Here is a 71,643-nt window from a genome sequence, read left to right as displayed (position 1 = left end):
CCGCCACTACGAAAACCTTCACGCCTGCACCCAGCATAGATGCCTTCAGCAGAACAATTCACATAACTGCAGTGCTTGGCGAAGATACCGACATAAAATTCCCAAAGACTAGGTTTCTTAGCCTTACTTTTTAATATTTTCTTACCATTCTTTATCTCATCTGCAGAGAAGCCGTCATGTACGGGGCTGCAGCTATAAGCGGTTGCAGTACTGATCGATCTCTAGTACTTGTTTTTGTCCCATTAGTTCAGAAGCCTCATATAATCTCGGCTCATACTTGTGAAGCCAAATCTGCATTATCACAAAGGTATGGGTCTGGGAAGGACTCTAAGAAATCATCAACTTCTGACTTTATGTCGGGTGAATCACTTTTTGTGATTCCTGGTGCACGTTTTGCCTAGTTTGTTCTTTAAAACATTCAGTACTTACAGAAACCTTGGTCCCTTTTTGGACTTAAGCCGTTTGTACTGTTGAATGTTCATACCCCTACCAGTGATGATATGATCACGCTCAGGACGTCCTGTACACAGTAAATGCTGGTACGCAAACACAAGCTGATACATGCTTAATGTTAACCATTAGTAAAATGGCTTTCTTGCCTGGATGCTTCTTTAGCAAGATCGAAGACAGGCAAAGGCTGTTATGAAGTTGCTGTTTTCCCATCTTTCCCAGCTTGGTTTCAACAGCAAAGTTACGCAGTGGAGCCTCCTTCTTCCATCACTTCAGTCACTAATGAAACCATTGACAGTGCCGCAGGGAAGACCCATGTGAGAAAATATCATGCAAGAGCTGTAAAAGACTCACAGAAGGTAAGATATGCCCTGTATTCACACTCCCATATTGCCAAGGCACATCACCTCTTCTAGAGGAATATTAGGTTGTTTTCTTGTGGCGGAGGAAGATGCAGCAGCAAGCAAAAGGCAATACTGTTCCTTTTCGGAAGCTGAGGGTCAAGGAAAGTGAGTGGCAGCTGCAAGGATGCTGAGAAGATACTGAATCTGCTTTTTGGCTGGCAGAGGGACGACGCAGTGCTTCCTCACTGCCTACGGGGGAAAGGGGAACGGCTGCCGCTTCTCCACCCGGGCATGACTGGAGTCGTTAGCTGGGCAGGGAGGCGGGAACCAGAAAAGGGGAACCTTCAGCTGTGAAGCTGAAGCAGGGGCGAGGCTGCTGCTGTCATGGATTTGGCTGTAGCATCACAACCATGGAGTTGATCCTGACTTGGATGTGCGCGGCTTTGATGGTCCCTCAGATTCCCTAACGACGCCCGAAGCCTGAGAGTGCCCCTCTGTTTGAGTTGAGTTAGTTTGTAGACTTCACGGGGGTAGGGTGGCATCTTGTGTTCTGTCGTACTTCTGAACATACCACGCTTTCCTTTGGCTGCCGGTGTACGCAGCAAAATCAAACATCCAAGCTAGAAATACAGCTGGGCTGTTCTGAGGCTTTTCAGCAAAGCCACGCGAGAAAAGCGTCCGGGAGCTGCGGCTTTCCTTACATTGTGCCGATAGAAAATGCCAGTTTCCGATTAGTTTGCCTGTGTTTGGAACGGGAATACTGCAATCTGAATGCTTACAAGAGTTGTCATGAAATAGCTTGTGCTCATGTACTTCATTCAATGTTCTGAAGAAGGAGAACTTTGGCCTTCATTATTATTTCACCGATGGATTTTTTTTTCCCAAGCATGAAAAGAACAGAACTAAGAAGAGGTGTGAGAGATTGACATAGGGAGCTCGAATGCTCTTGATCTATTGTATTTCTTGCACGCCAATTATGTGCGCTACAGAATGGATATAGTGAAGAATATAGTTGATATAGTGAAGAGTATAGTTATAGTGAAGAATATAGCCATGTAAGTGGACTGATAGAGACCCCTGGTTTTTCTTAAATTATGGAGAATTTTTTTCCAGAGCGGGCACGAACTCCAGAAGCTGGTTTCTGCAAGCTATTCTGGTGCCAGCTCCCCCTAGAAAAAAGGGAGACAGTTCAGAAAGAATCAACAGAGAAAACTGAAAAGTGGTGTGGGGCGATTGATTACATGTAAAGATGCAAATGAACGTGTATACTTTGATGTTATTTCGGCAATGATGATAATTTTTCCAATATCTGTTGATGGCTTAATGTTGTGTAAAAGCATACATTTAGCAGTGACAGCATAAAATTAGACAAAAGAAAAACTTTGCTTTCAAGAAGGCCGCAGAATCTCTGGGCTGGTATAGCTACAACTGGAGAGAAGGCAGAGGTGGAAAATATGCTTGGAGTGACAAGGGAGGAGGTAAGAGGTAAGTTGGTCCCGGGTTCTGCGATTAGTCTGTTATTTTCTGCGCATCCCTTGTGAGTTTTGTCAACAATTTTATTGATAGATCTAAAAGGTTCCACCCTGCCTAATGGGGTGCCCTGCTGTCGTGTGACAGTGAGTCTTGTAGCTGACCGAAGAAAATGAAACGTGACAATTACAACATTGCGATATGAGAAGTCGTTCCAAACCCAGAAGTTTTGCACCAAAGAAATGCAAGAGAGCTCAAGATCAAATTTTCAGAAACTTTTGCTGTCATCTGCTAAAAATACACGCTAACATTCTGTCTGTAACTGTCTCAGAAGGGACAAACTTGAGCATGCTGGGGACGGCTCCACTGTAGTTCCATTCGTGAAATCTTTTTCTCATGCGCTTTTAAAAATAGCTATGGTAGTACAACTCCCCAGATAGTTACGGTGGTACAACCCCCTCCTCTAGTCACCCCAGAGTAGGCGTAATTTATACCAGGGAAGGTTACCTTTTATCGGTATAACGTAATCCCCGTAAAAAATTGTGTCTTTCAAGAGTCTTATTGCCCTTACAGCAGTGGGAGGGGAGTACCGCCGTATTTGTATCGCTAGGGAGGGATCTAGCTGTTGTCTGCAGGTGAGGCCTAATAGCCTGGACACATCTGCCTGCAGATGCAGGTGGCAGCGGCACTGCTGCTTCTCATCATCCGCAGCCTGGGGCTGTCTTTCCCACAGCGCTGTAGGCAGGAAAAATTGTGCGATGGGCTACGTGAGCCAGATGAGCTCAAATGCTTTTGCTAGGCGTGCATTTAGGACAGACTTAGCATGACTAAAAGATGCCTTGCTCAGTCTATCCTACCCAAGGTTTAGAAATGGACGGCGAAAAATTTGTCCACAACAAATGCACTCCGTTTCTAGTAACAGCAGGCTTTTCAAGGGAAAGTAGTGCACCTGTAGTGTTGACTTGATCTTTTTTACAGCCTGCCACCAGATGGGGATCTTTTCCCAAAGAAGTCCACCCAGTTTCTTAAGGAAAGCCCAAGGGTAGTCAAAGTTATGTTTCCTTGTTTTGTCACTTAAAATCACCCGGTACTAATGAGTTGTTACTGGCATTTTATTAAGGATTATTGTGGATTCGTTGGGTGGACTTGGATTTTTGAGACGTTTTTTTTGGAGGGAGCTGTGAAAAGCAGCCTGACGTCTCCAGAACTGCCTATGTAAGAAAGACAGGATTTTTAAAGATTAATTTTGCCTTGTGTCTCGGGCTGTAGGATTACAGTGGGGCTGGGAAAAGTGGTGACAATCCCGGCAGAGTGCATTTGTGTTGAAACTGATCCTCGCTCTTTGGCATTTTAATAGCAGAGTAAATGAGCAGATATGAGCAGCCTCCCAGGCTGAAGACCCTGAAAATGGGTTGAAATGTAGATACGTCAGAGGTAGGGAAGAGGAGCTGAGTCCAGGTAATTCGACGGTCTCGATTCATTTGAGTTTTAGTTGATAGGAGGTGGCCTTTGTTGCCGTCTTCGCGTGGCCTGGCAAGGAAAAATCAGTAGTGCTATGGTAACAGGGTCGAACGTCTGGCACCACTCTTAGCCCAGCGGTGCAGGGACCTTCTCCTGACCCACCGGACAGAAGTCCCAGCAGACAGAACTCCTACGGGCTGGGCAATTTGTTAACGTTCTGGGCGATCCCTCTGCTACTGTTCGACGGAGGTGTCTGGGCGGCGTAAGGCGTGCCCGCCTGTGGTCGGTGCTGTAGAGAGTTCTCGTGACTGAAGAAACCACTCGACTGATTTCTCCAGAGAAAGACTTCTCCGGGGCTGCTGAAGACTCCAGCCCCTTGAGCGCATTTCAAGTGAAACTCGCTGATGCCACCCGTGATCCTTGATCAAGTATATTAAAGCCCCATATATATTTAGACAGAGGTGGCTGATACTGCTCTGTCTTCCCGAGTCCTACAGTTTCTCACTTCCCTGCTTTGTGGGTCAGACGCTTTGCAGCCAATTTACATCAATTCCTGGCACTGTTTTTAAAGGAAGCAAGGGGGAACAGCGCGAAGTCTCGCTTTCTGCCAACAACAGGAAGCGTACGCTCTTTGAGTCAGGCAGCTTGTTTCAGCCGTGCCTGTTGTTGAACCAACCAATTACTGGACTACAGATTCGGTCCTCGACACGGTAGCGCCGCTCGGCAAACCCCTGCAAAGGCCGTGGCACAGGGCGGCGGCAGGGATGGTCGGGGGAAGGCCGTATGCCGCTGCAATTGCCTGTTTCGAAGGGAGCATTCGCTTTGAAGACCAATCGTCTGAGGGAAGAGAGAGGAAACGGCGATAACATCCCTCCCTTGTTCTGTCCTATGGGTCTGAACGTGCTGCTGCTGAAATCTTGCTAGGGGTGACCGCTGGAGGAGTCTCCTCTTGGCGTCTGGGATGAGGCCGTGTAACACAGCTGTCCTGCCTATCGAATGGAGAGAGGCGCGCTCTCGGATCCCGTACTTAACTTTTGTGTCTGAAGCAGGCTAAGGCACCCTGGGGGGTCCGGGAATTTGTTACGTAGTTTTTCGAGACTTGCCTAAGTCAATCCGAATCCCTCTTTTGTGTTTTCCTGACACATAGTTAAACTTGAAACTCATATGAGGCTACCTTAAAAAAAAAAGATAATAAAACCCCTCTCTGAAAAATGCATTTTTGCAGGAGCTGTTTCCAGGCCCACTGTTTGTATGCTGATAGTACATGGCATTTGTACTAGTCTTTTTTCTTCTTCTTCTCACTGAAGTGAAACTTTTTAGAAAGCTCACTGCAAAAGCCAGTGTTTTTTACATCTGCCTTCATTCCTCCCAGTGTTTTCCTGCTGCAGAGGCAGGCTTAGTCTAAAGAAGCCAAGAATGAGCAAAGTGCAATTTTCTGAAGCAGTTACTTTTTGTGTTTTACTGCCCCCCAAATATTGTTTTAGATTGTGTGAATTTACTTTCCCCTCCCCACTGCCACCCAGCCTCCGTGTGTTTGTTCCTTCTAGGCGTTTCCTTTCTCACTACACGCTAGCAAACTTGCCAAGGTGTGCTGAGGGGCTGAATACACCCCTGCTGAGGAAATGGGGTGTCTCGAGGTGCCTGGTTAAGGCTGGAGGCAGACGGATGCCCCTGAGGCGGCTGTCTGATGGCTAAGGGCCAGGGCTGGGGCACTGCCTGCTTTCCTGCTGCATAGTCCCATGCCCTTGCTGCAGCTGGGACGCCCGAGGAGCTGATGGGCTTCAGCAGGGCAGGCCCCAGGCTGAAGATGCCGGGCGTGCGTACGCTGGGGAAGGGCTCTGAGTGGCGTGTTGCCAGGAGGCAGTGGCGATGGGAGAGCTTTGAAAGCAAGACCCTGCTAGCCCACCTACGGCAAAGCATTTCTTCTGCTCTGCTGGCGAAAAAGCTCCAAGGATGACCTCAGAACACACTGAGAAAGACAGGCTGTGTAACTTCCCGTGTTGGCGTGGCATGAAATGGCGAAGGGACTTGTCCCTCCGTCCCTGCCCGCCTTTTGGAGAGGCTCTGCTCAGAGCTGGCAAATGGCACCGGCCTCCCTCTTCTCACTGCCCCGGCGACTTTGCCTCGCTTAAGGTTAGTGCAGCCTAGGGTTTGAGACAAAGTAAGGTATTGATATAATTATCATCTTCATAATTGTCGTGGTTTAACCCCAGCCGGCAAGTAAGCACCACGCAGCCACTTGCTCACTCCCCCCTTGGCGGGATGGGGGAGAGAATCAGAAGGGTAAAAGGGAGAAAACTTGTGGGTTGAGATAAGAACAGTTTAATAATTGAAGTAAAATAAATTAGAACAGTAAAATAGGTAAAGCAAAAGCCACGCACGCAAACAAAGCAAAACAGGAATTCATTCACTGCTTCCCATGGGCAGGCAGGTGTTCAGCCATCCCCAGGAAAGCAGGGCTCCATCACGCGTAATGGTTACTTGGGAAGACAAACGCCATCATGCCCAATGTCCCCCCCTTCCTTCTTCTTCCCCCAGCTTGTATGCTGAGCATGACGTCACATGGTATGGCATAGCCCTTTGGCCAGGCTGGGTCAGCTGTCAGCCGCTCTCCCCGTGTCGTCATCGTCTGTCCGTCCGTCCGTCCGTCCCCTCCCCCCCCCGCCGTGCACCCGGCAGACCAGGGGAAGCTGAAAAGTTCTTTACCAGTGTGAGCACTACTCAGCACCTATTTAGCAACAGCTTAGCAATACTTAGCAAGAACCAAAACATCAGAGTATCACCGACATTGTTCTCATCCTAAACCCAAAACACAGCAACATACAGGCTACCAAGAAGAAAATTAACTCTATCCCAGCTGAAACCAGGAAATAATATAAAATGATGGAAGCCCCAGAGGCTCAGTAGCAAATGTACACAGCACAATAATATTTTAGCAACCTGCTACTTCACCTAGATACTCACAAGTCTATGGGGCCAGATGGGATCCACCCGAGAATACTGAGGAAGCTGGCGGAGGAGCTTGCCAAGTCCCTTTCCATCATTTATCAGCAGTCCTGGCTAACCAGGGAGGTCCCAGTTGACTGGAGGTTGGCAAATGTGACACCCATCTACAAGAAGGGCCAGAGGAGGATCCGGGGAACTACAGGCCTGTCAGCCTGACCTCGGTGCCGGGGAAGGTCATGGAGCAGATCATGTTGAGTGCCATCGTGTGGCACGTACAGGACAACCAGGGGCTCAGGCCCAGTCAGCATGGGTTTATGAAAGGCAGGTCCTGCTTGACCAACCTGATCTCCTTCTATGACAAGGTGACCCGCTTGGTGGATGAGGGAAAGGCTGTGGATGTTGTCTACCTGGACTTTAGTAAGGCCTTTGACACAGTCTCCCACAGCATTCTCCTGGAGAAACTGGCTGCTCGTGGCTTGGATGGGCGCACTCTTTGTTGGGTTAAAAACTGGCTGGACGGCCGGGCCCAGAAAGTGGTGGTGAATGGAGTCAAATCCAGTTGGCAACCAGTCACGAGTGGAGTTCCCCAGGGATCAGTAGTGGGGCCAGTTCTGTTTAATATCTTTATTGATGATCTGGATGAAGGGATCAAGTGCACCCTCAGTAAGTTTGCAGACGACACCAAGTTGGGTGGGAGTGTTGATCTGCCTGAAGGTAGGAAGGCTCTACAGAAGGATCTGGACAGGCTGGATCGATGGGCTGAGGCCAGCTGTATGAGGTTCAACAAGGCTCAGTGCTGGGTCCTGCACTTGGGTCACAACAACCCCATGCAACGCTACAGGCTTGGGGAGGAGTGGCTGGAGGGCCGCTTGGCAGAAAAGGACCTGGGGGTGCTGGTTGACAGCCGGTTGAACATGAGCCAGCAGTGTGCTCAGGTGGCCAAGAGGGTCAATAGCATCCCGGCTTGTATCAGAAATAGGGTGGCCAGCAGGACCAGGGATGTGATAGTGCCCCTGTACTTGGCACTGGTGAGACCGCACCTCGAGTACTGTGTTCAGTTTTGGGCCCCTCACTACAAGAAGGACATGGAGGTGCTGGAGCGTGTCCAAAGAAGGGCAATGAAGCTGGTGAAGGGTCTAGAGCACAAGTCTTATGAAGAGTGGCTGAGGGAGCTGGGATTGTCTAGTCTGGAGAAGAGGAGGCTGAGGGAAGACCTTATCGCTCTCTAAACTAAGTGAAAGGAGGTTGTGGCGAGGTGTGGGTACGTCTCTTCTCCCAGGTAGCAAGCAACAGGACGAGAGGAAATGGGCTCAAGTTATGTCAGGAGAGATTTAGATTAGATATTAGGAAAAATTTCTTCATGGAGAGAGTGATTAGGCATTGGAACAGGCTGCCCAGGGAAGTGGTGCAATCACAGTCCCTGGAAGTGTTCAGAAAACATGTGCATGTGGTTCTTAGCCATATGGTTTAGAGGTGGACCTGGCAGTTAGGTTAACAGTTTGACTCGATGATCTCAGAGGTCTTTTCCAACCTTAATGCTTCTATGATTCTATGATTCTAAGATGTGTAAAGGATGGGGTTTTGAGTCAAATATTTCTCTATTTGCAAAGGAAATTAGGCAAGGAGTTTATTTAGAAGCAGAACCAAAAGGAAAGCTCTTAGCTTTCCCCCTCTGCACATACTGTTTCTCCAGAGAAGCTCTGGTGATCCTGCAAAATTTGACAAGGAGGGTGTAACAAGTCCTTCCCTATTTTCTGGAAATCCCACCCTCTTTCCACAGCTTATCTGAAGTTTCTATTTTGCACGTTGGTATTTGTGCAAAGTTTCCAGCGAGCCTTCTGTTTTCTGTTGTAAATTAGCCTGCTACCTAAAGCCATCATAGGTTTCTTTTTCTTTGGAGCATGATATTTATATATCATTTATAATATTTATATATTATTTATTTAATATTTCTATATAATATACAGATCAGTTAGGTACAGTCCTGGAGAAGCATAAGTCACAAGGGTTAACAGCGCGAGAGGGTGGGGGAAAGAGGATGGGTACAATCTCTTTGGTTCGTTGTTTAACCATGAAAAACAATCTTCCTTAAGGCATTTATATTAAATACCCCTTGCCTTTTAAAAAACACAAAACCATTTTTCATAATTTCACTGACAGCTGTAATTTGTTGAAGGTAAACGTCCTGCAGTCTAGTGGTTATTAAGCGTGTCGCATCTGAGGCCACCTCAAACATTGAGCAAGTGTGCTGTTTTTTTAATTGCACAGAAAATAGGGAAGAATATTAAACATCATCTCACAATATCATATACTTCATTAAGAACTAGTATTTTTAGTCTTAACAGTAGCATTAAAAACAGCGGGATCTGTTTTCGCTAGTGTCAGCCTGGCTCAGATATGGAAAGAAGCTTGCATTGTAGTTTACTTGTAGTTTATCTAGCTGGACAGAGAAAACATAGTCTCCTTTTGGTCCTTCCCTTTCACAGTTGAGAAGTGGATTCACAGTAGAGGTAGCAGGAAAATGGACTGTTCTTTTCCATGCTATTAGATGAGATGGGGAGGAGGACTGGAAAAAAAATTAGGTTTTAATGCAACCAAGAATTCTGACCCAGGGCACTGATTTTTGGTTTTGTTTCCTTATTGTCCACCAAATAACACCAAACTATGACTTTCAAGAATTGCAGAGGCATCTAGACCAACCAGGCTTATGCATTTTTCTTCCTACTATTGGATTTATTAGGAGTTTGGCGTTCAACTTGCTGAGCAAGTCTTCTGTCATTTAAAAAACTGGCCCATTGTAATAAGGCAGCAATCCATCAGTTCGCTAACCATAGTTAATACTTCCTTCCTTTGATGTAACGCAAATCAAATGATTCCATATGTGGTCCCTCCAATTATGTCAAGAACTTAAATACTTCTGGATCTTGAAGTCTAGTATAATTGCTGACATTTATTTGACTGCTCTACGTTTCATTTTGAGTTAAATATTCTGTCATACATCTTGTCTTGGGACAGGTACCTGTGCTATATAAGACTCCAATGTGGCAAATCCTGAAACAGGCTGTTCCATGTCTAAAACTTCAGGATAAAGTTGCAGATTTTGGCCAGTGTTTCCAAGTTAGACTAGTTGGCAGGATTGTTGTGACAAGGTATTATTTTCTCTTAAGAATTAATAAGCTTACGTAGTGCAAGAAGAATGGGGGTAGAGAGGCATGGTTAGCCTTTTGGAGCTTTAAGTATTGACACAGAAAACAGGAAAATGTCAGTGGCAGGAGGAGTTAGCCAGGCAGACGTAACAGGAGGAGCAGGAATATCCATTTTGGTCGTAAATCAGTTTAAACACCTAGGTCAGTTTAGGCATAATGTGAAACTGTGCCCCAAGTCAGCAAAGCGCTTTGCCATTTGTTTCTCTGTTCTGCATCTACAGTGACAATTATATGGTCCATGCCTAGGACACAATCCTCATTCACATTTTCCTCTCCAACAGAACTTCTTAAACTCCAGTAGCTGCCCTGAAATCCAAGGTTTCTTGCATGTGAAAGAGCTGGGTAGGAAATCGTGGAAGAAATTGTATGTGTGTTTGAGGAGATCAGGACTTTATTGTTCTACAAAAGGAACTTCAAAGGTAAGATTAAAAAAGAAGTTGCACGGTACTAGCATGTGAAAGCATTTTCTGCTTTCGCGGTGGGTATTTTGTGCTGGTTTTGAAATATCTGCACGCAGTGTTCCCTTTTTTTATCGCATAGAAAAGGATAAGCAAGCCATGGTCAAGTGACAGTCGAGCCCTGGGCTCCCGATGCATGAAAACAGCTATTTAGCATTGTTAGATAATAAAACCAAGCTAGCCGGACAACATAATTGTGGCTACTGAAGTGGTGCGAACAAGGTTAGCAAGAGAAATCATGCTCTCCAAGCACATGGTTCATGAGTTTAGTTCAAATGATACCTTAAACAGTATTTTATATTACCTAAGTGTCAGATTTCTCAGGAGCCATGTAATAGGCTACGCCATCTTTAGTGCGATGTGCTTGAATAAGTAGTTTGTCAGCTTCTTGTCTAAAGCACCCTCTGCTAGTAGGCTGACACTGGAAAGGTGACAAGCCCAGTCCACTTGAAGCTGCCGGAGAGAGGAGCACAGCGTTCGTGCACTGCCCTCTGTTGGAGGCTGCTCTTGAGATTCTGCAAAGCTTGCGGCAAGATCTTCCAAAATCTTACACTGACCTACGATAAAACACGTTATTTCCCCAGGAGCCAAGACATTTGCAATTGTTGGCTGACCTAGAAGACAGCAATATCTTCTTGTTGATAGCAGGCAAGAAGTTGTACAATGCACCTGCAGATCCTGTGCAGATTGAATCTCCACCGGATCACAAATAAATAAATAAATAAGAGAAGAGATATGGTAGATAGTCATTACTTGAAAGGTAAATTGGGATTTTAGTGTTAGTTTCTTTTTCAGAGAGGTGGCAAGAGCATTGTACACTTAAAAGGTTGCTCTTACAGTTTAATACTAAATTTTAGAATCACAAAATGGTTTGGGTTGGAAGGGACCATAAAGATCACCTGCTTCCAAGCCCCCTGCCATGGGCAGGGACACCTTCCACTAGACCAGGTTGCTTAGAGCCCCATCCAGCCTGGCCTTGAACACTTCCAGGGATGGGGCATCCACAGCTTCTCTGGGCAACCTGTCCCAGTGCCTTGCCACCCTCATAGTAAAGAATTTCTTCCTTATAACTAATCTAAATCTACCCTCTTTCAGTTTAAATAATACTATACCATTTTTTCTTGCTTTTGAAAGGAACATTTGTGTTTAGAATTCAGGGAAAGTTTGTTAAGTTTTGTGAAGGAACGGCACAGAAAGGGACAACATGAGCCCCACTGGAAGACCAGTTCCTTTACGGTAGTGTCTGAGATGGAAAGGTGTCTGCCAGCCACGTCCCCAGAATGCTGCCATTTCAGCAGCCTTCAGCCTGTCCAAGGTATCTGGAAATGTATATTCACTTTGACATTCATATACCTCATTCTACGAGTAGCTGGATCCTTTCTCATTTTCTGAGCTCAGATTGTTTTTAAAAGCAGAAAGTACCATATGTAATATTTCTGTAATTTCCCATCTCGCTTTTTTACATGACTAGGTAGTCATAGTAATGATGCTTGCTTCCTGTTATGTCACATAACTGTACCTGCACTGCCATGTGTCAGAGAAAAGAAAATCTAAAATCTGGGAGGTTTTTTCGTTTAAATGAAGCAGTTGTCAACAGCACAACTGAGTGCAAATGAGGGCAAAACACGGGCAGGTGTTACAAGCAACTTAACAGTAGCATTGCTCTGATACTGAATCTCTAGCCTTCCTAAACAATACGCTCCAGTGCATTTTTTTTCTAGGATCTCTTTTCCACCAGTTTTAGCCTGTTACTTTACATCCTGTCCACAAAGCAGGAAGAGATTATTCCCTTCCTTTTTGTAGCATCCTTCTATGCATTTTAAGATGTTACTGTATCCCTCGAACTCCAAATTACATGACAGTATTGCTAACATCAGTGCTTGATGTTACCCTAGCAATCAGACAGTAGATGGTACTTGGTATATAAGAAAAAGAATTTTCTGAAGCATAAGGAATGTCACAAAACCAAGTTTGGCATGACTGGCTGTCGTGGTTTAATCCCAGCCAGCTTCCCTCATGTTGTTCTGTTTTCAAAGCTAACCAGGCCCGCTCATTTGAATCTTCCCTAGAGGAGGGGGTAAGTGCCTTTGAAGAGAAATCTTCTCTTAAACTCCAGCAGGGCAGTGAAGTCGTTTTGAAAATGAAAATCTGAGAGAATATTGAACATTCCAGAACTGTTCCAACAGTTGATCAAAAGTCACTAGAATATTTTTCATATAGTTCACCAACTTGCTCTTAGCAGATCCAAACTTCTTGCTATTCTTGATCATGCTACTTATTAAACAGAGATTTTCATTCAACAGTGCCACCAAGGTTGCTTAGACTAAGTCCATCCGTTTGGCCCTTAAGGTTTTTGGAGGCTTAATTCCACCCTCCCTCTGTATGTTATGTTACTTCAGAATTAACGTTACTCCGGACTGACTATTCAACATGTGAGGTTCGTAGCTCTCCGCCCCAGCTCCTGTGGCTGCATCTTTAACAGGAAAAAAAGGGGGGTGGGATGATGTCCTTTCACTGCAGGCTGTCATATGTTTCCTAATGAAAACAAAAGCCCCCAGGTGATGCGGCTTTCATGTATTTTAGGCAGCCGACATAGAGGATGTCTACCAGACCTCCTCAGCAGGTGCTGTGATTGAGATGGGACATGCAAAGACCAGGGCAGGAGGAAGACTCACTGTAGTGATGGCTAGTGACGGGTCTGAGACGGGAGATGATGAGTAAGCCTGTGCTGTAATAAAAGATAAACTAACATCTAAGAGAACTTGTGGGAGAGAAAGAGGAATAGTGTGTGTATCTTTTGGCCGCGGCTATTGACACCTACTCAAGGAGTTCCATCAGGTGACAGTATTTTCTGCCCAAGCCTAGAAGACCAGTTAATTTTACCGAATTTGCATAGGAAGTGGGAACACCCAGGGAGCAAAAGAATGGATCTTTGTGTCGTGGTTTAACCCCAGCCAGCAACTAAGCACCACACAGCCGCTCGCTCACTCCCCCCGCCGCCCCCCCCCCCGTGGGATGGGGGAGAGAATCGGAAGAGTAAAAGTGAGAAAACTCACGGGCTGAGATAAAGACAGTTTAATGGGTAAAGCAAAAGCTGCGCACACAAGCAAAGCAAAGCAAGGAATTCATTCACTGCTTCCCGTCGGCAGGCAGGTGTTCAGCCATCCTCAGGAAAGCAGGGCTCCATCACGCGTAACGGTGACTTGGGAAGACAAACGCCATCACGCCCAATGTCCCCCCCTTCCTCCTTCTTCCCCCAGCTTATGTGCTGAGCATGATGTCATATGGTATGGAATAGCCCTTTGGCCAGTCTGGGTCAGCTGTCCTAGCTGTGCTCCCTCCCAGCTTCTTCTGCACCTGGCAGAGCAAGAGAAGCTGAAAAGTCCTTGACTGGTGTAAACTCTGCTCAGCAAGAACCAAAACATCAGTGTGTTATCAACATTATTCTCATCCTAAATCCAAAACACAGCACTGTACCAGCTACTAAGAAGAAAACTAACTCTATCCCAGCTGAAACCAGGACATTTGGAAAGAAAGAAATGATGACTAGAGAATATCTTTCTGAGACACCTGTCATGAAAGGTAGAAACTAGGAAGGTGTTAACAATGTCTTCCTATTAAATATTAAGAGGTTAATAATTAAAAGCATCCTATTGATGATCTAAATCTGAGGGGGAAAAACCCTCATCTCAGTAAGGTTCCAAAATAATGTGTAAATAAAATTTAATGTTACAGCGCAGGTGCAGAGGAAAGACTTGAGTTTAGAGAAATAGCTTGGAAATCTCTGTATGACTATACTTAACGCCATTTAGTATCAAGGGCCAATGATAAACTGGGGTATACAGTCAAACTTGGTAACAAATGTAGCTGCAGAATTATCATTGCCCAGGAATACAAGTCCTGAAATCAGATACATGTTTTGGTATTCATTCATTCGTTCGTTCCCCTTAATTAACCAATTCAACTGATTAATTCAAATTAATGAATTAAGTAACAGAAAACATTTGGAAATAGAGATTTGGAAATAGAAATTACAAATAGTATTTTGGAAAGCTTTGTAAAGAATAACAGCATAAGCGTAGCTTTAAGGAATGTGCATACTCAAACAGAAAACCTCTCGCACCCCAACCAGAGCGCGAGTCCAGGCATCCCCGGGCAGTGGCCAGCTCGCAGCAGGGCCCTGCCGCCGTCCTGAGTGGTTTCCCCAGTGGCCACGGGGCCTGAGCCAGCAGAAAAACCAGCCAGCTCTAACTGGGTGCACACGTCCACATGCCCCCATGTTTTTCCTTTCTTTCTGTTTTTTAGCATTTTGATCGTTTTTCTTCTGGCATAATCTTCTGTTTCTTCAGTATTCTTCTTCCTCCAGGGAAATGTATATTTCGCGTTGGCATCTGTCCCTAGAAGCCTTCTTTTTGTCATGTCCTAGAAATTATTTGCTTATTTAGTGGTACCTTCCCTGTCATGTTTGTTGAGGATAATGGCATGCTACCGTACAGCCTTTGCTCAGGTGGGTGTGTAAACACAGGCTTATACACGCTAAGCTCCTGCTACAAGATCTTTCCAGGCTCGCAGAAGTCCTTTATTTGCTGGTTGCTAACACGACAGGTGCCTCACGCTCCCTCTCCTCTTTTCTGTCACCTTGCACGTGCCAGAGTTTTTTCTTGGCACTGCTGACTGGGACGACGACTCGTCCCCTCGCGTGCCTGCCTTGCCAGCTTTTAAATGGGCCCACTTAAATTGCGCCGTTACCTGGAGCTACCTGGAGACCAGGTAGGCAGGGGTTGACTCCTGAGTAAGCATTGCAGGCGCACGGTTCTGAGGCCTGCCACGCCTGCCGGCTCGGTGCCTTCTTGTGCCAGGCTGCTGAGAAGAACGTTTGCGGCGATGCAAAGTTTACATCCAAAAAATAAACCCCAGAGCCTTACCAATGTGTTTTGTGCTAATGAAAGATAAGACACGCCAAAAAAGAGCATACGTTATGATGATTATATGCAAGCGTAAGGATCTCTGCAGCTGCATCAGCAGCGTAGCTAGTTATAAGGCTGATCTCAGCAACGTCTGCCCACGGCACACAGCTTTGGTGTGAATCCGTGCCCTGGGTTGTTCTTACGCCTGCCTCTACCTCCTCCTCGTCAAGGTTATTGAGGCATGTTTCTATTGTACATCCTAATGAGTATGCTCCTGGCTTTGGGTGATTTCCTTTCTAGCGCTGTCCAAGCACCTGAAACAGAGACATACTTTTTACTCCTTTGATCTTCCTTTTTAAAAAAAGCTTTTTTTCCCATTACAGTAATTTGTTACCGTGTTGAATGTTGTTCTGTTCAGCCCAGTAATTACTTAACTGTGTACTAATCCCTAAATGACTTTAAGATCGAGTGGTGAACTACTCATTTGCTACAACTGTGGCTTCCTCATGTTTCCTTCCAAGGTTAAAAAAAGGAAAAAGGAAAAATCTCAGTCTTTGTTGCTACAACTTTTTCTTTATTTTGGAGGTTCCTTTGGGCAACATTGTTCTAATTTTTCAAGAGCAGATTTCTTAATCTTTTTAATATATATTTCTTAAGCATACATTGCACCCTTTTTGAGCAACGCTTTTTTTGACGTAATACCTCTGTATGAGTAGCCATTTTAAGGATGCATAAATCAGGGCAAAATTTCGTAGCCGGTAGAAGGAGTTAGGTATTAAACGTGGTATAGGGAAGCCACTGTTATTAATCTTACAAAATAAAAGACTTTATTACAGATCAGCAAGTACTCTCTGTTAGCACCTTCTTTCTCACCTGTTCTTATTTATCCTGCTGTTGAAAATGGCTGTTAAAAAACACGTTTTAGTTACCTTTGTATTTAGAAAATCATCCCTAGCTCTGATGTTGCATTGCTTTTGAAATTTAAAATGATCTCAGTGCTCTGCAGGTTCTGTGATGGACCTATTGGCTTGTTTGTGCTGTCTTACTAGGAAAGGCATATTCAGACGCCTTGGATTTATCTTGCTCGTTCCTAGCAGAAAGGGTAGCCTCCACAGCCTCATTCTTACAAAGAACCTGTGATGGAGGCTATTTGCTGCACATTGCTCTGAAGTATTTACTTTCAGTGTATGTATGTTTGGCATATAAAATGCAAAAATTTGTGTGAAGAAGGATGATGGCTGTTCTGAAGCTTTGAACGTTCTTACATCGCGGTATTACAACATTATGACATTGCAGAGAGTATTGGCTCTAATAGAGCTGACCTTGCCACCACGCACTGATTTGTCCTCTTTTTGCAGTTTCTACTGCTCAGCACTACTCCCCGTTAGACGTTAATCCAGGACTTGTTTTCCGAAGAGGATTGGTCTTTTGAAAAAATACAGTTCCTACAGACTACTGGTAGTTCCTTTAACAACAGAAGCCTCTGATAAGTAGTGAAGATGCTTTCAAATTACCAAGATGACGCATCAAAATTTGTTGTATCCGAAGGAGCGTAAAACATCCTTTTGCTCAAGAAAAGTACCTCTAAAAGGAAACCAGAAGGAAAAGAGAACAAACGTAGACCTAGGAGCACCAATCGTTTATTTGAAAAGCAGCAGGAAGGTTATCTTTTCAGCCAAAGAGGAAATGGTATGAATATAAGTGGCTCATTCAATAGGTATCTAACAGGACAAACACAGAGAGAAATATGAAACGGGTAGTGCTAGATGATGGAGTGTAGCTGAGCTGTGAGTACAGAAGTTGTGTCCTCTGCTGTAATTTGTACGTTACTCTCTGCTTCACTGCACAGTGCCTCTACACTCCCAGCTCAATCCCAATCCCTATATTCAGCCCATTTTCCCTGGAAAAAAAGAATTACATTTAGATGCCTGAGGAGGATGTGAATACAGCTTCATTGTGAGAAACCCCACGGCTCCCACCTGTCTCTATTCCAAATTCACCAGGCAGAGCCGTAGCGAATGTTTTGAGTCTGAACACATGTTCGGGACCCCTTACTCCCCAGTCTTCTTCCACATGCTCGTTGAGGATGCTTCTGGTCACCTTGCCATCGCAGTTTTACAGCTTGTCTTCCTGGGTAGCAGCAGTTCCAGCCAGCAGAGCTATAAGCTGCAGAGCTGAGGAGAAGGGCATTGTCTTGAGGCTCCAGAGATACTGTTGGGCTTTTGGTGACAGCTTGCTACCCTAGGATTGGTAGAAACCAACTGGTTTTGGTAGGTATCCATTGGATATATACGACTGCTTCTCATGCTTTTGCAGCGAATAGGAAGTGTCTTCCTTTGTAAGGAGGCCCTGTAATTCATCCCTTGTTTAACATCACATTGAGATGTTTGCTTTATCTTCGCAATGTTGCAGGCTTGGAAGGTGCTTGACATGCATTGTACTTGCAGCTGAAGAATCTTGAGCTAAGCTTTATTTTTTTATACAGGAGACTAATTGCTCCAATGATTTTCCTTGAAGACTGCAGTAACATAACATGTAGGCTAGTGACCTGCGTTGTATGAGCTTATTTTTGTGTAAGACACAGTAAATAATAAATCATGATTTTGAGGAAAGGTTAGACAAACTCTGCCAGAGTGTGGGTGGGGAGGTGCTGCCACGTTAAACCTGGCCTAGGTTTAGGCCATTTGGATTCCAAATGGAGCTGGAGCCAAATGTGGTGACACAGAAAAACAAGCTGGAAGAGAACAACCCTTCCCGGCAAAATACTGAATGGAAGCTGCCCCTGAGGACATACCCTGCCCTGACTTGCACGGCGTACGGCAAAGACTTGCATTTGTGCTTGAAAGCAAGAACTTGAACTAAGGCCTCTGAGCACAAAGGTAATGAACGCGTCGGACTATCCTTCTTGTTTAGCTGCCTGTCTCCTGCAGTCACATGTAAATCCTGTCTAAGCGAGAGCCTGCCTCTCCTAATGATGATGTGGAAGCTGTGATTATCTGAGGTGTGGAAGTGAACAGTATCATAAGGAGGACAGATGGCAGGCAGTTCTGAGCGGGGGTACGGCTGGCTGCGCTGGGGTGAAGCTCCCTGCAGCAGCTTAAGCTGTTCTCTTTCCTGGCTGGCTGTTTTGCCTCCTAGCTGGAGATGCTTGCCCTTCTGAGGGAGCTAGCAGGATGGAGCGTGTGAACACTTGGTGGCTCTGTCACCCAATGCTACAGGGACAGGCAGGTTCTTTTAGGGATCCTTGGTAGAAAGAGGACTGGCCGCAGGGTTGTAGTTACCGTTCGAGCTTTATTATTACATAAAATATTTAATTATCAGCATAGCTTCTTGCTATCTACAGTTTCTAGCATTTCGTGTAGCTTATTGTTGCACAAAGATTTTATCAATTACCATACTTTCAGTTAAGCAAAATTTATGGTAATCAGGATAGCTTTCTTACTCTCTGGAGTCCTTAGTTACCTAGGCTTTCAGTCACCTGGACCCTCTGCAGACCGGGTCAGATTCTTAATAATCAGTGCATGACACAGTAATCATAATCTGGACTCAGACTTTACCCAAAAGAACATGAGCCACTCAGTCAGTCTTCAGAGGAAGGAAACAACGGTGGATGCGTCCCGGAGCACTGGGGCACCACGGGTTTTGCTGTCCAGCAGTAGGACTTGCAGCTGCTTGATTGCATAGGCAATATCTCGCGTGCTGTCACACTTTTCTGTTCCATAACGGGTGTCACCACACCCTGGCAGCAATGCTCCGTGGGCAAATAGTCTTGTCACAATCCTGACAGGGGCTCTGGCTGTTCTCTAACGCGGGTCGTCACATCTTGGTGACAACCACGGCGTCGGAAAGGGGAGGAGAGCTGGAGGTGATACGTGATCAGCGCGCTTATGTGTTGTGGCCGTTTCTCTTAGGAAATGGCGTTGGTTATGCTAACCGTATTACCAGGAGTCAGGAGCAGGGCGTACCGGTCCCATGGCTCCAGTGGAAAGCCTCTCATCTTAGTGTAAATGCATCTTCCTCAGCAAAAACCATGCACTGCACTCAAGCAGCTGAGGCGTGTACGTGTATCACTGCCACCTCCGAGGCAGAGGCAAGAACCCACAGCAGAAGGTGGCAAACAGGACCTTACTCGTCGCTTCAGCCGTGGATGTGTGTCCGTGACCAGTGAGACCTGTGGATGTGGAAGATTCAGCTCCCGCTCCGTTCTCCAGAGCCCTGCGTCTGTGACATGAGTAAAATCATTTCTCTTTCTTGGAGAAAGTCCGGGTACTTGGTAACTTTGATGTTAGGTTAAGCAGAAATTCTCTGGAAAATGGGCATTGGTCTTGTCTAGAAAGGTGCTCATGTTAGCACAGGACTGAAGGGGAGTCGGGCACCTTTGCAACAAAGCTGTCAGGGAGGAAGGGCGAGAAAGACCAGTGTGATCCCTTGCCGTAGCACTTGCTGCAATCTCAGACAACTGAGCACCAACTGCTCCTTATGAGGAGACTCCAGTGTTGTTCCCATCCCATAAAGAATGACTCGAGGCTCATATTGGTGGCAAATGCTCTTCCAAGCTCATCGCAAGCTTATTGCATGGTAGTGCGTGGTCCTCCTGACAATGCCGTAGTCACAGCCAGTGACAAAATGTCTTCTGGACCAAGCGTTACGTGATCTTTGATATCTTTGTAAACAGTGATCAAAACAAATCACGTAAGAACAAGCACTGCATTATGTTCCCTCCGTATCTCAAGCCAGCTTGCTCCTCATGCCTCACCCGGGTCTGTCTTTTCACCCGCACAGTGGACTATTCCATTCATAAACGAGCTGCTATAGATTGCTTTTCTGACACGAGGTCTTAATAGCACATTTAAGCCCTGATAGCGTTTCATCTCTGAGCCACAGCTTCCGTGAGGCTCACAGTGGTCAGTGCTTGAGGAAATTCTTTGTGTGAGCAATCTGTGGCTGGGTGAGTGCCCCGGCGGTGCCTACGCCCCTAGGTAAGCACATCTTCCCAGCTCACAGCAGAAGCTGTTCCTGTCTCGGTATTGGAAGAGCCTGCCTACTGTGCTTGCAGCCTGCTCGCACTGTCTCTGTGACTCTTCGCAGCCTGTCAGTTTTGCTGTTGACACTTTTGCAGTTCATCACAACCCCTCTCTTTTCTGTAGGCTTGCTGCCATAGGAGCAAAGTGCTTAGGCTGCCTCCAGCCAGCAAGCGGTACGTTAACTCCTCCGAAGCTGTGTGTTTGAGTCTGTGTCCGTGTTCGCTTTGTTAGCAGTTCCTTTTTGTCCTTCTTTGGTTTACCTTCACACGTTCACACAGACAGCAATACGGAACTGAACAGGGAAAACAAGTCACACATCAAATATTCATGAGAGAGACGATAGATGCTTTCCCAGTTTGTCAGCTCTGTCTGAGATTCATCTCCTGGCTGATCTGTTGCAAAGTCTGCTTACGTTCTGCAGGAGACTTAGTTTTTATCCTCGTACGATGCAAGTAATCCATCTATTTGTGTCTGAAGGCTTTATTTAATTCTTGCTCTCTTCCAAAGGAAATGCACCCTCTGTTTTATCCAGGCAATCGTTAGGGGCACATTTCTGCTAAAATATTCTCTTCTGTCTTGTCTCCTCTTTATGGCTCGTGCAGATTTGGACCTCGTTTATGGAACATATAAGGACTTTTCATTCCAGTACATCTGAGCGACTCTCAGAGGTTTTTTTCTTGCCTTTTCCTTTTTGTAGACACTTTACTTTTCCATTACTGGTATTATTACGTTCACGGAAGAATACATTGGGGGAAAAAAAGACAAACAAAGACAGGGTTCTACTACTGCTTTTTTTTCTGAAGGAGCAGCAGCAAGGGAAGCAGGAAAAAGCAGGGAGGCTGCTGTTTGCAGCCTCCAAACAGCATCCTCAAACGACGGAAAAGGAGTAAACCAAATACTAAGCAGCAAACCCATGGTTTTTCTTATGCTTAGGCAACAGTGACTGCTCCTTTGACGCCAAATGTTGAAAACAGGCACAACCATTGGGCTAGTACGATTCCTAATTAATGGTTTCACGTTATTTTCTCAGTATCTAAGAAATTGCTGGTATCTGAGTCAATTTAAAGCCTTTCACATTATAGCTCAGGACAGGTTGGTTCAAATAATGTTAGGCTCAGTGATCTACAGCACAAACGCATCTCGACCAAATTTAGTAGCTATAGCCACAGTGGGAGGCCAGCACGAGATGAGTGTCACGCTATTCAGGTGAGGGAAGAATGAAGTTGGGAGTAAAGCCATCTAATCATAGCTGGACTGAAGGCTTGGGAAAACTGCCTTCTAATTTCTAATCTGCATTCTATGACGATGGAAGAGGTGAAAACCACTGGAAAGTGGGTACGAACCATTTAACTCCCTGTGCTTTGATCCGCGTCTGTGCACAGGGACTGGCAACGGGGCTGCAAGGCGACTGATAACACACTGTCTGCATGGTTCTCGGGTGCTGCGCTGGAGCCTCCTGTTCAAACACGTTATCTCTGCCGCCTTGTTTGCAAACCAAAGAGTTCAGCGATGGTAAGAAATTGGTACCATTGCTGCATGGGCACAGCACCGTTATATATCACCATCAGGGCAGCATACCTCCATGTGCAAAAACATGTCGAAGCCTGTCTCGTGTTAGCTGCGAATAATACGATCTGTTGGTTGCTTACCAACAAGCCCTGGCCTTTAAACCTTTTAGGATCCTCTGTTTTTTCTCACACACGGGTATCTTGGATTTGGGGACAGTTTGGCAGTAAAGGGGAGATCTCTGTTCGTGGTGTTTCAGCAGTAAGAGAAGACCTTCTCTGTGAAGGAGCCAGCACACTGAAAGGTCTGGAACAGACTTGCAGGGCCACAGCAGGTCTCACTTAGCCAGCACCTGTCACGGAAAACTTAATCGTCCGGCTTTTGTTCGCCACAGAAAGGTTCCGTTTAAGCAAAGCTCCGTGCGTTGCCAGCGGTTGATGAGGAGGATTATGAAAAGTAGTATGAGCCACAAGAATTATTAGAATTCTAGAGAGACGTGGGATACGCTTTTTAGGAGGGCATTTAATTCCCTTTTTCCATCTTGCCCGTTGTCCCTCTCACCCTTTCTTTCCCTTTTCTTCCCGAGAAATAAAATAAGTATGATTTTAATAGAAAATGCACTTATTGCCTGGTCACAGCAACTCGTATGGTAAGTTAAGCAGAAAGGTGAAAACACATCAGGTGACTTTGAGGTGGTATTTCAACACTCTGATTAAACCAGCATTTTAGTACTCCGGTCTTAATTTTAGTTTCAATTTTTAGTTTTCTTTGGAAGTTGTTTACCTTTTGCAAGCCATTTGGATGAAACGTTGAGGTTAGATTTGAGTTACCTGTATGTTTACTAGAGACATCTTCGGTTTCTGCATCTCTTATATCCTTACAACATACTTTGAATTTTCAGCCTTGTCAGCTGAATTCAGGGAGAAAGAAAAAATAGGAACAACCTCCAAAACACTTCTTTTCTTACGGGGTCCCCATTTGTCCGGGCTGTAATCCTGCGCACTCAGGAGCTGATCTGCGGTGGAAAACAGCTGAGAGCCAGCTGCAACTGACCCTGGGGTTTCTTGATGCTTCCAAGCTTACAGACTGATCGTTGCAGCAGACACAGCCCAAGAACTGAAAATGCAAGTCGAGCCATAGAGTAACATCCAGCACAACAAGCGCAATGAAAGCCGCAAGCCTATCTGTGGATTTTAGGTCCTGTGTTTTTCTGAACAGGCTCCTTCAGAATCAGGGCAGAGTTTTAATTGGCCTTGTATCATTCTAACAGCAAACACAGCCCTGAGAGGCTGAAAATATATGACAGCCAGAACTTTTTCCTCCTTCACAAAAAGGCTGCCTGTGATACTGCAGTGCAGCAGAGACCGGTCTGGGAGCCGTGGCTGTCCCAGATCTCCTGCCGCACTACCTGCCTATAAGCTGTTCAGGACTATGAAATGCTGACAGTAGTTTTTAAAACCAGCTTGAACTAAATAAAAATGACAGGCGGTTACCTGGAAAGAGAACTCTAGGAAATCTAGGAAAGAGAACTCCCCATAACACTTTTCTTTTAGAATAGGGAAAGAAATCCTGAACCTTTGCTCTTGCTTTTAAGTATACAGATGATGAAAGAGAGAAACTGGAAGAAGTTAAATACCGCATATCCCAGGACGTTAATCCCACGTGTATACCTGTTCAGCGCTTGCAGTCACTTGAGCGGTATTTCAACCCTATCTGTGTTTCTTGCATGAAAATAGCGTTTCACAGAAGTGGTTCAAAGCACTTGCTTTTACAGCCCCAGCCCCAGCAGAAATGTCCCGGAGCGCGTAGCGCAGACCGGGAGGATGTGATCGGACACTGTCAGGCTTGTAATGGAGTTCATGGAAGGCAACACACCCCACTGCACTTCACAGTTAACGTAGGCAATGGCCGCTTCTCCGTCAGATCAGTCTGCCTTTTGGGTAGCTTTTTTTGCTAAGTATGTTTTGGAGGAGGTGTGGGAGGAGGGGGAGATGCTGCTGCTGCTGCCTGTTCAATGCAAAGCGCGTGGCTGTGATAGGCTGAGGGGACGTGGATACTCTGCCTATATTTGCTGGCAGCTGCATCCTCTGCTCTTTATAGCTGTGACAGAGGAGCAAAGAAAGACAGTGAGGAGGACAGAGGAGAAGGAAAAGCCTTACCAACTGGCTGTAAGTAACATGCTTTGTCCTTAAAGATTTGTGGTTATTGCATTGAAGAAGGTACATTTGGATTAATGCAACAATTGGTTACTTAGAGTGGGAGCTCGGCTAATAAACAGCCAGCCTGTGTTATTATACGGATAATCCAGGATGCTCAAAAATCCCAGATCTTCTATTTGTAGCAGCAGAGATGTCTCTAGGATGGTGTGTATCAATGATGTCTTTCTTCTGTAATGTGACAGTACTGATTCAAATATAATAAAGCCCAGAAGGGCCTCTCTTTTCTCAAAATGATGTCCTCAGTTATAAATCCTTAGCACAAATAACTGATATCTAAGAAATTGTCTCTTAATTGCATAATAGTCACATGGTGCTTAATATAATGATTTCCTTACAAAGTGGAGATCTGAAGGTACGCGAACTAAGCATAGTAATTCTTTACACCAGCAGTGAGTATCCTTGTTTCACTTGCCAGTTTTCTTACTAGAGCCCTAGGAACAGTATCACTCACTCAGTCTGAGCGTATAAAGACTCCTGGGCATTTTTTAGGTACTGTGGTCTCAACCTTGTATTCACTGAGCACTCAAAATGCACAGCCACATACAGTACAAAAGCTGGGCAGGCCAGGATGGCAGGGGCAGGCACCCGAGCACTATGAATTTCTGTTTGCACAGCCCTTTGCAGGCAAACTCCAGCTCCTCTCAGCTGAGCCATTCGTGTGCTCACACAGTCTCTGCCTAGCTCAGAGCACAGCTAGAGCTCCAGCCCAACGTCTTGGAAATAGGGACAGCCCCAGACAGAGCTTCCTCACGTCCTCCTGCAGAATACAGTACAGATCAACTCTCAGTGAATTCTAACTGAAACCTCGGTAAGGAATAAGGTTTTGTAAATGGCACGGCGTGTGCATTTACAGTAAAAGAGTAAAGAAGCTAAAACTTGAGGCAAGACAGGAGGCAAGAAGTAGATAAAATGGCAGGGCAGCACAGCGGATCACTGCGATAACTGATTATTATAGCTTGTTATAGATTATAACAGAGACACACAGCATGCTATTTCCTTTGACCTCTTCTTTATAAGGCAGGAGGGAGTTGATTATGATGCGCCACATGACAGTGCCACATCCTTGTGTCAACCAGCAGCAGCAGGCATTAAATTTGTGATTTCTTAATCTTCATCGATGTGCCTCTACTGCTCTTCTGTGCTAAAGGTACAGCCTATCTGTATTAATCTAATCTACATCATGAGCTAGGCATCAAAGATTTAACAGTGTGATTTACTTCTGTACAATGTCCAGCTAATACTGGAGTGGAGCAGAATGCAACACTGTATGGGCATTGGCCTAATAGGCAGAAATAAAAGAGCATATGGTCTTTTCAAAAAGGCCATTTGTGTCATCCTATAAATCGTCTGAGTAACAGGTTTAACACTAGTAATATTTTCTTTCAAAAGTGACTTTTTTTTTTTTTTTAGGTTTTTTTCTGATAATAAGCCCAAACTCTGATACCCATGGATGCTGCAGAGTTCCGCAAGAGAGGGGAGGAGATGGTGAACTACATTGCAGATTACCTGGAGAAGATAGATAAAAGACAGGTCTTCCCAGATGTGGAACCAGGATATCTAAGGCCCCTCATTCCGGACTGTGCACCCCAGGATCCCGAGAGCTTTGAGGATGTCTTTAAAGACATTGAGAAGATCATTATGCCAGGGGTAAGAAAAATGGATCTGTAGTGTCATGTTCAATACTGCATTTAGGTTTTCAAAGACTTTAAGGAACGTGTGGATTGAAGGCTGTGCAGCTAGACCTTACGAACACAAGTACCCACGCTGATTCACTTTTAGAAGGCAGGAGTCTGATTTACATCCATAGTTAAATACAATCTAACACTTTACCCAACTAATGTTTTCTGTTCTTGCTAGAAATAATTAAATCATTCTTTTGCTTCATGTGAGGCTTGCTTGTGGAAATAATCGCCTTTCCTTCCTTGCATCGGTTATGGCAAAGCTTCATAACTTTCAGTTTCATGTGATATTTTTGCTACTTGCAAAGCACAGTAGATACTTTATAAAACGGCATTTTTATTAGTCTGCTGTGCCTAAAATGTTCCCTCAAGCTGATCTTTAAATGTTAAAATTCTCTTAGGAGACTTCTTTTTATTACAGAGTTGACTAGAAAGGATTTGCGCCAATACTTGTTCTGTTGACTTACTCTCCTAAATGTCAGCTTCTTCTAGTACCTTCTAAGGCAGATGGCCAACGCCTCAGTATTAGTCCTTGGATAGATCAGTGCTGGACAGCCAATGCAAAACAAAGCGTCTGGCATTTGTCCAGTTCTGAATCTTTCTTGTTTTGCCACTCATGGTATACCTTATTTATTTTAAAGATATGCTTGTCTCCTAAGGCCTGTGAGTAGCTTGAAGGGGCCTGGATTATTAGTAAATGTTAATGAGGAATCTCTGCTTTGGATCTCTGCAATAACCACTTTGGGTTGCTTCTCTGGGTGTAGCTAGGTGAGATGATTGCTATGTGACCGGACATGGAACCACTCCTCTGCAAAAGCGTTTAGTCAGTGTGCTATAATACCAATTCCTTTCCATTGACCAATGTAAATATTTGATAGTCAATATGACCTTATCTGGTTTCCCTTGGAGCCAACCCTGCTGTCCTTTCACAGGCAAAAGCTCCACTCAAGAAAATGGCAATCCCACCACTCTTCTCAAAGATTTGTGGATGAAGTCTTAAATCCAACAGAATTAAATCAATGCAGAGTAGATAAGAGAATTTTGTCCAACACGTGCAAATACTTTCATGTGCTGCTCATAGATGCAATTGCCTGTCCTGTTTCCTTGGAGGAAAATACTAACCAATTTCTTTTTGCCTGTGAAGTAGAACAGAAAACACTTTGCTTTGAACACTGGACAACGTTCAATAAAATAATATCAAATTAAAAAATAAGAGATGAATCACTTGAGAATAGAAAGTGAGACATTCAATTCCAATTAAGTCATCAACATGTCATGCTCCCTCTTAACTAAACGGATTTTTGTCTTGATTTTCACATGCCCTGCAAATAAATTTACTTTTACAAAGTGATACGTTCTGAAGGAGAAATGGTCTATCCAAAACTTTCCTCTGGTGTGAAATGTTAGTGTTTGTGACACAAAGAGAGAGCACAGGTACGTAAATCCCGGTTCTTATAGTAACTCCGATTCTGCCTATGTTGTTTAGACTACCGACTGACGACTCAGATGAGCACAGAATCGCAAAGTCGGAGTACAGTAGAGGTCGGATGGCACCTCTAGAGATCATTTAGTACACCCTTACTGCTCAAAGCAGAGTCAGTCAGAGCAGGTTGCTGAGGACCATGTCCAGCTGGGTGTTGAATATCTCCAAGGATGAAATCTTCACAATCTCTCTGCTGTCCTGTTCCAAAGTCTGACCACCCTCACAGCAAAAAAGCTTTTTCTTACATTTAAGTGGAATTTTCAATTTGTACACATTTCTTCTTCTCTTGGCACTGGATACCGCTGAGAAGAATCTGGCTTCATCTTCTTTACACCCTCCCATGAGGTGTTTATACACATTAACAAGATGCGCCCTGAGCTTTGTGAGGCTGAACAATCCCAGCTCTCTCAGCCTCTCATCATATGGCGGATGCTCCAATCCATTAATCCTCTCCATGGCCTTTCTCTGGAATCACTCCAGTATGTCCATGTCTGTCTTGTACTGGAGAACCCCGAACTGGAGACAGAATTCCAGGTGTGGCCTCACCAGTGCTGAGTAGAAGGGAAGGCTCACCTCTTTTGACCTGCTGGCAACAGTTTTCCTAATGTGGCCCAGGATGCTGTTGGCCTTGTTTGTTGCAAGGGCACATTGCTGGCTTATGTTCTGGTTGTCCACCAGGACCCCCAGGTCCATTTCTGCAGAGCTGCGTTCCAGCCAGTCGATCCCTGGCCTGTGCTGGTGCATCTTAAAAGTGTCCAATGTCAGGGAATCCACCACTTCCCTGTGGAGATTAGTCCAACGGCTGATTGTTCTCATTGTGAAAAATTTTCCTCTTGTGTCCAATTGGAATCTCCCCAAGAGTAAGTTGCACCCATTACCCCCCGTCTTTTCCATGTGACTCCTTGTAAAAAGGGAGTCGCCATCTTCTTTGTAGCTGCCCTTTAAGTACTGGAACATGGTGATAAGGTCTCCCCTAAGCCTTCTTTTCTCAAGACTGAAGAAACCCAGTTCTCTCAGCCTTTCCTCAGATGGCAGGCTTCCCAGTCCTTCGATCATCTCGGTGGCCCTTCTCTGGACCCCCTCCGGCCTGTCCACACCTTTTTTGTGTAGCAGGGACCAAAACTGAACACAGTATTCCAGGTGTGGCCTGACAAGCGCCGAGTAGAGAGGGATACTGACTTCTTTATGCCTGCTGGTGATGCCCTTGTTGATGCAACCCAGCATCCCGTTGGCTTTCTTTGCTGCAGCAGCAGCACACTGTTTGCTGATATTGAGCTTGTTCTCCACCGGGACCCTCAGGTCCCTTTCCACAGAGCTGCTCCCCAGTGGGGTAGATCCAAGCGTGCGCTGCACTCCTGGGTTATGTTTTCCCAGGTGCAAGGCCTCACACTTGTCCTTGTTGCACTTCAGAAGGTTCTTGGTAGCCCACTCTTCCAGCCTATCCAGGTCTTCCTGCAGGGTGGCTCTCCTTTCCAAAGTGTCCACTTCCCCACTCTGTTTGGTATCATCAGCAAACTTCATCAGGGTACACTTGATCCCATCATCCAGATCACTTATGAAGGTATTAAACAGCGTGTTCATCTATGACGGCCTCCTGCCACTCTTGCTTGGCTTCCTGCACGTGGGGTGGGCCGTTTTTTAACTGGGAGGAGGTTATCCCTGAAAATCAAGCAGCTCTCCTGGACCACTCTTCTCTCCACATCTGTCTCCCGCGGGATTCTTCCAAGCAGGTCCTGTAACAGGCCAAAGTCTGCTCTCCTGAAGCCCAGGGTTATGGTCCTGCTTTGTGCCTTTCTTCCTGCTCTCATGATCCTGAACTCTGCCATCTCATGGTCGCTGCAATCAAGGCGCCCCTGACTTTCACACCCCTGACCAGTTCTTTCTTGTTTGTAAGTATCTGGTCCCACAGCGTGTCTCTCCTCATCAGTTCCTCCATCACCTATGTTAGGAAATGATCATCGATGCACTCCAGAAACCTCCTGGACTGGGCGTGCCCTGCTGTGTTGTCTGTCCAGCAGATATCAGCTTGGTTGGAGTCCCCGGTGAAGACTATGACCTGCGAACATGAGGTTTCCTCCAGCTGTTTGAATGCTGTACTCATGTGCTTCTTCCTGATCAGGTGGTCTGTAGCAGACACCCACCCAAATGTTGCCCGTCTTGAAATCTCCACCATTCCTGACCCAGAAGCTCTTGACTGGCTCATTGTCCATCCTTAGGCAGAGCCCCATGCATTCCTGATGCTCCCTTGCATAAAGGAGCACTCCCCTGCCTCGCCTTCCCGGTCTGTCCTGCCTAAAGGGCCTGTCCTCATCTACCGCAGCACTTAGTCACGCGAGCTATCCCACCCCATCTCTGTGATCCCCATGCGATCACAGCCCTGTAACTGCACACAGCCTTCTCATTCCTCCTGTTTGTTCCCCACACGTCACGTCGTAGCACACAGGTGCTTCAGGGAGGCCCCCACTTGTGCTGCTTTCCCAGAGAAGATAGGAGAGCTTCCCCTGTAATGCTGCCCTCTCAGCACTTCCTTATTTGTGTGCATACGCTTGGGGTGGGTCCGCTTTAGCCCCGTCTGGTTTTCAGGATCTCCCTTGTCCACATTACCCTTCACCCTTGGCTTGGCAACTCAGTCCACCTTCCTCCCTTGACTGTGGGTTTTCATCTCCTTCTCCCATCATTCCTAATTTAAAGCTCTCCTTACCAGGTTAGCCAGCCTGTCTGCAAAGATATTTTGCCCCAGTTGTTCAGCTGGATCCTGTCTCTTCCTAGGAGTTGACCCTCAAAGAGAGTCCCACTGGTCTTAAGACCCAAATCCCTGTTGTCAACACCAGGGTCAACACTCAGGTTGCTTGGGTGCTTCGCTAGACACAGCAGGGCTGCCAGCCCACCTGCAACCAGGGCACTGAGCCTATTCTGTAGTTGCAGATCTGCAGGTGGAGCAGAAGCCTTCCTCCTAGTGCCAGTAGTTGCAGGCTTCTGCCCTTCACCATCGTGGGACTCCGTTTGCCAACCCAAGAAGCGGAGACTCTGACTGCTCCTTCTTTGGTACCTTCGGGGGTTCAGGCTCTTGTATGTGCGATACCTTGTGTTATGTCTCAGGGAGGATCCACTCAGTCTCCTTTTTGTCCTCTCTGTACTGCACAATCTGCTGACCTCCTCATGCTGCTCCTTTACATGGTGGCCCAGGCACCAGGCACCTCCACCAGGGCATACCTCCTGCAGGCTAGAAGACCATCTCCCACTGCCCCAGCCTTGGCAAGAGGCCCCATCATCCCTGCAATCCCAGGCCTGCAGAGCTGCATACTCCCTCGGGAGCTTAGTCTGGGTTGAGACCTGTGGTGTGCCGGGATAGTTGTGCCAGTTGCTGCTGGGGACTGTGCCCGGTGGAGCGTCCCCACCACTGCAGAGCCCACATACACTGACCTTAGCAGCGTTTCTGGGCCTCTTCTGTGCACAGTCCTGCACGAACTGCTGCATCTGCTGGCTGCCTCTGTCAGCTGTGCTCACAGAGACTGAAGCGGGACAATGGTGGTGCTGGACAAACACAGGGAGACAGGGAGGCTAGGAAGGACTTAGCATAGGAAGACTTGTTCACATTTGGTTCGGAGACCTTTAGAACTATTTCTAACTGGGTTTAGGGACTTTTGAAATTGGCTATAGGGACAACCTACCCGCATGATATTTTCCCTGAATCTTCTTCCCATCTTTTTCCTGACAAGCCTCACATTTCCAAGTACATCTAGTGTTTTCCAGCTGTAGTGCTTTTCCAGTGTTTCACCGGGGAATGTCTTCTCTCCATTTCATAAATGAGGAACTGGGCTTCTTCAGAGAGAGCAGGTAGTATGACAGAGGTCATAAAACCTTGTTTTGCCCGTAGGCTATCAGTGGCCCATAAGTGATTCTCTTTTCCTCCATGTTGACGTCTTTACTGCGTTAATTGTGTTCAGCTATGTGCTACTTCCTGGATGACTGAAAATGTGAAAATGGTGCTCCTTCAGAGGAGCAAGGATCAACTAATTGTGTAAAGCAATAATGCAGTATCCATTGCTGTCTTCACCCTCCAGGAGAACAAGCATTCGTGAGTGGTAAAACTTCTTTATGGAGACTTCTTGTGAAATTGGATGTAGACCTTCAAAGGGCAGTCCACTAAATGACAATGGCCATAATGGTGCTGAGTTCCTAATATTAACGCAGGGACCGAGGGAACAACTGCTGAACTCCAGTCTCCACAGCAGGAAGGCAAGGTGGAAGGGATCTGCATATAGAAATATCAGTGGGAGTCACCTTTCTCTCTCAGACTTGCTTTGTTCTCTTGAAATAGATCTCCTCCTTTTTTAGAGCCCCAAATGATCAAGTCTAGTTGTAACTGCAAATAGCAGTACTGAAGACGCTAATTTTCCTCACCCTGGATCCATTAATCTGTGAACTTCCAGCTAAAGTACCTGTCCTTAGTGAGTGGTAAAGGAAGACTCTTGCTTAGACTAAGGAAGCCATAGGAAGGCAGACACCCTTAGAAGAAATCTGGGCAATAAAATGTCTCTGAGAAGCATTAGAGTGGTCATTACTGAAGCCAAGCCACTTGTGTATCACTGTTTATGAGCAGAGGGCTGAAAAAACAAGCATCAATTATGCCACGCTCTTTGCAATATTTGACCAAGTGTGTCTGTTCCAGCGTGGCAACAGAAATGGATTTTACAGCTGCTTCAAGGGAAGGGGGAAGGGGGGGCAGGAGGAAGAACCGCAGCTGCGCTTGCCCTAGGGCTTGTGGCTTTTTGGCTTTGTGTGAGTGGTGCAACTGGAATCTGCTGTGTTTCATCAAACAAATGGCTCCCAGCCAGCAGGCGGTTTAACTTGATTAACCCAAGATGAATGTCACAAGTCTTAGAGATCACAGAGGATTAGAGAAGGGGAGATGAACAGTGGCAGCCCTGGCTCATGATGGATGTCAGTGAAAGTCTGTGCACGTGGGTCCTGCCAGGGACTGCTGTTTATTGGGTATTTTTTTATCTGTTTATTGTTTTCCTGTGAAGAACCAAGTCCCATCCTATTTTTTTTCTGATTTGTGAAGGCAGGTGTTTGCCACAAGTGCTCTAAAACTTCATTATCGCAAAGAAAGAGATCCTGACCAGATAGAAGAGATAGAGCTAAAAATGTGCACAGTGGCTTGTCTCTGGAGACTTGATTTGAGCAGGTTTGGACCTAGAGACTTTTACTGGTCACTAAAAGTGAAATCTTCAACATACCAGGTACAGGGCTAAGTTTAGACAGTGGGAAATTGTAGTGGATAGGAGCTGTTTTCCTATGAAAGAGACAGGGGCATCTGAAATAGTATGTATGGTATACTACAGCAGAGAAAGTGATATTGGATTCGTTGTGTATACAAGAGTTAAGACAGTTTCCCCTTACTGTGGAGCATGTCCCTTAAAGAAGAGCTGGTTGTTGGCATGAAGAAGGTTAGAAGAGGAAATAAAAGGCATATTTGCAGCATGCAGAACAGTGCAGTAGAGTGACCCCTGAGTTAGCTCCAGAACCAGAAACCTTCTCACAGACTGGGAGAGAGGGGAGTGTGAAAGGTAAAATTCTTCAGAGGTGGGAATGCGGAACAAAACAGTAAGGAAACACTGAGCTCAGGCAAGAGAGAATGTATGCTCTTGCCATCCTCCAGTTGTAACAGAAGAACTCCAGTATTAAAGAAAAGAAAACAAAATGGAGTAAGAAAAGGCTAGGCTTCAATAACTCAGCAGCCTTGGGTTTTCCAGCCAAGGAAAGTTCTTGCACACATTCTGCTGAATTCTTGCTTATAGTCCATCGAATTCTCTAGAAGCACTTTTTTCTAATACTTGCCTTTTATCTTGAATGTGAAAGCTGGTTTTGCCAAACATATCATATGACGTTATTTCCACTGAACATTGCAGCGTGGCAGTACATTTCCTGTTTTCAAATTTTATTAGGTTGGAGTTGTGGAGCACTATCAAGTATCTCACAGATCCTAAAATTGCTTAGATATTGCATCAGATAATTCCAAATATTGCTGCTGCAAGACAGTTGACTACAGTCTGTGCAGTTATTGTGGTGTTCTCTCATATTAGTACATATAAAGTGGAATTGTGCATAAATCACAACTTGTTATAGGGAGATGATAGTTTAATTTTCTACAGAAGGTACTGGATACTGGAATGGATTGTTTCACGTTGTGGTGAGGAGCTGTTTGGCCAGATTTAGTGCCTGAATTTTGGCAAATAACTCCAGAGTGTGGGCAAGAGAGTTCTGTGGACCTCTGCTGCACTGAAGCCACTCTTGCTAAGTCAGTCGCATGACAGAGATGAAAGAACAAAATACCCGAGAGTCCCTGAAAGCAGAGGCTCAGGAACAGTGCCCTGCACAGAAAGTCACGCTGCCGCTGCCCATGCAGTTCTTGTCTTCTAGGCAGACAAATGGAGAACTCTGATTTTGGAACTGTCGGGAGGTGGGGGCAAGAACTAATGTTATTTCTAATTTGAGTAGAAGACAGATAAAAATTGAGAAAAAACAAGGTAAGCTTTTCTAAAACACGGGATCCTGTGTTACAGCCAGGTAGTCGAGAACTGTTGACTGGTCCCAACCTCTAATCATTTCTGATTTTGTGACAATTTGTTTCTGCTTCCTGCATTAGTTAAAAATGACTATTTTTCCCTTAATACAGGTGACTCACTGGCACAGTCCATACTTTTTTGCCTACTTCCCTACAGCCTCTTCCTTCCCAGCTCTTCTTGCAGATATGTTATGTACTGGAATAGGATGTGTGGGCTTTTCTTGGGTAAGTTTACTGGGGTGTGTACTGCTATGTGGTAATGGTGCTTCACCTTGCCAAGATTTTAAGCATTTCAGTAACATTCTTCAATGAAATTATTGATTAATAGCAGTGCAGTCACAGGACTATTTTTATAGGTAAATTTCCTTGACTAATTAAGTGTTTTCACATAGATACCCTGAATGACTCCGGGAATAAAAGGCTATTCCCTCTTAGAAGTTTTGCCCTTGAAAAATCACCAGCATTTAGAATTAGTGGTAGCAGCTGAAACTTACTGGTAGTTCATTAAGTGGTATGACTGCTGCCTGTCACCCAATGTTGTTACTTCTCTTATCATCTGGATGAATGGAAAACTGTGTTAAAAAAACCCCCACATTCATATGAGATGGGCTCTTCTCAAAAGAGGTTGGTGCTTGATGTCGAAAAAAAATATGCAAGGTGCAAATCCTAGCTTTGACATTTGATAGTCATGGTTCTATGTGAGGCCCAGTTTGACATTTTTTTATTAAGTATTAGAAACAACATGCACAAAATGGTCTTCAGGTCCCAAATTTAGCTGGTGAAGTTAGTCAGCTAGTCTCTTCCTCTACAGTCAAAAGACAGAGAGAGAGAAAGAGTTATTCTTGCTTTGGTAGATTCTATTTCTCTTCGTGGTCTAGTGAGGTTATTCCCTCTGTTCTGTTTTTCAACACAGGCCGCAAGTCCAGCTTGCACAGAGCTGGAGATTATCACGCTGGATTGGCTAGGGAAGATGATTAATTTGCCTGAAGAGTTTTTAGCTGGGAATGGTGGCCAAGGTGGAGGAGTCATTCAGGTAAGAGGGGACATGAAAAAAGAATATGGGATGAATTTGTAAAACCTTCATACCAAAACACTAATAAAGGAAAGATATATTTTTTTCTGCCACATGGATTCCTTTCGGATTTTCAGAACGACTGATGCTCTGTGAGAATGTCCATAGGTGGGTAGGATCATTCATGAATGTAATGGTTTTGTTTTCCGAGCAGCTGAATTCTGAAACACTCTGCTCTGGGAAGAATTGTTAGTAGTTCAACTTAACAGCACAATTTGGGCTTCAGATTCAAATCATAATGTTGAAGCATCGTGTAGGATGGAAACTTTAATTTGTTGATCAAGTGACATGAGCTCATACTTCCCGACAGCGTGCAGCAATGTTTCATGGCTGAAAACAGAAAAAAACTTCTCAAATAGAAATATATCTGAGGATTTTGAGTACAGCATCATGAGAAGTGGTTACAAAGACTTCCATGAAGTCCACCTTAGACATGTTCAACTGTTTACTTCAGTCAGTTTCCAAAACAGCCTTTCTTTTTTTCAGGAAAAAAGTGTCAGAGATCAAGCAATGGATAAGAACCTAGGAGAGAATCTTCTCTAAGCAGAAATAACAGAATGTAGTAGAAAGTCTATCAAAGTTTGTCAAAGAAGTAGAAATTATTTTAAGATGTTTTCCTTATATAACAAAATGAAATACTGTGATATTAAAACAAGATGAAGAACTGCTTAAAATTTGAACCTGAATGGTTCTATCAGTAGATAATACAATTTTCAGACTATACTGCAGTATCCAAAATAGAACAAAACCCCCAAACTTTGACGTTGACTGCTTCATGAAAGCCTGCAATGTCTGAACAGAGTATCTGTACAGTAATGAATATATCGCCAATGGGCAAACTTGCATGCATAATAAAGCTATATTCTTTGTTGGCCATGGCTCCACTAGCGTACAGTCTTTCTGCAAATGCAGACTCTATCGCAGAGCTCTTGGCAAGGGACTGTCCTTTTTCCTGCTTACTCCATTCAGGAGGCTGTTGAATTCCAGCTGGATTGAGTTCGCTCACTGTTGAGAAGTTGACATGTGTAGAAGGCGGGTTTGTCTCATATAAATAGCTCAGCTAACTTCAGTATTAGGAGAAAGTCTGAGTCCACTGGCATCATCCTCATGTATGAAACCTGTAGGATCAGGCCCACCTCCAGGGAAGAAATAAGACTTCCCAAATATTTAAACTTTTGTTGTAATTAGTAGGTATAGACAGGTCTTCAACAGAGGGAGGATAGAAGTTTGGTACAACTATAAGAAACATCACTCCAAAATTAGCTTGTTGACACTGAGGATATTTCTGAGACATGCTTGTTAATACAAGCAACTGTATTCAGGGCCGTGTTGTGGGCTTGGCAGAGGAAGGTGCACAGGACAATTGCTCAACTTTGAAAGTACCTAAAAAGTGTCTTGCGTATGGACACCCAAAACCATTGACATTTAGGAACGTGTGTTTACAAACCATTACTTAGAGTTCAAAAGAGCAGTTTAGAGCATGTTTCACCTGCCTGTTCTAGAGGAAAACCATGAAAAGAATTTGCGGGAACGTGTACTCTCTTGTGAAATTTACAGATCACTTGATACAAAAAATTCCCCTCTTTGTTGTCACAGAGTATCCAAGACACAATTTAAACTCATGTTTTGTGAGTCAAAGGGCAATTTAGAAAGAGTGTCTGGCTGTTCCTTTCGCCCGTGCGGTTTTGATGAAGAAAACGTACATAACTAATACTTTGAAATGGAGTTAGCTATATTGAATCATCGCTGTTTGGCTTTTTCAGTGTTCTTCCTCTCTTAGCCACAACAATTAACGTGCCCAGGGTAACTCTAACTATGAAATAGGCGTTATAATTATGCATGTTGCTTGATAGAAATGAGAGTTGCCAGTCAGATTCTGATGGAAGTTAAATGTGCAGAAAGCCCGAGGAACAGAAATCAACAGTTACTCTGCCGTTGTTACTGGTTAACAGATGATTGGTGCCTCGTTCGAGAGCCTTTTCACAGGCGTTTAGGTCTGTGAGTCCAGCTTTCTGGCACTGATTGCAAGGCTGGTGCCTAAACTGGACAAGCATAGGGATTAAAGAGAGCAGACAAAGGCATCAGGAAGGAGGGGACCAAGATCTAATAGAGATTCCTCTCTTGCTGTCACACGTGTTCTTAAAAAGCGTGAGATTGCGCAGTTTCTCCTATGCAGTTTCTGTTCGCAACTTTGCAGATTCATATAGAAGAAAATGTTGCTTTTCTTCTTCAGGAATGTCTTTCTTTTGAACCTTCCTTCAATTTGTCCCACAGGGAAGTGCAAGCGAGGCCACGCTGGTTTCACTGCTTGCTGCAAGAACCAAGGCTATCAGACGAGTGCAGTCAGAAAAGCCAGAGCTAACAGAAGCAGACATCATGGGCAGGCTGGTGGCCTATACTTCTGATCAGGTGAGTACCTCTCAAAAACGCGGAAGCATGGGGGCTCTACTTAACAATGTCAGCCACCTCAATAGGCAGGTGAATGAAGCATAAACTCTTTGGATTGGTGACTCTTTGGTTTTGCTTGTTTAAATCTTATTGCACATCGTAAGTGGGCTGGAATCTCATGTGCGCTACCATAATACAAAGAAGAAACATCCCGAGGTCAGTGTTACCTAAGCATTGCTTCTTTACAAAAAGAGCTCATTTGAAGTAAAGAAAGATACTTGAGTAAGGTGTTAATTTCAGTTGTGTTGAGTAAGCCTAGGCCATCCTTTAGGACATCGAGGCTTGTGTGTCCATGTGCACAGACATTATTTGTCTCCTACATACACATGGGCAAACAAACACACATACGTCCTCTGCCTGTGGGCGTGCATGGGTGCGGGTGCACACACACAGAGAAACCTAGTGCATGAATAGAAAGCAAATTGGTCATGATACTTGAAGAAGCCCAAAACGTGATTATTTTTTTGAAAGAAAAACACTCCTAAGATCTCCATGTATCAATACAGCTCAGAAATCTTCTAAGAAAAGAGAAAACACAATCCTTGATTGCTGACTGTGAGAGGTATTTAGCAGCCTGAGTCAGGCTAAATGCTCAGCAGGCCAGGACCATGAGAGGCTTTTACTGTTAATGAAAGCAAATTTTAGTCTTGTGAGTTCTGCTGCTCTGGCCTTCCTGACACACTAATCCTACTGAAGGGCCAAGCAGTGTTGCTTCTCTCAATAGCTGTGACATTTTCTTATCTAAATGTCAATGAGGGAGAAGAAACTTCCTTAGTACTTGATGTTTAGTTTGAAGTAGTACCTGATTATGCAGAATAAAATGGCCAGGTTTCAGGCTTATCTTGATTTACTACTGACCGTATATTAAAAAGCCCTGGAGAACAAGTTAAACGGACACTTGCTCTTTGCTGGTGGGAAGAGAGACTACACCTGTAGGGCGAGAAGAGTCAGGACAAGACAATATGAGGAAAGAGAACTGTTTTCAAAAGGCACAAAGGATATTTGTCCTTCTTTGGCCTGGGACCCTAAGGTCAGTGTTGGGCAGACCGCCAGCCCCAGAGCTCAAACTCCGACCCAGTGATGCACAAAGCCTTTTATTTGTTTTCATTTTTTGTCCCATGTAAGTGGCTGACCTGAAATGAGGACTGACAGGCCTTCCTGCCTACTGAAGGTCAGAGGATCTTATGTTTACCGAAGGATTTGCCTTAAGATACTGCTGACCTTTCAAAGCAGATTGCTGCCAGCTCACCGGTCCTTCTGCATTAAGAACAGACCTGTGTGACTCATAGGCAATAATCCACAAAAGAAAGTAAGCCTAAGCCATTCTGTGGGAGAGAAATCCATGCACCGACAGAGCATAGCAAGAGCAAGCAAGAATGCTTTAGGAGGGAGGTAAAAAGTTGGCCAGTAAGGAGACGCAGAGCAGGAAGCTGAATTGGGCTCTTGTACGTCTTGGGAGATCATGTTAGCTTCTCGGCATTTGGGGAAAATCTTTATCCCCTTGAAATCATTTTGCTTTGCGTTAATGAGTACAGAGCAGGAGAGGCAACCAAGCTTTCCCCAGTAACTGCTTGGGGGTTTGCAGACAACAGAAGAGGATCCCTGTCTGGTTTAGTGCCTGGGCTATCCTGGCTGAGGCTCCTTTTGCAAGTTATATTTCAAGTCTAGACTTCTATATTTTCCCAAGCTGGTGCCTAATTAGTTTGCCGAAAAGAGGCGCTGCTGAGATAAAAGTTAATAGTCAATCTGCCTTTAAAACACGTCATTCCAGGGATATGTGAAGTTGAAAGGCAGAAACTTTATCTTCATCTGGTCTTGTTCAACCTGTGTTTTGGCTTAATCTTTTCTGTGATTATATGCTAAATTAGAATAGAATTAGTAAGTGCTCTTGTAGGCTGTGCTGGTTTTGCCTGAGATAGACTTCATTTTCTTCGCAGTAGCTAGTATGGGGCTATGGTTTAGATTTGTGATGGAAAGGGATGCTTTCGTTATTGCTGAGCAGTGCTTACACAGAGTCAAGGCTTTTTCTGCTCCTCACAGCACCCCACCAGCAAGCAGGCTGGGGGTGCACAAGAGGTTGGGAGGGCACACAGCTGGGACAGCTGACCCCAACTGACCAAAGGGATATTCCATACCATATGACATCATGCTCAGCATATAAGGCTGGGGGAAGAAGAAGGAACAGGGCGGGTGTTCAGAGTTATGCCATTTATTCTTCCCAAGTCACCGTTACACATGATGGAGCCCTGCTTTCCTGGGGATGGCTGAACACCTGCCTGCTGATGGGAAGCAGTGAATGAATTCCTTGTTTTGCTTTGTTTGCGTGTGCAGCTTTTGCTTTACCTATTAAACTGTCTTTATCTCAACCCACGAGTTTTCTCACTTTTACTCTTCTGATTCTCTCCCCCATCCCACCGGGGGGGAGTGCGAGCAGCTGTGTGGTGCTTATTTGCCGGCTGGGGTTGAACCACGACATAGGCACTAGCAAGAACCAACAAGGGTAGGATGGAGATTATGAATGAGAATAGTCATATGAAAAGGTGAGGAACTTTTCTCTTTCAAATTAATGACAATTAATGAAATTGTAGAAGGTAAAATACCTTTTTTTGCTTTTAGTCATGCTCTGAAGGAGAGTATTTTGTGGCTATACATACCTTTCACTGTTAACAGAGTTATTATAGTATTGTACTTCACAATTTTATAGGAACTTCTTAGTGATATCTTTGTTTTTATTTACTGAGATGTACTTCATGTTCTAAAAAAAATATTTAAGGGGAATTCAAAGAAAATGGGTTATAAATAAAATAACATATTGGGAATGATCCTTAATTGCCTACCAAAATGAGTGAATGCATGACTGAACCACAATTTATTCAGTGGGTAATCTAAAAAAAAAAATGGTAATGTAAGAAAATATCTCAATCTATACCATACCATGATGTATATTTTCTTAGGGTTCAGCAAAGCTGTATGCCATAAAAATACGCTAGTGAGCAACTGAATCGTATCAGGCAAGCTGATTATCTGCATGTCTTCTGGTTGATTTGGAGCCAGATCCTGAAGCTCTTAATCAATCCTACCTAATTGCCAACATGTTAATTAAGGCTCTCACTAAGGTTAATTGAACTGTTGTCTGAATGACGCCATGGCAATGGTTTCAAGAATACTTCAGGCTTTCTATTAGTCTATTTGTGTGCCTGTATATATGTATGGATGTGTGTCCATCTGTCTGTCTATCTGTATGAAAGAGGGAGATGTACGTATCTGTTATGCAACAGTCCCAGGATCTCAAGTACTGCTTTACTTGAAAGAAATTATTTTTTGTTTTCAAAGTCAAATGAACTTTTTACATTCCAGTAAAAGGTATCTGTCTTAAAACCTGCCCATTTCCTTGCAGGCTCATTCGTCAGTGGAAAGGGCTGCGTTAATTGGTGGTGTGAAGATCAAAAATGTTTCTTCAGATGATACATTTAGTGTTTGTGGTTCAGCCCTAAAGAAAGTTTTGGATGAAGACAAAGCTTCTGGTCTTATCCCGTTCTTTGTGAGTACTGGATTTTAATTAATCAGTGGATTTATTGCTTCTGATTGATAAGGTATTTTTGACATGAGTAGACGAGATGATCTTGTCCCTAACAGAGGGATCGATGGGCAGCCTAGCTAGAATACTAGGACAGGTTCCATGAGTGTTCTTCACACACCTTTCTGTGCAGTATAAGCAACTCGTGTGAGCAGCTGGTTGCACTTCTCAGCAAAAATGATGTTGCAAAAGGACTGAAAGTTATATGAGACAGTTGAATAAATGCAGGGGAATTTTGCAGTTGCATGAAATCCTGCAGCGTTATAATCTCCTAACACCTGAATCCTGAACTGCCTCTTTTACAAAGGTATAATTCTCTTTTTCATGTTCTAGCTGACTTGCACGTAAAACAAGTTTAAAGGCAATAAATTAAATGATGGTATCTCCAACTTCAGTATTTTCAAGAAAAAAATAGTTTCTCCTCCTCACTGCTTTAGCAAAGAAACCAACCTCCACAAGGTACCCCAAATATCAGCAAGATCAGACATTGTCAGATGGGTATTTGTGAGTACGTGACTTATCTCTAACAGGTGAGCTATAGGGAATCTGGCTGTGGAAGTTTTAAGGTGTCATCATTTCTTGCTATCTGGCCACTTTCCCGTCCAGAGATTCCTGCTTCCACAGCAGTCCGGCAAAAGCAAATGTTTGTATCTGAGTAGCTAAAGCTCATAATCCCCCAGTTTTTGACACAGAACAGTGTTAGATGGGATACAATTCTAAAGTTTGGTTCTACTAAGATAAGTACCTGATCGAAAAGAATATTTGCTTATTCATCAGATCTCCTCCTCCTGTCAGTTCAGAACACCATCTTCATATTTCAAGTTAAAGCAAGACTTTACCATTTGTTTTTTCATGGAGTAAGTAACCTCGGCTGTGTTTTTGTACATCATCAACAAGGTTTTTTGCTGATTTCCAAGCATTATGCCTCTACAACACTTGACATAGACCATGATCTGTATAGCTCTGTAAAGGGGTATGATGTGCTACCAATAATAGGTTTTTACTGGCCTCCACTGAAGAAAAATTGGAGGAAAAACCCGCTATTTTAGAAACCGAGAACTTTAGAAATGGGGTTTTTTAAGAGCGTCAAAAAAATGTCCTGATTTTTTCAGAAAAGTCACGTCTGACGACGATTGTTTCTTTTCTTTCATGTGGTAACATTTTGAAAAGGGCGAATGTGACTTAAATTTCTATTAACTGTTTTCAGAAGAATTAGCAGATTAAGCTTGCTTATAATAAGTCCTGGGTAAGTGCCAAATAGGACAGAGAAGCTTAAATTTCACCGAGCTCTTTTGGAAATGTAATGTTTGTATTCCTCTTGTTATTAACCTTTAGTGTCTGTTTTTATGTAGTGTGAGGATGACTAGGGTGACAAGTGTTTCTCATAAGTGCAGAATGCTGCTAATTTCTAGCCTGCCTAGAGCTAGCGAGCCCTTGGGATGGCCAAGCACATCCCATCAATTGCTCTCCAATATAAGACGACGACTATGACTGAGAAACAAAGCGTCTATAAGGCTGCCTAAATGAACTTTCTTCTGTGGGCTGCACCTGTGGAAGTGGAGATGTGCCACAAGGCGTTTTATTTCTCTCTTATATGGTACCAGCTCATAATATCTTATCTAAGATTCTACTTGTTTCTCTTATTGTTAATGTTAAACAAATACAAGTACAGCACTAGATCACATCTCCATGCACTAATGACAAATTTAATGTGGTTTTTTCCTCATCTTTCGTCCATTAACAAAAAAAAATGCAACTTGCCCCTCATAAATATTCTTTCCTTATTAATTTTTCTAGGTGTAGCAAGAAGAAATTAAAAAATCTGGATTATGCATTCAGGGACACCTTTACAAAGGGTGATTTAACAGTCGTTTTTCTTCCTCTGTTTGCTTAGCTGTGCAAAGCAGGCTTTCAAAGACAGTAGAGGCTCAGTCTGAGTTAATATGGCCTGTGCCAGGTCTTCCATTTATTTGTATACATAAAACACGTCAGCTTAGATTAAACTAGATCTCATTAGCCTTATGGTTGGCCTCTTAACTCAAAAGGTGTGTTAATTCTCTGTCATGTGGAGCAGCAGCCCACACACTGTATTAGTGCTCCCTTTTCTGGCTCGCAGATTTCAAAAGCCTTTCCATTTCTTTTGTTCTTGAGTAATTTGGTGCTAAGTTATTTTGTTGTGGTGAGAAAGATAGGCACATTGCCAAGGAAACACCTTATGCCCTTTGATTCCTTGGCCCCCCCTCGGCCCCCCCCCCCCCCCCCCCGTGTTTGCTGATCCTTCACTAAGGGGAGCGAGTCAACGTCAAAGGAAAAGGTTTTAACAGAAGAAGTTCTGCCTGCAGAGACATGTGACAGCAGAGAGATCGCTCCTAACGAAGAGATCTTGGTTGCATCCAAGCTGATGCAGTCTCCTTGATCAGCAAAAAAACAAAAAAAGTTTTGCAGGGGATTAAAAAGAAAATAGAAGCAAATTACAATGCCTTATAGGCACGATTCTCCTCTTACATTTAATGAATAAATGAGGCATCATTATACTGAACGTGACAGAAGTGCTCTGCTTGTAGAGGTGAGGGGAGAATCAGGGGCGCGATTGCTTGATGTGAAACAGGTTCTCTCATTACAGCAATCTGGTAACTATAGGTTTGCTTTTCACATACATAGGATTTGGCAGTCAGCCTTTTTCTGGGAGAGGCATTGTCTTTAGAAGGAGTCTTTGAATTCCTATCCACCACCAATGTCTTTTAGCACTAGTAATGTGCGTATCATTTTGTTCAGTGAAGGCTATTGCCAATTAGCGTACCCAGACCTCTACTTTTGTTTCTTTTTTATTTCTAAGTTCAGACTTGTGTTCATTTGTCTCTTTCAAAATACTTTTGCAGAAATGGAAACAGAGAGATTTTCTCAGAGTAAAGCAAGCAGACTGTGCAAACAGAGCACTTAACCCTGTCAGGTGTTGAGGCACCGAAGTTGCCACGACTTACTGAGGAACCATTTCCAAGTGTGCCTGACACGCAGCCCTTCGTCTGGCCACCAGTTAAGGGGGAGCTTTAAAGCGTGTGCTGAAGTCATGCCCGTTTCATTAATTATAGCCGCTAACCGGTGGGTAAGCACACAGGTAAACGCCGTTCTCAGTTGGGCCCTGGGCTCCCAGCTTGAGACAGGCCTCTCTACGTTGGACGAATGTTGACCGGGAGGCCACTAAGTTAAGCACTGCTACATGCAGATGTAGGGTCCACTGCACTCAAGCCACGCTTGAACGTGTGTAAAAGTGGCCTGTGAGCTTTATGCTGTCTTTCATAAATCCACACTGATACATTGCAGCTGGCATCAATATAGTACAATATACCTCAACAACCTCATCCAGTATAAAGCTGCTATAATGTGATCGCCTCGCTGCTGAACAACGGCCCAGCATGAAATCTCTCTGATTCTAGCTGAAGTGCCTCTTCTGAATGATGATCTGCAGGGTATTAAGAAGCAGGCTGCTTGTATCCGGACTCCCTCGGGAAACAATAAATCAGAATTAGACTGAGAGAGGAGCCATCTCTTCAGTAGAAGGTAACACTTAGATCCTGGCCACAGATTCCCATTTGGCAGAAGCATTCTCGAGACATATACAGATGTCTAGGGCGATGTTTCTTAACCCACAGTCTGGGAATGATTGCTGTTTTGTAAAATCCTGAATGGTGGTTTAGTAAACTGTTGCAGTTTTCTTCAAGCCACAGACATTCTGAGGAGTGCAAGCTGGCAAACAACTGAGTAGGAGAAAATAAAAATGAGAAGAGAACATTGAAAGCTCTGCCTCACTTTAGTTGATTGCAACCAAAAAGCTTTGTGGTGAAACTGTGCAACACGTGTCCACGTCTTTTTCAAAAGCTGTAGGAGGCCTTCCAGTTGAAAAGACTGGGAGTCATTGCTCTCAGGCACCATAAGGATTCATGCATGTTCCCTGACACAGCTCTTGATTTCCGGAAAGCAGCACAGGAGATGACTGATGCAAGCCATTTGGCTGCTTTGTATTCGCAACCAGGGCTGAGTCAAATGTGAAGCGCACAGCCTGGAAAGGATAAGGCCTGCGGGCTATACTGAGCCATCAGTCCCGTTTCTGTGATGCCGCCTGTCCCCTGCCCTTTGCACAAATGTGATTTTGCCGGCGTTACACAGGTTACAAATTGAGTTACGTGCATTGTGTAGTACTGAGGCGGGGTAATGGGAGTCCTGACAAGAGCAGATGCTGTCACTTTAAGTGGTTTCTGAGAATTAAAACAAGTAGCTTCGAGGCTTAGACACCTGCAGAGAGGACACCAAAATTATTTCAGAAACTGAGGTAGACTTTACGGAACAAGCCATTATTTAAATGACTTCGCATATGCTGGAACTCATGTAAGCTCTCATTGAAGCAACACACTCCTTATCGTGATCAGAAGGAGAACGCTTTAACTGCAGTACGACACTAATAACAATAATGGGTAACTTTCTGTTGTGAAATCTCCATCGTTATTTTAATTGCTGGAGTAGCCAAGATAATTTCGCTCTAATCTTGTCAGAAAGTCCACGCCATATTATCGTTATATGTACAAAAGCAGGGCTAAGTCTATAGTGCACTCTTTATTTGGGTACTTTCCAATCCAATGGGTTAACCCCTGTTCTTTATGGGTAGAGACAAATGAGAATTTTCATCACGGTATCCTCCATTTCTTGTGACACAATCTGTAGATCTGTGGCTCAGCTAAAGGTGAAATGCAGGTTTCTCCTGGTTGTGGGAACATCTTAGGTAGACGATAATGCGATAAATATATTGCCACTCCATACACGCGTGCCCTCTTAGTAAAAAAAGGGAGCAAACTTACTCCTTTTTAAAAAAATACCCTGCAATCTTTTTAAAGCAACCTCCCTCAAAGGATGATTAAACTTCCAGAGAAGCCATAAATGTACCTCAAGGCACTGTGATTATTCTGTTCTCCCCATGTGTCTCAGGTATATGGGAAGGCCCAGTATAGATAAAGATTGATTGATAAAAACATTGGTTCTCAAAAGTTCCACTGAAGGATAGGTATTGCCTAAGATCAGTTTATTTTGCCCTATATCATCTGTTCTCTCTGTTTAGTGTTGCCCTTGCGAGCAGTTTTTTTCATTTGATACTTTTCTTTGCTGTAACACTTCACTTTTTTTGCCTTTGTTTTTTTGGCTCTGCAGTTCTGTGCAACGCTTGGAACAACACCTTGCTGCTCCTTCGACAAGCTGTTAGAGCTGGGTCCTATTTGTAAGTCTTTGCTGTTACTCTCTAAAATCGCAGATAGCAGTTTAAGCCACGCTGAGTCATTTCCAGGGCATTGTGCAGCGTCAGTGTCCAAATTCAATAAGGCTACTTACAGATGAGACCTTCAGTTGCAGTTTTCTTTCTAATACTAGGACAAGCAGCAAGCTTGCATTCTCAAACCGGTCAAGCGTACAGAGGACGTTGCCTCATGGGTTTTTGGGGGGGCGTGTATTTTGGAGCACTGTCAGTTAAGAAGTCCTGTAAGTGCTTCAGTTTGTAACATTTTTCTTCAAGCCCTTCTACCTGCAAGGCATCTAGAGCAATGGTGAAGATGAGGGAAAAGCTGAACTCTAATTCCCCTCTGCACCAAGTGTTTTGTTTCTGTCTGGTTCCAATGGCTATAAAAAGCAGGGAAATATGCACCAAAAATCCACAGGTATTCTCCTTAATCCTTCCTCTCCCTTCCCCGATTTCCTTCCTCTTGCAAGAAAACAGGACAAGTGCCAGGGTGTTTAATACAGTGACCGAGTCCCGGGCTCTCCCTAAATATTGCTGCGTTATGATCTGTTGTGTCAAGCTTTGATCTGCAGCAAGGCTTGCTCAAAAGCACAGGCTTGCTGGCTGAGGACAATGCAACAGAAGCGCTCCGTATCTCTTCGTGTGCCCATTTCAAACGGGAAACGTATAGCTATAAGCAATTGGGAGCAGCCTCATGGAAACACAGCTAGATTTGATGTTCTGTTAATTTGTTCAGGCAGGGCCTAAAACATTTGGGGTTTGCGTGGCGGTGCCTTGCTCTGTGAGGATTCCTACCCTTCAGCACAAGCCCCAGAGACTCAGTTTCTCCCAGTCCTCCTTTTGAAAAAGGTCTCTAGTAGTCTGCTTAGCAGCTGGAGATTATTTTGCTGTTCCGGTTATTCCTATACACCTGACCCAATAAAATAGTGACACCAATACTTTTAGGTATAGCAACTAATCGTGTGTGTTTCACCAGTCGCTCTCAAAGATTTTCTGCTCGTGCAGCAGAGACCAGCAGAAGGATTGCGCGCTACTCAAATCATAAGTCTCATGACTTGCGCGCTCTCAAATCATAGTCTCTTCTGCGTGCAGGTGAATTTTCTTCTTAGTATACATGAGCAGGAGCCCTATGCAATAAAGGCAGTGTCTCAAACCAAGTCTATTTCAAAATAGGTCATCAGTTGAACTTTGAACGTGTTTTCAAATAAACATAAAGTCGTGGGTGTTATGAATAACACGGTATTAGCTCTTTCCAGGCATTTATGCAAAAATACAATGTGGTTCACAGGAACGCATATTCCAGCATGCACTTGCTGCCCAGTTGCAGATCTGAATGGATAGGCCTCCGTATGTGGAAATACCCATCAGAACTGTGTGGTGACCAGCGTCACGACGTTATGTGGGCTTCAGGCATCACCTCCTGGGCCAGAATTGTTACCGTGTGCGTTAATACGGGTGATCTATAGCAGAGTGTGAATACTGAATTACAGAGAATGCAGGAGAGGCTCGCATGCTGAAATACGGCTGCAGAAACCATTCAGTGACTAATCGAAACCAGCACTTTCTTAACCTTTCAATGCTTGCCTTTGCATAAGTGTCTCCGTCCTCGAAATAAAGAGTTTGCTCCACGTAGTTCAGAAGCACGCGCGTGCACATGCATCAATATGGAAAACACACTGTTTAGAAACATGTGTTTGTCATTCATGAGTTAGAAGTGGGGAGCACAGCTAAAACGCTAGCTCCTCTTGCTAAGGTAGATAGTTTTCGTACCACAGAAATGATAACTACGTCTCTAGATACATCTTTTTAAAGTGTATTTTATAATGGTTCTTAAATCAAAATCCTTTAATATTTTATGTTGCTTCATATTCATGAGATAAACCTAGACACAGAAGGACTCAGTTCCATTAGAAGTGGGGAGGAAGAAGAAGATGTTACGTATACATCTTTATGTATTAATGGAAACCCAGGTGGTAGAAACATTTAATCTCTTAATTTAATTTTAAAGTGGGAAAATAATAACATCAAAGGAAAGTCTCGCAGGCACTTGGTTTCATGCAAATTAATGGGGCTTTTTAATCTGCTGTTTAATTTAGTTCCCCTTCAATTACTTTTTTTTTTTAGGCAATAAGGAAAATATCTGGATGCATATTGATGCAGCCTACGCCGGGAGTGCATTCATCTGCCCTGAATTCAGGCACCTTTTAAATGGAGTGGAGGTGAATGAAGTGTTTCTTCTCTAGCAGCCTGCTAAAACCTTGCTCTTCCATAGAACTTGTGCGTTTCTTATGCACCCAACATTACCGGCTCTTGTAGAATCTCTGAGTACGCCACACTTCAGTTTGCACTACAACTCCCTGTACAGTCTATTACATTACTTATGTTTATGTAGTTTTTAGTGGTTTATTCTGGGAGTATGCAAGTTACCAGCGTATGTAAAAGTCTGTCATCTGGAACAGCAAGGAGCAGTGAATCAACAAAGTGTCTTACAAAACAGAAGAGAGGAACTTTTTCCCAAATGTCCAAAAAGGCACGTTTATAACACCCTAATTCTGCATTACACAAAAGAGAAAAAAAAAACAACAAAACACCAAAAAGAAAAGAAGTTCAACAAATGCATGAGCTCATTATGTCTGATTTTTTGCTTACATCCTGAAAGTCATCTAGGATACAGCCAGTAGCTGTATCTCAAACAGACAGGGTTTAATAACCAAGAGAGCTAAATGAAATATTCCTCCAGCAGCACTCCTGTTCCTTTTCCCCGCCTCGCTGAGCTGCTTGGCATTCAGTTGCCCAGATAAGAATACTTCAATTTCCTGCTGCTCCCCTCAGACAGCCAGATAAGTCCTTGTCTTCCACGTCAGTGGAGAAAATATTACTGTTTGGTAAAGCCAGAAGTTTAAACACAGCACTGATAGGTAGGGACTAATGAAGAAGAGGAGGGAAACCCCCCTGACAAATAAAGCATTTCTTTCTGTCTCTTTTTTTATCAGCAAATGAAGCCTGTTGTAATTTCTTCTACGGGAATATTTTTTAAATTTAACTACAACAGTTATTAAGGAAGGTGACATCAGCATGAACATTATCTATAAAGTCCCAATTCAGGAATTCATTCGTAGTTAAGGTGTGCTCAGACAATTTGACAAAGTTGTATCATTAGCACATGGATCCTGTTCTCTTTCATAATTCTGTTTTTTATTTATCCATTCTCAGTTTGCAGATACTTTTAACTTTAGTACTCACAAATGGCTCCTGGTGAATTCTGACTGCTCTGCTATGTGGTAAGTATTACAGTAAAAAAAAAAACATTACAAGAGACAAAAATCACATGTTAAATTAGTCTGCCTTTCTAGCAGTAGACATTTATTTACATTTCTGTGTTGAAATGAGGAGTTCCGGATAGCTTTAGCTCTTGTAAATTATTTACAAAATTCACTCTTTCATTTAATCCAAGTTTCAGTAAAATTTAGAAATAGGTCTGAGCTCTGCATTATGTTCCAGAGAGAGAGAGAGATCCTGAAAAGTCTGCAGATTCATACTTGCTCCATTTTGGGACTGTTTAAAACATAAATGAAAAAAACTCATTTAAGGACGTTAATGCAATGAACAGCACGCTAAACAAAGCTTTTTCTTCTTTTCCATAAATTCCTTTTTGCTTGAGCCTTGACTCTTTCAAAAGCCTTTCTGAAAATGCTTGGGATTTGGCTGATGAAAAGCGATTGTTTTCAAAAAGGACTATTTATGCCATTTTGTACTGGTTTTCAGTTTCCCCAGATGACAGCAGAGGTGACATTTTGATTTAAAAAGATGCCAAAGGAGAAACCAGTAGGCATACTTTGAAACAAAGCAAAGTATCATAGCAGTACTAATAGCAGTAATAATGACCTCCCGTAATAGATGGTCCTGTTATGGCCCAAACCGGAATCTCCAGAACCTAGCGTCTACCAGCGGCACGACTAATGATACTTATTAGCAAAACAGCTGCTCAGGAGATGCAGGCTGCTTATCAGAATAAATGAAAGCATCAGTTTCAGTTAGAAGAGAACAAAATCTGCAAAAGTGAAAAAAGAAGAAAAAAACTGAATGCTAAAAAAAGAGGACTCTGAAACATCATCCGGAAAAAGGTCACCTTATTTAAAAGAAGAATAAATGTGAGACAGCGATCACTCAGTTGCCTTTGGTTAACCTTTGGCTCTTTTAAAATCCTCAGCAAAGCTGTCTTTTGCACAGATGTGTCTATTATTCAGATAATACATTACGTTTCTGACTGTAAGAGTTTTCCCGATGTAGGCACTTCAAATATTCCAAGCCGTAATGAAGTTTTTCTTTTCTGTACAGTAAGTGGCTTACATTTGGATCCTGATTCATCAGTAGTGGCAGTGATTAACCCCAGACTCCAGTTTAGAAGTGCCTCATCAGTAGCTGTCTCTCTCTGTGTGTGGAGACAGGGAGAGGATGAAACTCCTTCGCCACCTTCTCCCTCCTTTTTCTCATCACTCCAAGACACTCTTAACAACGTAGCCACTCAGAAATGAGAAAATACACCATCATTCTCTTTAATGTGTGCAGGACAACTAGGGGCCAGAGTCTAGTCCCTACCAGTTTAACTTCTCATTAATTGTGCTTTCCCCTATAACCCCGTGGAACTCCATGTTAAAAGTGTTTTACCTGGCTTTCCAGGGAAACAAGGCGTATACACTCACGGCATCTGGAAAGACTGAGGAAAGTATTTTTCTCCATTTGGTTTCTTGCCTTTGTTTAGATAAGCCATTGCATCAAATGCTTGGTGTCATAGGTAGGAGGAGTCCCTTACAAGGAATCTCAAGAGACCTTGCAACATGTCTCCTTACCCAAAGCGAAAGTTTCACTGCTATAGCCATTCAGGCTTCATTTCAGCAAGGCATTTATGTATGGGTGTCATTCACTTCATAAAGAATGAAGTGTACATTTCAAGTTAAACGCTGACTTGAAGCCAAATCCATCGTCCAGCTACTTCTAAGGCTCGTGTCCAAAATTCACCTCTCTTACCAACGGTAGCGCTGCCTGAAAAGGGGAAATGTAATAATGAAGGGTGAAGGAACCTGGTGAGAAGAAGTAACTGTGAAGGGTACGGAGTCCTCTTAGGATCCCTGGGAAGTATTAACCATGATATTGTAATAATACGGAAAGAGGTCAATAAACAGTGAACACCATTTCAGAACCCAATTAAGCTGAGACCCATTGACGGACAGGCTGCTAAATCACCCAGGCTCCTCAGCACTTTCTCCGAGAAGCACTCCCATTTCTTTTCCCTGCAAGTTGATTAAGATAATCTAGCCGTTGGATCTGTAATGTAACTATTGGACTGCTCCGTGCAATACGTAGCACGGATGTCATTTGGGATTTGGAGGCAATGCCATTATAAACCTTTTGTAAAATATTCTCAGACTTCTCGCTGTCCAGAAAAGAGCAGTCGATTTCCTGTAAAAAGGAATTTAATAGAGCCACTCCGAGAGGGGTACATTTTCCGTATTCCAACGGTTGGTGTCCTTTAGAGACTCTGCCTTGAAACGGCCAGTCAGGTTTCCCTGACTCGTTTAGTTGGTGCTCTGGAATATTATAAAATTCCTATTTTGTATAAGAGCGTCCTATTACCAATTATGCCACTAATCATTACTAGTGTTCCTATCGTAGACGAAGAAGTGTCTTCTTTCAGAGAGAGTGAAAATAGCCATCTTAAAAAGCCTTGGTGTTCTTGCTTTTCTGTTACTCTTTTCAGGGTTTAAGCGTCAACTTTTGGTTGGGAAGGTTGTTTCAGGATTTGAAAGGAAGGTGCTTCTAGGAAATGGTTATCTGTAGATGGAAGTGAAACCTTCCTGTTGGTTTATAATATGAAGTCACCTTTCTGGTTATTGTGTCTGTCAGTCCAAATGGACAGAATAGAGCGAGGGTGTTCAAAGCTGCAGCTGTGCAATCCAAGTAAGTAACTTTTCACAAATGTTCATTGCTGTATTCACCAGGACTTGTGCATTTCGTATTAGGAGTACTTAATAGGGGAATCTGTGCCACTCAAGGCAGATCTTAGTAGGTCTATTAGCGTAGCATCAAGCCTTGAAAAAATTCTAGCTTATCAATCAATGACAGTTTGGAACTGTATATTCAGGAACCTTCAGTCAACCAGGAGTATTTACAAAGACAGTTAAGGACACCGCTTCTGTCCATTACCAGACCACACAAGCACTTACTGCAAAGAAGTTGAAATACGTAGGGTGAAATCTAGACGTGGTGTATAAAGGTGCAACTCAACTGGTTCATATACGTTGATGTCCAGGCTTTGGATTTATTTTAGTAATCCTTTCAGATGGTTTGTCACGGATGCCAGATTAAGACCTGTGAAGTCCCCAGGTGGAACAGACACCACCTTTTAAAAAAGCAGTCACATCACCAAGGAAGCGCAAGATGACGGCATTTTGATAGCTTCTAAGAGACCGAGTGCTCCTGCAGAATCGTTACGTGTGCCGTTGTTTAGCACAGCCTGTTACGGGAGAGGGAATGAAGCTGTCGCAAGACAACTGATGATATTGCTTGTAACTTGGGTTAGTTGCGTATGGAATGAGCTACTGAAACATGGATCTATCCAAGTAATCAAATCTATCAAGTGAACTACAGGTGAACAACTTAGGGTTTGTTCACAATACCTACCCTAATTAAACCCGCTCTCAGATAAGAGTTGCTTCCCTGTGTCCACAGGATATTTTCAACACACAAAGAGATGACTTATTGTTTTTACTGAGCGCGTTCTGAATGTCTTTTACTATTTTTCATGTGCATAAGCTTACTTATGTTCAGCTACGTACTTTCCATACCTGGAGGCAAGTACTTGGTTAACCTTGGTACTCTCCTGACCACTGAAGTGGGAGGAGGGCTTTTTGTTTGTTCGAATAAGATGTTTTGTGAGCACAGCCTAGATGTGAACGAGACGGGGTGTACCTACTGGCCCGTGCATGTACACGTACACACTAAAATACTGGCAATTAGATTTTTACTTAGAATTTGATACTAAAACATGAAAAAGAACGTGAAAGAACGGATGCACAGAAAACCATAAAAGGTTTGGACTTTTGCCATTTAGAGTGTCCCCATGGTGACGGGGGACGTTGCTTACTTTGTGAAACATTTATAGGCCTAACATGATCATGTAGCAGTCTCTCCCTTTTTGATTTCTGGTTTCTCCTTTTGCTGCCTCTGTAAACCCCATCGTTTGTAGAGGTGAGTCAATCTCACACATAGAGCGAAGCATAAACCGGCAAAATCTTGTTATTACCCACTGGCAAAATGTAGCTTATTCTTTCTAAAAGGCACACGCTGGCTTTTGAAACTCAGTGCAGTGACACCACCCGCTAGCTGGCCACAGTCAGGTATGCTTCTCGCTTTTACATTCTGCTGTAGCGTACCGGTCAGTCATTGCACATCGGATCCAGCTACGGGCAGGGTGGTACAAGCGGGAAGCCCGAGTCTGGGCCGGGTGGCTCGTCCCTACCGGTGGCTGCTGCTGCCACCACCGCAGCACGGACCGACAGCGGCCAGCACCCACAAAGCTCAGCGTGGCTGAGCACGGTGTCTGGGAAGCCACAGCTCTTCCCACAGCTTTGTACTGCAGTAATTTCAAGGCAACTTCTGTTGACTGCAAACATTAGCGTTGCTTTCGCTAGTCTCACATTCTGGTGTGAGTGTCTGTCACCGTAAAAAGATCCTCTGTGTCTGTCTCTTGTCTGTTTTTAAATACGCAGTCGTGCAGCCATGCTGCCCGTTCCTGCTGAGCCTTACACTTAGCTACGTGTAAGCACAGTACGGATATGGCTGTGAAACAGCACTGAAAATGGCACAGGCTGTGCTCAGGAAATCCGCCAGTTTGAACGCATTCAATTTGCCTTCACTTCTTGTGGAAATGTAGTCCCCTCAATTTTACTTCTTCAATTTCTCGACTTCATTTCTTTCTTTTTTATACAGGGTGAAAAAAAGATCCGATATAATAGGCGCCTTTAAATTAGAACCTCTCTACCTGCAGCATCAACATCAGGAGTCTGGTAATTTTATACTTAAATGAGATTGTTATTATTAATGTAATTTTGTTTGCACACTGCTACTTAATGGAAAAAAGGATTTAAGATGAAAACTAAAATTCTTGAAACTGCCCAAGTTGTTTAGGAGCCTCTCTCCATTTTCAAAGTGCCGCAGGGAGTTAAGCTTGTGAAAGTGCAAGCAGCCATGTAGTGAGATTTTAGTTAGTCCAAAAAGCTGTTTGGAAAGTCATTTTATAAAGCATTATATTGATACTTTTGTACTGGGATTTCCCCAGCTCCAGATTTACCACTGACCCTCTGTAGGAGTGTTGAGAAAATGCTTCATGATCTTTTGCTAGTCAGATAAACACGTTATTGGGTGCTGTGTATCGAGTCCCTTAACCTGCCTTCCCCGCAGATCTTTCGCCAGGATGATTTCAAGATCTGATTTGCTTTTAGGGTTCCTGAAGTCTGTGACCTTTTTTTCTTAGCTATGCATGCGAGCTCAGATTCAAATTTTCAAATGCTCATGTCAGAAGCAAACATTCCCTGAAAGCGCAAGGAGGGGGTGAGCTGTGTTTGATATCCGTGCTCTGCTTTGAATGATAGCTCTCTGGGACATTATCCTGTTGCTCTCATGTTCTTACATTGATCGTAGAGAAGGAGGTAAGTGCAGGCTATCTGTCTGTCTTGTACCAAACGCTCACGAAAGCTCTTCACAACATGCTGGCAAAGGACTCCGAAATCGTGGGCCCTGTACAAAGCTCCTTAATGGATTCGTGCTGCTCCTTGCACATACCTAGCAACACCCAGAATTCCACCATTCACCGAAAAGCCCTAGGAAAAATGGATTCCTGTGCCTTAATCCTGAACTGGCAGAAATTTTGCATTTATTCCTTTTCTACATTTCCAAGCAATGCAAATACAGAACAGTGCAGTAAACAGGAAAAGGCAGTAACTCTGGACCTGAGGTTCACCCTCCAAAGGCTAGGCTTGTTAAGAAAAAATATATACTGTTTCTTTGCCTTTTTTTTGAAAAATACAAGTTATGGCAAATATACTTACATCCCTAGCTTTTACTTAGCATACGTGAAAAATAGTTGTCTTGAGGAGAAAACATACAACCTTAACAAAAGTGAAAATACGGCCTTGCGCCAACTGACAGTACTGATAGGAGAACCTTAGGTCTTCCCCAGGTTAAATAACACCAGAAGGAAACGAAACCTTTCTTAAAACCAGGTGCTTCCAGTGAGGCCACCTAGCTGACCTGAAAACTTTATCTCCCCAGTTGGGTGAGCGGTTGTTCAGCCTTCGCCTTGCCTTCGGAAGGTGTGACAGTACGTTATGTGACCTGGGCATAGCGGTTCCAACCAGATCAGCTGATTCCTACCAGTCTAGCGATGCTACTTTTTTCTGTGCTCTCTTCCCATTTGACATCAATTTTCCAAAGAGCTGGACAACACTTTTCGAATGCAAAATGCCTCTAGTTTAACTGTTAAATCCAATCCACACTTATGCCTCCCATAAAAATAGTCAAATTTGCAAAGGCCCTGTTGATCCCTATGTGGTTTATGGATGTCAGCACTCCGGGAAATAGGACTGGTCTAATGGAGGGTCTTATTTTTCTGACTGTGTCTCAGGTCCGAGAATTCCCATCATGGTTTACACGGCAGATGAAGTAGCATTTTTGAATTTGCTCGTCTCTCACTCAAGAATTTAAGTGAGCAGAAAAATGCATCTATCTGTGAGCAATTACTCCTAATAACCGTATGGCAATTACGTGTGCCCCCAAGGGGAAAGTCTTTATTTTGTCATTAATTATGATTTTACGTGATTTGCATCATCACACCAGGAAGATTATACTAGCTTGCCTGGCAACCCAGGATATAGGTGAAATCCTGACGGCAGTGTTAGAAGAATGCAGCTTTATGCTCTATTGTGGACGCCACCTCTGCCCCCGCAATGCAATTCCTCCTGGTTAAATACAGATGCGAGACTAAGGCTTGTAATCAAGGACTAACCGTTGATTGCAGTCTGCTTCACAGCTTGTGAAAGGCGTTGTTGTGGATCATTAGACACAGCCCCTTACAGGAGCGTAGGATTATTTATCTGTCACCAGTTGCTTTACTGTCTTTGCTACCGGCCTCACAGCTATCAAACAAAAATGCCTGCTACAATGCAGCAGAACGTGAATGTTAGCGAATTTCCTCGTTACCGAGCTGAGACAACCGTGTTCGTTTCCTGAGGTCCAGAAACAGGTTAATGATTGTTGCTTGTTGTGTGGGTTTTTTCCTCATCTGGAAAATAACCTAGGAACAGGTTAAAGAGCCAGAAGGCTGTATGTTGCCGGGAGGAAGGACCATGCTGCTTCTTACGTTTTGGCTGCGTAGATGAGAGCACGTTGGCAAGAGAGCTCGTACCGCAGGAAATACAGGCTTGTTACCCCCAGAACACACAAAGGCTGAGAATTACCTAGACAACGCAAACTGGCCAAATTCAGAAGCTACGGTTCTGTATGGTACCTTGAGGTTCATAATTCCAGGAGCACTTAGACAGCGCTTTCCCGTGGAATTTAAGTCCATACTTTCCTGTGAAGCTGATGCCCTGCGGCAGACTAATAAAGCAGAATAAGCAAGCTAAGCAGATGCTTCCACATTTTCCTAAAGAAGTGCTTTAGATTTTAGGTCAGTTTAATTTCTGTCACTGGCTTACTGCAAGCAATCCAGCTTCATGTTAGAGTTTCCTTTACTGTGAAATCACTGTAATTACCTGAGTCAAAGCAAAGGTCGATGTGTCTTGGCTCTGTGCGCTCACATAAAAGATGATAACTACTAACGCCCTCCCTGGGCTGCTTCGTGGCTTGGTCAGTCTGTGTCTGTAAGGGGCTTTCACTACATCAAATGAAAAGCCATAAAACCCCACAGAATACTGTTCTCCAAACAGGAGGGGTCAATTCTGAACCAAATTTTCACGTCACTTATTAGACGTGCTGAAGAATGAGCAACAGATACATGAATGAGTTTCAAAGGTAGGTCGAAGCAGAGAAAGAGTGATGAAGTGAGTTTGGGGATGCTGCAAACTGTTTCAAACAAAATTAATAACTGCCATTTTATCTGCTACTTCTTTTCCTTACAAGAGGAAAATAAACCCAGCATTTAGTCCATCACCTCCACAGGATCTGAAGCCTAACAGCAAGGAAAATGTGTTTCTCCTCCTGAAAACTGCTTAACTTGTTCGTGGTATATTCTGACTAGCTAAGGAATGAAGCTTACTACAAGCACCTTCGCTTAGCATGCTGGCAGGTATCCTGCTAGGTGCGCAGTGGTCCTGTTGACGCTGATGATGCTGAAGGCTGTGGCAAACAGAAAGGAGAGCTAAGATCCAGCTTTTTCAGTAGCATTAGAATGATTGTAGGTTTTGGCTGTTGTGATGAAGCAATGTGAACACTTTTTCTTTAACTTCCAGGCCTTGTAACAGATTATCGGGTAAGTACAGCATCAATGTAATAATTAATGCTATTACTTGTATACACTGGTATTTCCAGGGCTTTTATTTTCTGCTACTATCATAAACCTCAAAACCTTATCTTTCTTTCCAGGAAGGATGCAGCTTGCTAAATTTTCATCATTCCTCAAGCTGAAACTTTAAACTCTGTTTTTTTTAAAAAAATTGTTTAAAAGCAGAAATCATCTTGCACGTGTGATATCTCAAGGTTTAGGCAGTAGAAAGAAATGTCCTAAAGATTTTTTTCCTTAACATAGTGAATAGTACATTTTTTTAAAGGCACTTGTGTTTTAACCTTTAACCAATAGAACCACTGTTGTTTTGAAATGGAAAATGGGCCTGTCATTGTAGATGTTAGCCCCACAACTGGAAGCAAGGCAGCGTCCATGAGCTTCTGAGATACGTATTTTTCCAAAGCCTTCAAGGAGAATTCAGGATGCACAAAGAAAATTCGATTTGCCTTGTCACCCTTCCATTCTGACACCAATCTCCTTTTCCAGTCATCATTTGAAAATTTTGAGTATTAAAGAGTCACACCGGGGCATTAACCAGAAATAGACATTGCTATTATCATTTGACCCCCCCTCTAGCAAGTGCCTGTAGGATGTGGCAATGTGGTGCGCTTCACAATCATTGCAGAATGTACAATTTCTGCAGTATCACTGCAAGGGTGGCTTCTAACGTGGGTGCCCTCCCTTCTCCCTGGCTTGCAGCACTGGCAAATCCCCCTGGAGAGGAGGTTCCGCTCCCTGAAGCTCTGGTTCGTGCTGCGGATGTACGGGGTCACGGGACTGCAGGAGCACATCCGCAAGGTGACTGGCATTTGCTTTCTTGGGTAACCTGTGGTGGGATGGAGGGTACCCTCATTGCTTCTCATTTTTATCACACTGTAATTTTCAAGTGACTCTACAGAGATCTGAATTGGATTTGTATCCTTAATGAGGCTTTCAGAAATAAATTTTGACAACAGTGGCAATCCTGAGGCTCTGTTAGCCCTGCGGCAATCCGATACCTACCTTTCGGATGAAAAATTGATACAAGGTTTGTTATCGCTTTATTAGGCTACCATTAGAGCTTCCAGTGGGTTTCTCTCTCAGGCTAGATTTCTGGAGACTGCCGTTATTTTAGTCTGATGCCAAGATTTTAAGTAGGGCTAAATCTCTCACTGGGAAAACAGAGGGTTGGAAACCCCATATTAATTACGGGGCCTTTTATCAGGCAGATTTCCACAGGTCAGTATTTACATTCAGCAAGTTCCCTCCCTCCCTGCCTCCCAGACATCTCCCTGACTGTCCAGCCAAAAAGCGCTCGTCTTCCTATAATCATAGCTGAAGACCATTTCTTAATACTTTCTGTGACAGCCCAGCTCACGAAGGCTAAGCAAATCAATCTTTTTCTTAAAGATACTGACTCCAAAGTAAACCTCTGGTAGGTTCCCTTATTTGTAAAGGTAATTCAGACAGCTAGATTCCCAAGGGCTCGTTGAATTGAGTGTGTACGTTTAATATTTCATTAAGGACTAAAGCGTTCCCTGGTGTACAGAGAAAAATAAGTTATGACCTTACGGTTGCAGCTTTGAAAGGGCAAGAGGGGTAATTAAGTGCAGAATTTGGGTCCCTGTAGACATCTGTCAAACTGGAACCATTAAGTTAGCTTCTCCTCCCCCACCACCGCCCCGGATGAGTGATGGTTAAATTCAGTGCGTTCCAAAGCAGCTTTTAAAAAAAAGTCAGTTCTATCTCCAGCAGTTCTCTGTTGAACTTGCATTTCAGGAAATAATTGCATTCCATTTGCTCCCTCCTCTAGCAGTATTTCAGATATCTCTTGCGAGCTGGCAGACATGTTGGTAAAGTTATATCAGCAGCTGCAAAATGACATTTTTAAATGTGCTTCATATCTTGCCCATTGGCCTCTCTTCTCAGGAATTATCCTTGGTTCCAGATTTATTGTGATGACTTTTCTTTTGGCAGTGTAGTAACGAAGTACGTAAACCAGCCTGACAGGGGTTTATATTTTCAAACCTATAGACAAGTTTCCGAACAAAAAGTCATTTGGAACTCAGCCGCACCGGTTAACTTCACTTTAGCATCGCTTGTCCCAGTGCTCGGCCTTGGAAAGTTGCTTTCTTCTGACCAAGTTGTCGCGTCTTGCAAATCACAGCTTTCATATTCCCCTTGCTGTCAAAGGCAGTCCTTGAGGAGAAGAGCTGGTACCATATCTTGCGTGCTTGGGACTTCCAGCTGTGTTTGAAGTGAAGCCCTGTAGTTGCCATGATTATTTCTGAAGCTGCATTAATTCCAGTGGGTCACAGAGGGACCTAGGTAGAATGAGAAGAGACCCAGGAACAGTGGCAGAAGCAGGTCCTGCAGCCTTTGAGGGCAGGGCAGAGTGGCTGGAGCTGGGGGAGCGGGAAGAAGTTTTCCCTCTCTGTGGTGTTAGCAAGGAGCTGCCCCAGGGCCAGGCCAGGCACACAGAGTGAGGCGGGAGAGCAGAGGTTTGAACCAGCTCCTTGGGCTGGAACCTGGGGAAGGGGGTGCCCACGTTCGGGATGCAGCGCGCAGTCGTACGCCACGTAGTTTTCATGCGCCAACACATCTGTGTGTAGGGCACGTCACTTCTGTTCATGCTCTACAAGAGCAGCTAAGGCATGCCTGCTCAGGTGCAGGGCTGGGCCTTATTGAGAGACGTGGGGCCCAGGGTTTCAATTTCTTTCTGAGTTTATACAAATCTCAGTATAGATGCTGTGATCACCTCAGAAAAAAAAGTCACTTCAGCTCCTACATCACAGAAAACTGTAGGAAGATTTACCCAGTGTCTATGGACTTGTAGTTAGGCTTCTTTTGCGCAGCCAGGTGTTACTTATAAAGTGATTTGAGATTTTCAACAGTGATGAGCTTCTGCCTTAACATAGAGGGAGAAAACACTGCATGACCTTAACAAGCCCCGCCATGTGCTGTGTGATTAGCAAGCTTCTCTACAGAACACCAAAGGTACCTGCAGCTCTCTCTTCACAAACTTTTCTTTTTTCTGGATGTAAACTGCCACCAAAAGCTATTTCTCTCTTTCTTTCTTTTGTCCTTTTTTCTCTTTTATTAGTATGTTTTAAGAAAGAGGTGTTTGTTATGTTTGCAGCTTTAAGGTCTGCATCAAAATCACTAGACAACCACTGCAACCCGGCGTTTGCTTGTACTGAGGAAGGCATGCAGGAACTAAAATACTCCTGGGAGATGAGAAAGTGTGACCTGGATTTAGATACAGAAACTTCTTTTGTTTTCCAAACCTGCCAGTTACACACTCCTTTCCCACACAACATGTAATATTAACCTATGGCAAAGTATAGGTTTTAAAGCAATGGTGAAGGGGAGGACGGTCTTCTCTGAAGGATGCGGGGAGAGAAAAATACAAATTTTGGAGGTAAATAAGTCCCAAAGCCACAGAGGAGATCTACAAAAAGGGCAAAAGCAACAACGACGACAGTCTTCTAGACTGATTCCCAGCACTCAGAGTCAGTATCAATGTGAAACCCAAGTGGCCCGTTTGTAAACGGCCCGTTTGCAAACTGCTTGACCATACATTACTCCTTTATCGGCCTAAGCCCTCTCAAAGAGCTCAGAAGGCATTTGAGAAATTTAGCAGTTCATGTCTTTGTATGTGATCCCCACGAATACTGGGACTCAGATGAATCCTCCACAGGGCCAGAAGAAATCAGTGTACCGCATCCTTCTTTCTTTGCCGAGGATAATGAATTCCATTAAAAATTAACAGCAGAGACCGAGAAACTGGAACTGTACAGAGCAGCAATGCCAGCGATAGCGTTTCAGCTGGGGAGCGGCACAGCCCAAGCGGCTGCTGAGAAGACCCTTTTGTCCGCATTTTCCTTCAGAGCGTGGTGGGATGCGAGCTAAGGCAGGCAGAGAGGTGAAATCTATGGGAGGAGACGTAGGAAGCGATCAAGGCTAGGCAGGTATGCTGATTTGCATATAGACATTCATGTACTCTGATGCTTCAGAGAAGCTCCCTTCAATCAAAACCTGTTGTCATTCTTGAAGGCTTTGCCCCAAAATCAAAATTCAGTTTAAACACCTCAAGGCAGGAGCCTTTATATTTATATTATTTATATTTACATTTATTTACATGTATATTCACACATATGCATACACGAGTACAAATTCTTTTAAATAGGGACCGAGTCTTAATGCCTCACGAGTTCACTGCTCCCACTAGTGATTCTGTAGGACATTTCCCTTAATCCTGAATAACCAAATGAATTCGATCCCTTTCTTTTTTCCCTTCTCACTGCAGAAGAGCAGCGGTTATTTACCCCAGACAGCCAGGCATACATACCCAAAAAATCCTTACAAGCTTCCTTTCTTCAGTCTGCTAAATTTCACTGTGTGAAGGTGTGAAGGTTAAGTAACAGCTTTCAGTCAGCTTTCAGTTAATGATGCTAGGGACAGAGCATGACACAAATGTCAAAATCAAAAGCATTTGGAGGCTTAAAACATCCCCAGGTCAGGCTTGGTGTGGACACATTCAGCAGAGCACTGAGAACAGCCCGTCGGCTTTTGCCTCTCCATCTTTCCTAGCCTTAGTTCCAGTGCCTGGGGTTCTCCAGACAGGACTTTATTCTCACGGTTTACCTGCCTGTCTCGAAAGGCTGCGCACCAACGCCGCACGCATCCTCCTGTGAGTTACCGCCACGCCACGTCCCGCGCGCGGGCGCAGCTCTCGGACGCGCTGAGAGGCGGCTGTGGCACCCAGGGCCCCTCGGTTTTACAGCGTTGGAATCTCCAGGCCTCATTCTGTTCACCTTTACTGGGCTTCATCGCCTTTGGCGGCAGCACTCTGTAAAAGCGATGCCGGAGAACAGACCCTGATGGTCCCGAGGTGCAGGGCCCGGGCATCCGCGTCAGGCAAAGCTGCCGCAGGTGCCGCGCCGGTGGAAGCGCCGCTGCCTCGCCGCCCCGGGGCTGGGCCATCCAGAACCCTGGGTGCCCCCCAGCGCCTTTGCCAGTCACTGCTGTGGGTAAAGTACTTGCATCCAGACACGAATGCAAAATACTTCCAGAATTTTCACTTGTGTTTTACCGCACGGTCTCTATTTTCCCTTGCTTTCATTTCTTGCAAATTCCTGAAAAAATTCTTTGGTGCAAAAAGCGGACATAAATACCTGCTGTGAAAAGCACAGCATGGGTCCAGCTTGCTTGTACAAACCACTCGCAGTAAGCCGAACCTTATATTTGTGTTTCGTTCAGTTCTTACCCAGGTAAATTTTGACTAAGTGCAGCTGGTGATTACATTCAGCTGAACGGCTGCGAAATTCTCCTCTCGTTGAACATGATATCTTTATGGCTTTGATTTCCAAGACCTAGTATATGCAGCGAGAAATTTGGCGAAGCTGTGTAAAAGACACCGGCTTGGTTAAGGCTACAGAACATGAGGACAGGAGGAGACAGCAGAAGATCAGGAGCGCACGGGTGCACATTTCGCAGACGTTTTCCGTGCACTTGTGCATACAGGTATCTGTATGCATACATCTGCTTCTGGGCAATTCTCATAGCTGTAAACTCATGCTATTTCTACTAGCAGAACATTCAAAGGCCTTGGAAAGGACTGGTCATTTCATTGGTCTCATTCCTGACCCAAAGAGCTTTCGGTCTAATTGTAGAGGGAGATGATAAATGGATGCAACAAACAGCCGAGAGGAAGCGGTAACACCAGTAAGACTGGCTGGTTGCACAGGGTACCGGGATGCCCAGTAGGAAGCTTTTGAATCAAGGTTTTGAGTCAATGTAAACAAAGTTTTTCTATTTTGAGAAATAAACAAACACCAGAAAGCTATGATTAAGATTGCAAAATGTGGTTTGCTTTTGGGTTTTTGGTTTTTTTTTTCTTTTCTTTTCTGTAATTTCTGTTTTGCCTTGTTGTTGCCCCTTTGGAAGAAGTTCCTGTGAGAGGAAACATTCCACATCTAACCGTGGTCCGAAGTGAAACGTTTCATTTTTGTTTGATATCTGCCCTTGAACTTGCAAATAGGCAAAGCGCAAAGGGAGGAAAAGGCATGGAGTTAGTTGTTTGTTTTTAGGAAATTATTTGCAATCATAAATACATAAAAGTTAAGGACCTTTTAAACATCACTCCAGATGTTGCTGATAGTTTTTGGTGCAGGCTGGCTATTGCCCGGCGACACACTGTCATTCTAATAGCTGGTTGCTGCGGTCTTTTTTTTTTTTTTAGGGTAGTGAGCACTGAACCGATGATAGCCAGTGAGAGAGGGACTGGATAAGGCACTGCAGGCACCTGATGAGGATATGGGTTCTTTTTTTCCAAGTGCTCGTGAATTCATTTCCCGTGGGGGAGAAAGCAAAATGTGGTATGAGTATGCAAGCATCACGGACTGATGTTGAGTCTTCCCAGCTGGTTGTTAGTATGCCTGCTGGTGTTTTTCCTACTTGTTTGATTTGGGAAGAGCACTGGTTTCCTGTGCTTCAAAGCCACTGCTCTGGCTTGGTGCCCAATGCCACTCTTTTTTCCCCAGCAACTTCTAAACAGGTTGGCTGAGACGCGCTCTCCATTTGCTTGATCGTACTGCCATCACCTCTCTTTTCAACTGAACCTGAACCATTTAGCACATCTTTTCTCTTGACGAATCAAATTTATACAATGTAGATACTATCTTTCTCTTCTCAGCACGTCAGGCTGTCGCATCTGTTTGAACATTTAGTCCTTCAGGATGAAAGATTTGAGATCTGCGCTGAGGTTGTCTTGGGACTGGTCTGTTTTCGGCTGAAGGTAAGGCAGCTAAGACCTTCTGTTTCTTCTGTCGACTTTTATAGCAATACGAGAACCTGCAACTGAACATAGTCTTTGGAGTTAACATACTTCGTTATTTTTTAAGGAAAGCAAAGGGAGCTCATGTAGATCAAAGCAGATTAAAGAAAGAAGCTCTAGACAATTTTGTTAAAAATTGATCAAATGCTTAAGAGACATTCAAGCATATTAGGCTATAGAAATAGATAGTCAAGGCAAACAAATGGTCTACCCAGTCATACAAAGTGACTGTTGTGTTCTGTGCTTGACGGGCTTTGATGAAGAGGATTGTTTTAATACCTTTCCCTAGACATTTGTATGTGATGTGTGAGCGTATGTGCGGGTATTAGATGCTTCTTGTCGAGTTAATTTTATATGTGTGTATATCTAATAATATACAATTGTGCGTGCCTATATATCAATATACATAAAATGACAATCATGGATGAAGATTAGAGTAGTAAACACCTTTTTGTTGTTTTCTTCAAAGAATACATTGTCACTGATAAAATCCTACAGTCAGCCTGGGCAAACTGGAGCAAGACAGGAGTCAGAACCGGTTGCATAGGAGGCCAGCTTCCCGACTGCCCTGGGCCCTGGTCTGCTTTTTCTTGCTGAACATGACCCTTTTGCCCCTCTTGGCCTTTCACTCCCCAAAATCTCCGTGAGTGCCAAGTTCACTGATGTAGAGACCTTGCCCAACAGAAACTAGAAGACTCGCTCTGCACTCAGCGCTGCAGTAGTTGGGAGGGTTCACTTGTTTAATCAGACATTAAAGGGGGCTCAGTGTCTCATTTTAGGTAAAGAACTCATTTAATAGAGGAGCTGGCAACTGAAGTCTCTGTAAAGGGCTGGACTGTGACACTGACACTGGGTCTGAACACCTAGCAATAATAATACCAGCACTGGTGTTTTCTAGTTCAGATGATACCTAAATGAGCTTTTTAGCTGGCGACATGGAGCATAGCAACACAGGAGTTGTCACTGCTGATCAGACCAGTGGTTCGCCTACAGCTGTTCTCCTGTCCCTGATGATCCAGAGGAAGAAATCAGGTCTACGGGGAAGGACAATTTGACAATAGGATGTAAATATTGGACACCCAGCTAAGAAACTTTTGGACAAGTTGTAGAAGAAAGGCGTGATTCTGCTGAAAACCAATGTTGAAACGGCAGTGTGCTCATCGCCTGCCTTCCCTGTCCAATAAAAAGAAAACAAAACTAACAAGCTTTTAAAGGAAGAGTGGTTTAAAGGGTTTTTTTGCAGCTCTATTTGCTTTTTAAAGCACTCTTTCAAAAATCTTCCTGTGATTTCTGTAATTCCTATTAAAATGCATCGTAGAAGTAGGACACTTGTAACTTTCACGTAGTCACAGTAGGACTGAGGGGCAGGGGACCTGAACTGTAGTGCTGCGCAGCTGTGAAAGTATGACATATTTTTCCCTCCTTTGTTCCTGAGAAATCCTTTTTTATTTTTTTGCTTAGCTGTAACTCTTAATTTTTTGCCTTTCACGCTGTTGAGCAGATGGACTAATAATCCATGGCTTTCATATTATACCTATTTCATCAAACGTATCATGCCAAAGGGTTAATTTTTGGCCTCCGTGTCATGTCTGCAGATGAATACAAGGCAGGCCAGTCATTTCTCCGAGGGGGTGAGAAGAGTGTCTTATCGAAGCTGACAGACTCAATCAGAGCTGGCTGCTGGCTCCTCAAAGCTCTGGGAGAGGGGAGGGCACTACTAACTTCAATTTGACGTGACACCCGAGTGTCACAGCAGCCCCGAGGCGCAGCTGTGAGAGCAGAGAAGAAGACAGACATATAAATCTTTCTCCTCCCTCCCGTCACCCTGCCAAGGGCATTAACTTCACATCGTATAACCGCTTGTATTGCCTAAAAGCTAGTGCTATGCATTTCATATTAAAGGCAAGGATCATCATTGTAATGATGGATTACCTTTGATACGAAAGCACTATCTCATTGCCACCAGTGACTGACCCATAATGGGTGGGGACTTGCAAAACACCAGACTTGGTCCTTTCTTCGTCAGGAGCATTCGAGTTGCGTCAATATCTGCTACGAGACTTAGGCTAGGCCATGAATTGCAGGCTCTCATCCAAATCCCCTGACAGCTTGGGCTATGTCAGAGCAAGGTGTTGACTCGGGTTCAGCTCTAACTCTCGTATGATCCAAACCCACGGGGATGAAACATTTATCCTCCGTGCCGATGGGAAACTTAGGCTTTGTTTTTATATGGAAAAGGCTAAGCGGGCAAGTCACAACCGGGCAGATTTGAGAGACCGTGTTTTCTGATACCGATGTTCTCAGGAAGACCTATGCCGCTACAGTAACAAAAACGCCGCTGAACAGACAGATTGGTCCATTTGTGACTCTGTTACCGCAGTCAGTGTTCAGTAAGGGAACACTGCGATAAAAGCGCAGATGCTCCTCGCATCCCTTGCAATTCTGCGTTACCAGCAGTGTACCGGAAAGAGTGAAGGCCGTACAATAGCCAAGGTAGTTCCCCAAACAATGGAACTATAGCACTCACGATCAACGTGGTATGTCCTAAGCTATTACGGCAAACTGCCCGGCAAAGCTGAAGCCGTCTCTCGGTCTGCTGATACAAACGTTAGACAGACGGGTTCCTTTAATTTGGGCAACAAAGACTGTCAAAGACATGCAGCTAGCACTTCATCCTGGGCTGCTAAATCAGACAAAAATCCCGAGATTTCTGGGAGCCCTTCTTTCACTGTTTTCATTTAAAGCAATTCACTGCTGGTTTTGAAAGTCTGACGACACCTTTTGTTTATTCTCAAATGCTGATGGACATGAACTAGGAAAACCATTGATGCAGCGTTAGCTGAACCTGCAAAAGAAGCATATTCCTCCGTGCAGTCCTGTTTCTTTTGAGAGCTGATACCAAGAGCGTACAGCTGCTCTAAGGGAAATGCTCACATTTACTACTTGCGCACAAGGAGAATGAAGTACACGAGAAGGAGATAAAATTCAATACTGCATGCATGTAGAGTCCCTCTGACCTTCTGCAAGGTATTTAACATTTATATCTTTGTTTCCCGGAAGGCAGAAGACTCTTTACTTCCAGACGGAGGGTCAGTTTGCCACATTTCCAAAATGCCCCCCCAAACCCACTCTGTAGGATTCTGCGGCCCACGCTTCCTATAGAACTCGAGGCCAACACTTTTTTAGGGTTTCTACTGATAGTACGAAGCTTACTTACGGCAGGGATGCTTTACCGTAACTCTTTCTTGACTAAGGGCAAGATTTCCGTCTTCACCTTCAAAAGACTCTCACAGCAGCCGTGCTTAAGTGAAGACTGGAAGGTTTGTTTTACAAATGTTGGTATAGTTCATTGCGCAACTTCCTCCCACGTTTGTTTGATTAGATCTAAGAAAAGTGTAAGGACATGGATGCAAGAATGAATGCTTTTACATGACGCTACATAGCTCATGACCTTAGGTCCCAAGAAAGCAGTCAGCTGTCACAAGTGCCCCGGTGTGAACACTGCTTCTAAACCCCATTTAATCCGTAAATGGCTTTGTGGCTGAAAAGTTCTCTCTTGTGCCGTCAGCTTTTGTAGTCCTTTGATGGCAAAGCACTGAGAGACAAGAAAGCGGCTGTGTGATACTGGTGGCACTTGGGCTTGGCTGCTTGGTGGGATTTACAGCTTCCAAGCTTGCTTCTGAAATTCACCACCGTATCCGCTGAATTGCAATGATTTCAGGGCTCAAATGAACTCAATGAGGCGCTGCTTAAACGCATAAATGAGGCCAAGAAGATCCATCTGGTCCCGTGCCACCTGCGAGAGAAGTTTGTGCTACGTTTTGCTATTTGTTCCCGCACAGTGGAAGCCACCCACGTCAAGTTTGCCTGGCAGCACATCTCACAGCTGGCGACCGATCTTCTGAAAGCATGGGAGCACCAGCAGTAACAGCAGTGGAGCGGCAGCAATTAGCTGGCTTTCTCTGGGTTGCCAAGTTTTATTTTAGGGGCGGGCAGGTGGGAAAGTCAAATCACGAAGGAAAAAAAATACAAACCCTGTTGTTATATAGCCCAGCTGCAGTAGCAAAATCCTTGCCAGCAAGTTGTGTTGTAACCTTAGTCATTCCTTCTCTGTTCTGTAGTTGCATCTTGCCATGGCACACAGCCACGGGGGCTCCAGCTGTCCTTTCTTACCCGTTCGTAATCGAGAGCATTTATTGAACCAGGCAATGGAAGTGGAAGGGTTCGTGCTCCCTCCGTTGTCCCCATTAACCTCTAGCACACCCACCCCTTTCGCCACCGGTGAAACCGTGAGGTGTTATAACCCATTCATTTCACCTTGCCATGACTTCAGAACGAGCCCCAGCTGGGGCAACTTCAGTAGCCTGGTTGTAGCACCGTTCAGGTCCCATCTAAGCAGGCAGGCGCAAACGCTGTTGCCACGGTCTGGGGCACTACCGTGTCGTGGCACGCGTGCTGCAGGAATTTGGTCAATGAAGTCAGGGCTTCGAGACTTCCCTCATCGCACAGCCAGGTCGGGGGGAGTGAGCGCTAAATGAGCGCTAACCGTCCTTCTGGCAGGCTCTCTGCTTTCTTCTAAAGGGTTTGCTTTTAAAACAGCCCTTTTGTCAAATCTCAGCAAATAGCTTATGCGGGCTATAGGCTTTCACTTTGATCGTTCATAATGAGGCCTCTTAAAAGCTCCTTCTTAAGAGCTTTGTCAAAAGCCACGTGCTACCTGGTACTGCATATTTTTAACCAAGTTGTTATTATAAGCAGTGATTACTTGAAAACAACCTGTAAGCTAGGTTCTGTGAAAGAGAGATGCGATTTCTTTTCCTGGCTACCATTCTGCTTACTTCCTTGTGTCATAAGCCTTTGACAAAATGTGCTCAGAAATGTGACGGCAAAAACGCTGCTCTTTGTTTCTCAAATTAGCTAACATGCAACAAATTACAATTAAAATAGAAACGAAGAGAAATAACCCCCAAAATATGCTGAGGGGCCCCCCCAGCCGTGGTTTTCTTCCCTTAGCAGTGATGCATGGCATATGAAAATATTGGAAGCCAATTAACCTTCAGAGAAAGTCAAATAACGCGTACGTGACACAAGCCATTGATGTGTCATCCTGTCGAAGGCAGGTCAAGAGGCAAAATGACAGTCAGAAGCAATATCTGCCTTTAATTAAAGCACCTCTGCCATTTTGAAAACATAAATTCCAGACAGTTATTTCTATGTAAATAAGAACAAAGCAAATAGCTACTCCAACAAAAATAATCTGTAGGATCCACTTCTACACTTGCATTTCTTGTAAGCTCTTCCTTTTCCTGCTCATATTAACTCTAAAGCACCTTGGACAACTTGCACAATCATTCAGCTTTCTTCCGCCGTCCCTTGCAAGCGTACTTCCTACATTTGGGAAGCTGCAAGGAGACCATCAAACGTGCAGTTTCATGAAATTAAGCTTATAGCTCATAGAGTAAATCCAGGAAAATTCCCCTGCAACGAAGTGGAGTTGCTGTGGGCTGATGTGACTATAACTGAGATTAAAATCTAGCTAATAAGTACTGGAAAAGAAATGCATGAGGTAAGGCAACACCAGACTGAACATCGGAGGATTTTGGTGGAAAGCCTCTCCGTGGAAACCAGAGCAGAGGTGGATGATGCACGCCTGCGGGAGCCTCACCCTGCTGTAGAACAGGGACGCGGGCAGGACGCGCATCCAAACCCAGGAGGGGTGAAATGTTCCCAGCAGCCCAGAATTAGACACAGGTCCCCTCGAGGCATTTGTGGGAAAACATTGCCAAAACTGACAGGCAATTAAACGTTTTTCAGCGTATGGGCATCAGTTTTAGAAGCGGCTGTTGTCCAGACACCAAAGCTCCTTTTGGCAAAGAATTTAGGATCAGGGTTGATTTAAAATACTGTAAATGCAGTAAAAGTTACTTCATTTTTGGTTTCAAAGAAGGGACGTAAGTAAGTCTTCTAATAAACAGCAGCGACAAGACCCACGGCATTACATTTCCCCATGGCCAGCCCAATACAGAAATCGGAAATTCACAGCTCTAGATTTTCTGAAATTCTGGGATGACTTGAAGATGTAGTTGGTGAAGGCCGCCTTAGTATTCAGTCTCTCATACCCTCTTTTCCCCACGTGGTAATTCCTTCGTAGAGTATTAACGCTAAATCTGGGCTATGTAATCAACTCAAGAACAAAAGTGCTGAACAGAACATTTTTGAAAGAAGAACATAACTGCGGTTTCTGTTCTGTAGCTTTCCAACGTATCTGTAAGTGGGAAATACTGTATTTATGAATAGTTAATATGTGAACCTGGATTTATTGTGCCTTGTGTGCAAAAGCTAATACAGTCTGTGCCGAATAATACTGTTCGATGTGAAAAATATTTACAAAATCTCCCAATTGTACTTTAGTAGAATATCCGCATCTCCAAGGAGACAGCACGGCTACTAGAGAAGGAGGGAAAAAGTAACTTTTCAGTAACCATACATATTTTTTTTAAATGAGTGCTAGTGCAATACCTACGTTCTTAATAATAATGACAGATTATAAATATATTTTATTAATGATGGTGAAATATTGACAAGATATGTATTTATGAAAGTGTTGCTAATACATTTGTGCTGGTTTTGGCTGAGATGGAGTTCATTTTCTTCACAGTAGCTACCATGGGGCTATGTTTTGGATTTGTGCTGAAAACAGTGGTAGTAACAGTGTTGATAATCAGGGATATTTTAGTTACTGCTGAGCGGGGCTATGCCATACCATATGACGTCATGCTCAGCATATAAACCTGGGGGAAGAAGAAAGAAGGGGGGGATGTTCAGAGTGATGGCGTTTGTCTTCCTAAGTAACTGTTACGCGTGATGAAGCCCTGCTTTCCTGGGGATGGCTGAACACCAATGGGAAGCAGTGAATGAATTCCTTGTTTTGCTTTGCTTGCAGATATAATAATAATAATGATAATAATAATAATAATAATAATAATAATAATAATAATAATAATAATAATAATAAATATCTACGTAGCATGTGTAGAGCCAATATGACCTAAATAGAAAAATAATCAGATACTTAGTGCTTTTTTATTATGATTTGTGAGCTGTCGAGTTCCTTTAAAATCTGTATCCAAAGCCTGTTAAACAGACATGTAGGCTTTAATTGGCAGC

The 71,643-nt window shown here is 44.0% G+C and overlaps 1 protein-coding gene across 1 annotated transcript; it reads left to right on the top strand.

Moving 5' to 3' along the window:
• The first annotated feature begins 23,918 nt into the window (after nucleotides 1–23,918).
• LOC104018896 (aromatic-L-amino-acid decarboxylase) lies at nucleotides 23,919–71,413 on the top strand. The gene is made up of 14 exons (XM_087760171.1): nucleotides 23,919–23,940; nucleotides 25,402–25,638; nucleotides 33,836–33,949; nucleotides 34,638–34,757; nucleotides 37,071–37,205; nucleotides 40,642–40,785; nucleotides 46,018–46,084; nucleotides 48,224–48,318; nucleotides 49,313–49,380; nucleotides 54,089–54,165; nucleotides 57,607–57,626; nucleotides 58,359–58,457; nucleotides 64,336–64,437; nucleotides 68,198–71,413. The coding sequence occupies exons 2-14, from the start codon at nucleotides 25,438–25,440 to the stop codon at nucleotides 68,402–68,404; spliced, it is 1,449 nt and encodes a 482-aa protein (XP_087616297.1). The 5' UTR covers nucleotides 23,919–23,940; nucleotides 25,402–25,437; the 3' UTR covers nucleotides 68,405–71,413.
• The last annotated feature ends 230 nt before the right edge of the window (nucleotides 71,414–71,643 follow it).

This window comes from Nipponia nippon, unplaced genomic scaffold, assembly GCF_047370975.1.
Source record: "Nipponia nippon isolate SJK-2023a ecotype South Korea unplaced genomic scaffold, ASM4737097v1 scaffold_1, whole genome shotgun sequence".
Taxonomy (NCBI): Eukaryota; Metazoa; Chordata; class Aves; order Pelecaniformes; family Threskiornithidae; genus Nipponia; species Nipponia nippon.
This window is presented reverse-complemented; position numbering and strand designations above follow the sequence as displayed.

Excerpts from the sequence above, each read along its gene's own strand:
- LOC104018896 (XM_087760171.1), top strand. The coding sequence starts at position 25,438 with ATGGATGCTGCAGAGTTCCGCAAGAGAGGGGAGGAGATGGTGAACTAC. Across the intron at positions 25,639-33,835 it reads AGAAGATCATTATGCCAGGG|GTGACTCACTGGCACAGTCC; the intron begins GTAAGAAAAATG and ends CCCTTAATACAG. Across the intron at positions 58,458-64,335 it reads TGCAGGAGCACATCCGCAAG|CACGTCAGGCTGTCGCATCT; the intron begins GTGACTGGCATT and ends TTCTCTTCTCAG.